The 72089-nt window shown below is 46.2% G+C and overlaps 1 protein-coding gene across 1 annotated transcript; it reads right to left on the bottom strand.

Moving 5' to 3' along the window:
- Positions 1-43290: 43290 nt before the first annotated feature.
- On the bottom strand, positions 43291-44452 carry LOC147963893 (xylanase inhibitor protein 1-like). The gene has a single exon (XM_087531312.1). It carries the CDS (start codon positions 44371-44373, stop codon positions 43456-43458), a length of 918 nt encoding a protein of 305 aa, XP_087387438.1. The 5' UTR covers positions 44374-44452; the 3' UTR covers positions 43291-43455.
- Between the last annotated feature and the right edge of the window lie 27637 nt (positions 44453-72089).

Below are 72089 nucleotides of genomic sequence, written 5' to 3'. Positions count from 1 at the left end.
CGAAGGAGGTGGACGGGCGGCGGCGGCGGCTACGTGGGTAGCGGCGGCGGCCAAAGAAGAGCGGCGGCGGCGGCGGCGATGCTCGAAGTAGGCGAAGAACCCGACAGCATGACGAAGACCGCCGCGGACGGTGGTGTTCCCGCGCCAAGGGAGGTGGCGCGACGCATACCACAGGAAGTCAACGCGTGTGGACGATGAAGTGAACCATGGGCCGCCGCGCTATGGCCCGAAGGGGCGACGCAGCGGCGGCGGGCAGGTCGGGGTGACGACGGGAAGATCTCGGGGCGGCGGCAGGGACCGCGGGCCGGGGCGCGACAGCCCGAAGGGGCGGCGCGGCGGAGGAGCGCGGGTCGGTGCAACCGCGGGGACGGCCTCTAGACGGCGGCATGGACCGCGTGCCACGCTCGCTACGGCCCGACAGGGCGATGCGGTGGCGGCGCGAGGGTCGGTGCCGCCACGGGAACGACCTGGAGTGGACGGCCTCTGGGCGGCGGTGGACCGCGGGCCGCGGGACTACGGCCTGAAGGGGCGACGCAGCGGTGACGCGGGTCGGTGCAGTTGGGAGAAGAACCACGGGGCAGCGGCGCTGCGGCCCGACGGGGCGACGCAGCGGCAGCCCATTGCTCGATTGGTACAGGGGCGCGCTGAACTCGGGACGGTCTTCATGGGGCCTGCGGAGGCGCGCGCAACCGACGGGCCAGGTCGGTCGCACGACGTAGATGAGGCGGATCGCGGCGGCGGGCGGGTGATCAATCCGATCGCGCGCGAGGTCGGGGACGCCGCTCGGTGGAGGCGCGGTGGAGGCAGAGTCCAAGATGAAGCCGGCGGCGGCGGGCGGCAGGGCGGCTATGATTGGCCGCCACATGGCGCGAGGTCGCCGGGTCGGGGTGATGCAGGTGTCCCGGTCGGAGCAGGGCGGTGACGGCCGACGTAGATCGACGGGCGGGCCGTCGCACGAAGGGCGGCGGTGTAGAGCCGCCGCATGACGCGAGGCCGCCGGGTCGGGGCAACCGGCATGCCGACGCAAGGACGGCGCGCAAGGCCGCCGGGTCGGGGCGCGCGAGGCCGTCGGATCGGTGAAGAAGCCGGCCGATCGCGTCGGTGTTGGAGTAGAGGCGCACGGGATCGACGGGGGCGATGAGCGACGCAAACCGGATCACATAGACCGGAAAACCAAAAAAGAGATGCCGATCAAAGTGACCGACGAGAGAGAGAAAATCCGGATCAAAGGATCGGAGAAAAAGACTCTCTAGGGCAGACGGCCAACACGGCCAGCGGACGAACCCTAGGTACGGGCGGCGCGGCCCCCGGCGGTCATGGAGGCCGACCGCTCCAGGGGCGGCGCGCGGGTGCGGAAGCGGCGGCGGTTAGGGTTTATGATTGACTTGCGATAGATACCAAGTTGGAAAGGAGAAAGGGTTTTGATAGAATTGTCGTTGTATTGCTTGAGCCTCATAGGCATATATATATATAGAAATACATGGTCATTTTAAAGTATAAGGCAAGGTAAAATAATATCTTACGCTATCCTAGTTTTGCTAATAATCACGATACTCAACAGAGAAGAAGGACAACTACAGCGGGGGTCATGCTTTGGGACCGATACTTCGACAAGCAGAGCGATTACAGTAGCTACATCAAGTACTACGCCTGATCGGAGCTATACTTCCACAAGACAAGCAGGTCGATTTGATTTTGATGTGTTGTTGCAAACTTGCAAGCGAGAATAAAGTGAGGCTTGTACTTGGATAAATAAATAATTGACCAGCTACTCGTACGTACAGTTATGGTTTAGTTATCAACTCAATGTCTTGAATGCTTGTGTTTTTGTTTGTACAATTAGAGAGTCTTTCAACAAACATGATAGTCTCTTAGTAGCAAATGATACAAATACATTGGATCCTGACGGATTTCTCTATTCGGTTTAAAATTCTCAAGTTGATCACCACTCAAAACTACTCCTTCCGTCTCAAAATAAGTGTCTCAACTTTATACCGGTTGAGACACCTATTTTGGGACGGAGAGAGTAGAAAATACATCTTTTAGCTAAAACACACCTAAATGTGCCATAAGTATTGCACATCTAAGTTCTATGCCATTTTTTTTTACGAATTAAGTTCTATGCCATTGATTTTAGGGGAAGATTCATGTCGGTATTTCTTTTCCCAGTTTCGCTAAAGCACATCTAGATGTGTCATAAGTATTACACATCTAAATCTTATGACATTGATATTACGTTGAGATTCGTGTGGATGTTTTCTTTTTCTTTTTTTCCTTTTCTCTTTATACTTGATTCACTTACTTAGATGTGCAATAACTAGAGCACATCTAGATGTGCTCTAGACACACTTTTTTTTCCTTTTTATGTTTCATTGAGTCATTCAGATGTGCAATAACTAAGACACATCTAAATATGTCCTAGATAGACCCAAAAGAAATACACCAGCAATGAAATCCAAGCAGAACATTGGTTTCCCCATGATAGCAATCCAAACGGTCATAGGCTTTCATCATATCAATTTTCTACGCATAACTCATGTTCTTCTTTGCTTTATTAATCTCCATGAAGTGTAAGAACTCAAAAGTTATCATAAATATAATTGATCGATCATTCAATGATTACCTTTCTTTAGTAACATTCAATGATTAGCTTAGAGATAAATGCATCAGGGGCACACAAACTTATTCAGCCTGTGATGGTTTGGTCCAAATTTTGCAAAACCTACTCCTTCACCCAGAAACCTACTATCCGGGGAAAAAAAGAGCCCAAAGCCAGCTGGCACTGGCCATGTGCAGAATCAGCCACATCCGCACTTCATTGCAACAAAACAGGGAACAAGCAAGCGAGCACATAAAAAACCGTGTAGCCTTTTTTGTGTTCGCTAGCAAATATCATCTTCCAAGCAAAAGCACACGTCAGTACGTCACACACTGTCACGACCCGATCATTGGATGGATCGAGGATGCACAAATTAGCTCAGTATTTGGATCGATTTGGGATAATTTGGGAGAATTGGGGGTGAGGAATCACAGAAGGGGATGAGGACCAGAAGGACACGAGATGAGATTCAGAACATTTATTCATTCCTTCGCTGCCTCCTCCTGTGCTCCCCCTGCTGTATATGTAGCCTTGCCTCCATGTGACTTCCATGTGGGACCAACCTCCAAGAGATGGCCCACCACCCAGCTGTGCTTACCAGCGCATAGGTCGGGCATGGCACTCTCGCCCTCTTGAAATCCGGCTTGCCCCCAAGCCGGGCAATGGTAAAAGCCGCCAGGGTCCCATGTCCAGCGCACATAACCTGGGGTCAATCGATGTTGTATTCCGGTAATAAGAAGCATTGTTGGACAATGGTCCTTTTGTGGTGCCGTTGACAAAGAGCTCAACATAAAAGAATTCCTCATGGTGCATACCATGATTTGCTTCCTAAAGAACATGTCAGTCGGATCCCAAAGTTGTCAGCATAAAAGCCATTGGACATCTGACATGTCGAGCATAGGCAATATATTGTGGTTGAGCTCCGTAAACTCCTATTGGCTTCACCTATTGCAAGACTGAGATTTACTACCCGACAGTCGTTAGTTATTACTGCTGAAACACCAGGATCCCACAACCTTTGCCCACGCCTAGCACTGATAGCTTGTGCCAAAATTTCCTTCACTGAACGAAGAATGAGCTGCCCGTTGAACAGTTTGTGACAAGGAAAAGTTTCTGAAAACTCATCAAACAGTTGCAGCAAGATCCACTTAGCTATAGCAGAACTCCATGTCATAACAACAAAAGGATGCTGATATGTAGGGATGCCTCCCTAGGTGACTTTTTGTCCACTATGCAATCCTTGTCCCCAATCATGATGTATCAAGTAGCCTCCCTGCATATGAGTATGAAGAACACCACGGTTCAACTGCACTATCTTGTTCAGATTACTATTAACATTCAGCTGACCAACACTTCTACTACTATCGTCCAACCAAACGCTGAAATGACAGTTTGTGCACAAAAAACTGAGCCTGCTCACACAAACACTTGCAGGGTCTATAAGCAATAAATGCTCAGGATTATAGCAAACAAGCTCATCCTTGTCGAACTTGTTCTTCCAAAATGTTACTTCCAGTAACCATAAGATGGTGATAGAGAAATATCCGGAAGCATTGACTGGAAAACAATGTGTTGATTCTGCCATGATATTTACAGAGGAGATAGAGCATTGTACCTTGAGCATGAATCCCTATATAGCTACAGAAAATTGGAGTAATGAGCCAACTAAACTTCCGTTGCACTGAGGTGGTGCCCAAGGTTTTAGCTCAACGAAGGATAGTGAGAATAACACCAGGTAGATGAAACTGGATCTCTCCATGGTCAGCCATACAACGTAATCACTTGAACTCTTAGAGCCGCACCAATTATATGCGAGCCATTTCACTTTCCACTGGTAATCAAACCCTTTGTATTTTGTTGCCCAGAGAAACATGTTATCTACACATAGTCTCGGTGTTCTGTTCTCGTTGACCTTTGTCACTTCATAGAGCTTCAGGAACTCCAGTTGCCAGTTTATGGCATGTGAGCAACACCCAAGTGCTACCCTTTGAAAGTCCAGGACAACCACCCTCAATTGCTTCTTAATGTAATTGTTCCCAAAGTTGCTTGCCCCAGCCTTCCTCCAAACGAACACATGGACCCAATTCGACATCCCAAATCCATACTGTTGCAGTTTGTTCACCACACTTCCACTACCTTGACTCTGCCGCGGATCCGACCATGGCTTCAGCTCAATCACTGGCATAATAGAATCATTCCCTGACAGCAACAACAAAGTGCATGTTTCTGGTGGTAGCCATGACGGCTGGCCTACTCCCCTGGCATAGAGCTCCACGTGTGGAGATGGCGACCATGGTTGGGATGTGACCACCTTCATTGACAATGAACACGGTAACACTACACACCAACTATGCTTGCACCACCTGACTTGGAAGACCTTGGTGAAGGTGGTGACCTCATCTCCATCCCCACCGATCTGTTCTTGCACAAGGGACGACCATGGTGGTTTTGGTGGGGCACTGGCTTGGTGATCCCCGAACAGTAGCAGTGAAAGCATGGAGCCGAACCTTAGGTGTGCGTAAGCCTCTGCCCGGAGCCGGAATGGCGAGACCATGGTGGGCGCCTTTGTCACATATTGGCTGACGGTGTCGAGGCTGACACTGTGGTTGACATCTGTAGCCCCAGATGCAAACGGGGTTGTAGTGGGTGCCGCAGAATTGCAAATGAGCGTTGGTTCAGCTGCTGGACGCAGCGAAGACCTCGGTGTAGTGGTGGTTGGGGACGCTGAGAGTGGCATGTCGACAACTTGGCCCGAGCCATCTGTCAAATGGGTGGTAGGCGTTGATGCAGCCGGGTACTTGCCGTCGATGATGTCGATGTTGTGGTTTGTGTCGAGCACCATGATCGGTGTCGGTGCAGCAAAACTGTTGGCATCGACGCCGCAGTCTGCACTGCACACCACTGGGGTAGTTAACTCAGAGGAGACAATGTTGAGGGCCTCAGTAGACATGCGACCGTGTACTCCATGGTCGTAGCCATCGCCACGCTCGTTGGCGCCCATCGCCTCATCCTTCAAGATCTCTTCCTCCCTTATTCGAGCAAGGCAGGACGCTCTGGTGATGCTAGACGGAGATTGTGTCTTCACGGCTGCTTGAATATTCTTGTGCAAGCCCTTGATGTAATGGTGGATGAAGCACTTGGTGCTTAGGCTGGGGTTGAGATGTAGCACATGGTGTAGACACTCCCAAAACATCACCGTATACTCAGCCACTGTGCCCATCTGTGTCAGCTCTAGCAGTGAGCGCATGCACGGTCGAACTCACTCTCAGGCATTTCGTCGAACATGTGGTAGACAGAAACTGGAGTGGTGACTGCAGGACTAGTCGGAAGGAACGCATGCACGGTCGAACTCACTCTCAGGCATTTCGTCGAACATGTGGTAGACAGAAACTGGAGTGGTGACTGCAGGACTAGTCGGAAGGAACGGGGGCAAGTCCGTCACCAGCCGCGCATATGAGGTGGAGCCTTGGTGAGGGTGGAGCGGTGACACTGCTGCTGGTGAACACGGCAGGTCCGGCGTGGGCGAGCCTGCCTGGGATGTCGCGGAGGCCGTCGTGGTGTCGCGCGCCTTGCAGACGCCGTCAGGCGCTTTGCGGGTAGGATGGATTTGCTTTTGTATATCATGGTGGATTTGCTCGTTGAAGGCGCGCTGCACTCCCAGGCGCTTGTCATCGGTGGCTTTAGTCTCATCCAACTTGCTGAGGAGGGACTCGAGCAACACCTTCAGTTCACCGGTGTTCGCGGCCATGCCGGAGAGAACGTGGCTGTCTGGGCAGATGGTTGGGTCGGCGCTGTCATGGCTGTTGCCGAGGATCGAACCCCACGATGGATTTCGAGCGGCCTCTCGAAAGAAGCCGCACCGGACGCGACGGATGTTACCGATCGAGCGGACGAACAAATCACGGGGCAGCGAAAATTTTGGGTGGATCAACCTTGCTCCGATTACCAAATTGTCACGATCCGATCATTGGATGGATCGAGGATGCACAAATTAGCTTAGTATTTGGATCGATTTGGGATAATTTGGGAGAATTGGGGGTGAGGAATCACAGAAGGGGATGAGGACCATAAGGACACGAGATGAGATTCAGAACATTTATTCATTCCTTCGCTGCCTCCTCCTGTGCTCCCCCTGCTGTATATGTAGCCTTGCCTCCATGTGACTTCCATGTGGGACCAACCTCCAAGAGATGGCCCACCACCCAGCTGCGCTTACCAGCGCATAGGTCGGGCATGACACTCTCGCCCTCTTGAAATCCGGCTTGCCCCCAAGACGGGCAATGGTAAAAGCCGCCAGGGTCCCATGTCCAGCGCACATAACCTGGGGTCAATCGATGTTGTATTCCGGTAATAAGAAGCATTGTTGGACAATGGTCCTTTTGTGGTGCTGTTGACAAAGAGTTCAACATAAAAGAATTCCTCATGGTGCATACCATGATTTGCTTCCTAAAGAACATGTCAGTCGGATCCCAGAAGTTGTCAGCATAAAAGCCACTGGACATCTGACATGTCGAGCATAGGCAATATATTGTGGTTGAGCTCCGTAAACTCCTATTGGCTTCACCTATTGCAAGACTGAGATTTACTACCCGACAGTCGTTAGTTATTACTGCTGAAACACCAGGATCCCACAGCCTTTTCCCACGCCTAGCACTGATAGCTTGTGCCAAAATTTCCTTCACTGAACGAAGAATGAGCTGCCCGTTGAACAGTTTGTGACAAGGAAAAGTTTCTGAAAACTCATCAAACAGTTGCAGCAAGATCCACTTAGCTATAGCAGAACTCCATGTCATAACAACAAAAGGATGTTGATATGTACGGATGCCTCCCCAGGTGACTTGTTGTCCACTATGCAATCCTTGTCCCCAATCATGATGTATCAAGTAGCCTCCCTGCATATGAGTATGAAGAACACCACGGTTCAACTGCACTATCTTGTTCAGATTACTATTAACATTCAGCTGCCCAACACTTCTACTACTATCGTCCAACCAAACGCTAAAATGACAGTTTGTGCACAAAAAACCGAGCCTGCTCAGACAAACACTTGCAGGGTCTATAAGCAATAAATGCTCAGGATTATAGCAAACAAGCTCATCCTTGTCGAACTTGTTCTTCCAAAATGTTACTTCCAGTAACCATAAGATGGTGATAGAGAAATATCCGGAAGCATTGACTGGAAAACAATGTGTTGATTCCGCCATGATATTTATAGAGGAGATAGAGCATTGTACCTTGAGCATGAATCCCTATATAGCTGCAGAAAATTGGAGTAATGAGTCAACTAAACTTCCGTTGCACTGAGGTGGTGCCCAAGGTTTTAGCTCAACGAAGGATAGTGAGAATAACACCAGGTAGATGAAACTGGATCTCTCCATGGTCAGCCATACAACGTAATCACTTGAACTCTTAGAGCCACACCAATTATATGCGAGCCATTTCACTTTCCACTGGTAATCAAACCTTTTGTATTTTGTTGCCCAGAGAAACTTGTTATCTGCACATAGTCTCGGTGTTCTGTTCTCGTTGACCTTTGTCACTTCATAGAGCTTCAGGAACTCCAGTTGCCAGTTTGTGGCATGTGAGCAACACCCAAGTGCTACCCTTTGAAAGTCCAGGACAACCACCCTCAATTGCTTCTTAATACAATTGTTCCCAAGGTTGCTTGCCCCAGCCTTCCTCCAAACGAACACATGGACCCAATTCGACATCCCAAATCCATACTGTTGCAGTTTGTTCACCACACTTCCACTACCTTGACTCTGCCGCGGATCCGGCCATGGCTTCAGCTCAATCACTGGCATAATAGAATCATTCCTTGACAGCAACAACATAGTGTATGTTTCTGGTGGTAGCCATGACGGCTGGCCTACTCCCCTGGCATAGAGCTCCACGTGTGGAGATGGCGACCATGGTTGGGATGTGACCACCTTCATTGACAATGAACACGGTAACACTGCACACCAACTATGCTTGCACCACCTGACTTGGAAGACCTTGGTGAAGGTGGTGACCTCATCTCCATCCCCACCGATCTGTTCTTGCACAAGGGACGACCATGGTGGTTTTGGTGGGGCGCTGGCTTGGTGATCCCCGAACAGCAGCAGTGAAAGCATGGAGCTGAACCTTAGGTGTGCGTAAGCCTCTGCCTGGAGTCGGAATGGCGAGACCATGGTGGGCGCCTTTGTCACATATTGGCTGGCGGTGTCGAGGCTGAAACTGTGGTTGACATCTGTAGCCCCAGATGCAAACGGGGTTGTAGTGGGTGCCGCAGAATTGCATATGAGCGTCGGTTCAGCTGCTGGACGCAGCGAAGACCTCGGTGTAGTGGTGGTTGGGGACGCTGAGAGTGGCATGTCGACAACTTGGCCCGAGCCATCTGTCAAATGGGTGGTAGGCGTTGATGCAGCCGGATTCTTGCCGTCGATGACGTCGATGTTGTGGTTTGTGTCGAGCACCATGATCGGTGTCGGTGCAGCAAAACTATTGGCATCGACGCCGCAGTCTGCACTGCACATCACTGGGGTAGTTAACTCAGAGGAGACAATGTTGAGGGCCTCAGTAGACATGCTACCGTGTACTCCATGGTCGTAGCCATCGCCACGCTCGTTGGCGCCCATCGCCTCATCCTTCAAGATCTCTTCCTCCCTTATTCGAGCAAGGTAGGACGCTCTGGTGATGCTAGACGGAGATTGTGTCTGTTGGAAATATGCCCTAGAGGCAATAATAAATTGGTTATTATTATATTTCCTTGTTCATGATAATCGTTTATTATCCATGCTAGAATTTTATTGATAGGAAACTCAGATACATGTGTGGATACATAGAAAACACCATGTCCCTAGTAAGCCTCTAGTTGACTAGCTCGTTGATCAATAGATGGTTTCGGTTTCCTAACCATGGACATTGGATGTCGTTGATAACGGGATCACATCATTAGGAGAATGATGTGATGGACAAGACCCAATCCTAAGCATAGCACAAGATCGTGTAGTTCATTTGCTAAAGCTTTTCTAATGTCAAGTATCATTTCCTTAGACCATGAATTGTGCAACTCCCGGATACCGTAGGAGTGCTTTGGGTGTGCCAAACGTCACAACGTAACTGGGTGGCTATAAAGGTACACTACATGTATCTCCGAAAGTGTCTGTTGGGTTGGCACGAATCGAGACTAGGATTTGTCACTCCGTGTAAACGGAGAGGTATGTCTGGGCCCACTCGGTAGGACATCATCATAATGTGCACAATGTGAACAAGGAGTTGATCACGGGATGATGTGTTATGGAACGAGTAAAGAGACTTGCCGGTAACGAGATTGAACAAGGTATCGGATACCGACGATCGAATGTCGGGCAAGTACAATACCGCTGGACAAAGGGAATTGTATACGGGATTGATTGAATCCTCGACATCGTGGTTCATCCGATGAGATCATCGTGGAACATGTGGGATCCAACATGGATATCCAGATCCCGCTGTTGGTTATTGGCCGGAGAGTTGTCTCGGTCATGTCTGCATAGTTCCCGAACCTGTAGGGTCTACACACTTAAGGTTTGGTGACGCTAGAGTTGTTATGGGAAATAGTATGTGGTTACCGAAGGTTGTTTGGAGTCCCGGATGAGATCCCGGACATGACGAGGAGCTCCGGAATGGTCCGGAGGTGAAGATCGGTATATTGGATGAAGGGTATTGGAGTCCGGAATTGTTCCGGGGGTACGAGGTGATGACCAGCGTGTCCGAAAGGGGTTTCGGAGGCCCCGGCAAGCGTTGGGGGGCCTTATGGGCCAAGGGGAGAGGGCACATCAGCCCACTAAGGGGCTGAGCGCCCCTCCCACCCCATCTCACGTAACCAGGAGAGGTGGGGGCGCTACCCCTAGGGCAGCCGCCCCTCCCGGCTTGGGGGGCAAGTTTCCTAGGGGGTGGGGGCGCCCAAACCCATCTAGGGTTTCCCCTGTGGCCGCCGCCCCTCCCCTAGGGAACCCTAGGGCGCCCCTCCTCCCTTTCCCCTATATATAGTGAGGGAGAGAGAGGGCAGCCGCACCCTTCCCCTGGCGTAGCCCTCTTCCTCCTCCAACACCTCATCCTCCTCCGTAGTGCTTGGCGAAGCCCTGCCGGAGAACCACGAGCTCCATCACCACCACGCCGTCGTGCTGTCGGAGTTTTCCCTCAACTTCTCCTCTCACCTTGCTGGATCAAGAAGGAGGAGACGTCTCCCAACCGTACGTGTGTTGAACGCAGAGGTGTCGTCCGTTCGGCGCTAGGATCATCGGTGATTTGGATCACGACGAGTACGACTCCATCAACCCCGTTCACTTGAACGCTTCCGCTTAGCGATCTACAAGGGTATGTAGATGCACTCTCCTTCCCTCATTGCTAGATTACTCCATAGATTGATCTTGGTGATGCGTAGAAAATTTTGAATTTCTGCTACGATCCCCAAGAGTGGCATCATGAGCTAGGTCTATGCGTAGTTTCTATGCATGAGTAGAACACAAGTTGTTGTGGGCGTCGATTTTGTCAATTTACTTGCCGTTACTAGTCTTATCTTGATTCGGCGGCATTGTGGGATGAAGCGGCCCGGACCGACCTTACACGTACTCTTACGTGAGACTGGTTCCACCGACTGACATGCACTAGTTGCATAAGGTGGCTAGCGGGTGTCTGTCTCTCCCACTTTAGTCGGATCGGGTTCGATGAAAAGGGTCCTTATGAAGGGTAAATAGAAATTGGCATATCACGTTGTGGTTTTCGCGTAGGTAAGAAACGTTCTTGCTAGAAACCTATAGCAGCCACGTAAAAACTTGCAACAACAATTAGAGGACATCTAACTTGTTTTTGCAGCATATGCCTTGTGATGTGATATGGCCAAAAGGATGTGATGAATGATATATGTGATGTATGAGATTGATCATGTTCTTGTAATAGGAATCACGACTTGCATGTCGATGAGTATGACAACCGGTAGGAGCCATAGGAGTTGTCTTAATTTATTTATGATCTGCATGTCAATATAAACGTCATATAACTACTTTACTTTATTGCTATAGCGTTAGCCATAGTAGTAGAAGTAATAGATGACGAGACAACTTCAAGAATACACGATGATGGAGATCATGGTGTCATGCCGGTGACAACGATGATCATGGAGCCCCGAAGATGGAGATCAAAAGGAGCAAAATGATATTGGCCATATCATGTCACTATTTGATTGCATGTGATGTTTATCATGTTTTACATCTTATTTGCTTAGAACAATGGTAGCTTAAATAAGATGATCCCTCACTAAAATTTCAAGAAAAGTGTTCCCCCTAACTATGCACCGTTGCGATGGTTCGTTGTTTCGAAGCACCACGTGATGATCGGGTGTGATAGATTCTAACGTTCGAATACAAGGGTGTAAGCTAGATTTACACACGCAATACACTTAGGTTGACTTGACGAGCCTAGCATGTACAAACATGGCCTCGGAACACGAAAGACTGAAAGGTCGAGCATGAGTCATATAGAAGATACGATCAACATGAAGATGTTCACCGATGTTGACTAGTCCGTCTCACGTGATGATCGGACACGGCCTAGTTGACTCGGATCATGTTTCACTTAGATGACTAGTGGGATGTCTATCTGAGTGGGAGTTCATTAAATAATTTGATTAGATGAACTCAATTATCATGAACATAGTCTAAATTGTCTTTGCAAATATGTTGTAGATAAATAACTCACGTTGTAGCTCCCTGTTTCAATACGTTCCTAGAGAAAGATTAAGTTGAAAGATATTGTAAGCAATGATGCGGACTAGGTCCGTAGTCCGAGGAGTGTCCTCACTGCTACACAGAAGGCTTACGTCTTTGATGCATCGCTCGATGTGCAAACCCCTACAACGTCGTCTGTGGATGTTGTGAACACCTGACAGACACGTCCTGATGACTACTTGATAGTTTAGTGCACCATACTTTACGGCTTAGAACCGGGATTCCAATGACGTTTTGAACGCCATAGAACATATGAGATGTTCCAAGAGCTGAAATTGGGATTTCAGGCTCATGCCCGTGTTGAGAGGTGTGAGACCTCTGACAAGTTCTTTTGCCAACAAGATGGAGGAGAATAGCTCAGCTAGTGAGCATGTGCTCAGAATGTCTGGGTGCTACAATCACTTAAATCAAGTGGAAGTTAAACTTCCAGATAAGATAGTGATTGATAGAGTTCTCTAGCCACTATCACTAAGCTACTAGATCTTCATGATGAACTATGACATGCAAGGGATGGAGTTGATCCCGGAGCTGTTCGCGGTGCTTAAGACCGCAAAAGGTAGAAATCAAGAAGGAGCATCAAGTGTTGATGATTTAACAAGACCACTGGTTTCAAGAAGGGCAAGGGCTAGAAGGGAAACTTCATATGGATGGCAAACAAGTTGCCGCTCTAGTGAAGGAACCCAAGGTTGAACCCAAACCCGAGACTGAGTGCTTCTATTGTAAGGGGAACGGTCACTGGTAGCGGAATTACCCAAATGCATGGTAGATAAGATGGCTGGCAACTTCAACAAAGTATATACGTGTTATTAATGTGTACCTCAATAGTACTCCTGGTAGCACCTGGGTATTGGATACCGGTTCAGTTGCTATTATTGGTGACTTGAAACAAAAGCTACGGACTAAACGGAGACTGGCTAAGGGCGAGGTGACGATGTGTGTTGGAAGTGTTTCCAAAGTTGATGAGATCACCATCGCACGCTCCATCTGCCTTCGGGATTAGTATTGAACCTAGATAAATGTTATCAGGTGTCTATGTTGAGCATGAATATGATTAGATCATGTTCATTGCAATACGGTCATTCATTTAAGTTAGAGAATAATGGTTATTCTGTTTACATGAATGATACCTTTCATGGTCATGCACCCTATGTGAATGGTTCATTGAATCTCGGTCGTGGTAATACACATGTTCACGCCAAAAGATGTAGAGTTAATAATGATAGTACCACTTTCTCGTGGCACTGCCGCTTAGGTCATATTGGCGTAAGATGCATGAAGAAACTCCATGTCGATGGATGTTTGGAGTCACTTGATTTTGAATCACTTGACACATGCGAGCCATGCCTCATGGGCAGGATGACTAAGACCCCGTTTTCAGGTACAATGAAACGGGTAAGTGACTTGTCGGAAATCATACATGCTGATGCGTGTGATCCAATGAGAATTGAAGCGTGCGGTGGATATCGCTATTTTCTCATCTTCACTGACGATTTGAGTAGATATAGGTATATTTACTCAATGAAGCACAAGTCTGATACGTTTGAAAATTTCAAGCAATTTTAGAGTGAAGTTAAGAATCATCATAACAAGAAGATCAAATTCCTATGATCTGATCAATGAGAATTTCTGAGTTATGAGTTTGGCAATCACTTAAGACATTGTGGAATTGTTTCACAGTTGAAGCCACCTGGAACACCACAGGGTAATGGTGTGTCCGGACGTCGTAATCGAACCTTATGAGATATGGTGCGATCTATGATGTCTCTTACCGATCTACCGCTATTGTTTTGAGGTTATGCATTAGAGACAGCTGCATTCACTTTAGATAGGACACCATATAAGTCCGTTGAGACAACGTCGTATGAACATTTGTTTGGCAAGAAACCAAAGTTGTCGTTTCTTAATGTTTGGGGCTGCGATGCTTAAGGCTTCAGCCGGAGAAGCTCGAACCCAAAGCGGACAAACACATCTTCATAGGATACCCAAAGGTGACAGTTGGGTATACCTTCAATCTCAGATCCGAGGGCAAATTGTTTGTCTCTAAGAATGGGTCCTTTCTCAAGAAGGAGTTTCTCTCGAAAGAATTGAGTGGGAGGAAGATAGAACTTGATGAGGTTGTCGAACCTTTATTTCAACCAGAGAGTGATGCAACACAGAAAGATGTTTTCTGTGGAGCCTACATCTGTTGAAGAGGAAGTTAATGATAGTGATCATGAAGCTTCGGATCAAGTTGCTATCGAACCTCATAGGTCGACAAGGATATGTACTACTCCTGAGTGGTACGGTAATCCTGTCTTAGATATCATGTTGTTAGACAACAATGAACCTACGAGCTATGGAGAAGCGATGGTGGGCCCATATTCCGACAAATGGTTAGAAGCCATGAAATCCGAGATAGGATCCATATATCAGAACAAAGTATGGACTTTGGTGGACTTGCCCGTTGATCGGCAAGCCATTGAGATAAATGGATCTTTAAGAAGAAGACGGACGTGGGCGGTATTGTTACCATCTATGAAGCTCGACTTGCGGGAAAGAGTCTTTTCACAAGTTCAAGGAGTTGACTATGATGAGAATTTCTCACCTGTAGCGATGCTTAAGTCCGTCGGAATCATGTTAGCATTAGCTGTATTTTTCGATTATGCAATCTTACAGATGGATGTCAAAACAAGTTTTCTTACCAGTTTTCATAAGAAAAGTTGTATGTGATACAATAAAAGGTTTTGTCGATCCTAAGGATGCTAAAAGGTATGCTGGCTCCAGCAATCCTTCTATGGACTAGAGCAAGCATCTCGGAGTCAGAATACATGCTTTGATAGAGTGATCAAAGTTTTTAGGTTTATAAAATGTTTGCTAGAAACTTGTATTTATAAGAAAGTGAGTGGGAGCACTACAACATTTCTGATAAGTATATGTGGATGACATATTGTAGATCCGAAATAATGTAGAATTTCTGGAAAGCATAAACGGTTGTTTGAAGAGTGTTTTTCAAAGGAAGACCTGGACAAAGCTGCTTACATATTGGGCATCAGGATCTATAGAAATAGATCAAGACGCCTGATGATACTTTCAAGGACGCTTACCTTGACATGTTTTTGAAAGAGTTCAAAATAGACCAGTCAAAGAAGGGGTTCTTACCTGAGTTGTAAGGTGTGAAGTTGAGTAAGACTCGAAGATTGACCACGACAGAAGAAAGAGGAAGGACGAAGGTCGTCCCCTATGCTTTTGTCATAGGCTCTATACGGTATGCCATGCTGAAGTACCGCCCCTGATGTGTGCCTTGCCACATGTCTGGCAAGAGGGTACAAAGGTGATCTAGGAGTGGATCACCAGATAGCAGTCAAAATTATCCTTAGAGGAATAAGGAAATGTTTCTCGGCTATGGAGGTGATAAAGAGTTCGACATAAAGAGTTACGTCGATGCAAGCTTAACACCTATCCAGATAGCTCTGAGTAGAGATACTGCATACGTATAATGGAGTAATAATTTGGAATAGCTCCAAGTGGAACGTGGTAGCAGCATCTACGATATAAAATTTTGCGAAATACATAGGGATCTGAATATGGCAAGACCCGTGTAACATCCCAAATTTTCAATTTAGAATGTTATACACTAGATCATCATGCATATCATATTTTTTTTATTTTGCATTTTGGTTGATCCTAGAAATTCTACGCAACTCAATGACCCATGGAGAGAGTTGGGGATTTCGTTATTTTCATATTTGAGTTCTCTCAAATTTTGAGAATAGCATCATTTGATTTTATTTATTTTATCATCAATTATTTTTATTACAAAAATATGAGAGAGGGAATGAAATGACTTTCCCAAAATAAAGAAATATTGAGGATTTAATAATAAAATCGAATAAGATTTTATTTCGGAGTTTTTCGGTGTTTTATTTGAATTTAGGAAAAAAGTGCGTTTTTCAAAATTGCATTTAGGGCCCAAATAAATGTTCACCTTGTGCGGCTTGATTTTAGAAGCCCGTGAAAATTTAATTCAGAATTTTTGGAGTCCGTCTAGTATTTCTTTTTATTTTTCTTCCGAGCGGAATAACTAAAAAAAAGAGAGAATTTTTTTTTCGGCGTTCGTAGTTTTTCTTTTTCTCGGATTAAATCCGCGATTTTTCTGATCGCGATTCCTGATCCGATTTTTGTTTTAGTTTAACTTTTCGCTCGTTTATCGGAATCAGGCGATTCAAGCGCCTAGAGTTTCGTCTCGAAACACTTTATCCGTTTAACCAACTTAAACAAGATTTTGCTACTATAAAATTTTCCCTAGATCCAAATTACTAGAACGAAGTTGTTTTCTTTCGCAGTTTGTTTTTCGTTGCTTCGTTCGATTTGATTCTTTTTGCCAACCGGAGTTCTTAAGTTGAACCTTCTGGTTAGATCTCGTATTTGAGTTTTACCTGTGCATTAGATGAGTACTTATTGTATGCTTGTTTGTTTGTCTGCGATAGAATACCCGGAGTGCGCCGCCTGTTACTTCGAATCGTTAGGTTTCACGGATCATCAGCAAGGCAAGTAACACTTTGATCATACCTTTCCTACTACCCAGTTTTATTGCATTAGATCAATCCTCACACATTGCATGATTAGGATGTAATTAAATTGTGGGATGGGAAGTAGATGAGGTAGTACCTATTACCTGTTTATATCAAACCTTTGGGAGTTACTTCTACGTTTGCTTATTATGCCATGCTATGCTAGTAGACGTGGATTGGGTGAGTGAAATCCATGACAGATGTGAGATTGTTAATTAATGGTTTATCTAAGGTGGCAACTTAAACACACATATGGGTGGATTGAGGCACCTAGGTATTCCAGGACTTGCCTGTTTTCTTTTGGACCGCCACCCAGGCTCAAAGGGATCATGAGACTATTCATACTAGAAACTTCCATGTGCAGCCATAGGCTATTATGGGCTCTAGCATAGTTGACTAAGTTGTGCGAACTCTTATAGTGGTAGACTAGCAAATGTAGGGGATGTAGGTGGTACGGTCTACCCATCGTAAGGTGCTAGCGCTTTTGAAAGACTATGTCTCGGTCATCCGTCTTCTCAAACACCCTGTAGTGTGAGAAAACAAACGAAGGCGATCGAGTCTTGTGGGGAAAAGTGCGCAAACCTCTGCAGAGTGTAATAAACTAATCATGGTTAGCCGTGTCCCCGGTTATGGACATCTTGAGTATCTAGTACTTAGATTTTCATGTGAATCTCAACATGTTACTCTAAATTAATTTTGTTGAGTTTTGTTAATGATGATGCTTAATTGGGATTGAGAATGCTGTCAACCATTCTCAATGTTTAACAACCACCATGATAGTAATTAAATTTTATTCCTTTGAAGTAGGGAAAAATTGTCTTTACGTAAAACTGTAACCATAGAGCTTTCCACCAGCCAAATATGCATATAGTATAGCTGTTCCATTCCATTACTCTCTATGTGTTACCTTGCCAGCATATTCCATGTGCTGACCCATTTTCGGGCTGCAACGTTAATGTTGCAGACTTTTCAGACGACGATTAAGGAGTTTTTAGGTCGTGGTCCTATACTCAGTGATGCCGTTGGAGTTGATGGACTCACTTATCTTCCAAGCCTTCCGCTGTTATCGTTATTAGATGGCCTTAAGCCATACTTATTGTAATAAGTTCTCTTTTGAGACACTCGATGTAATAAGTGTGTGATTGCTACTCTGCTATAAATCCTCCGAGTATTGTGTGGTGTCAGCATTACTGATCCAGGGATGACACCGAAGCACAAAGATCAGACTGTTTGAGGTCTGGTCGCTACAGAGATGGTATTAGAGCACACGCTGACTGTAGGACACGACCACTAAGCTAAAGACCTAGATCACTTTTCACTCTCTTCTCTTCTGACCTCTCATCCTTTCTACTCTTTAGGATGGTGGATGCAAGGAACAAGTTCACGCAACCGGATGAAGATACACCCTTTGGACGTCACTTGAAGGAAGTCACTAGATACCTGAACATAGGAGTACCAAGTTTCACAGGAACCTACAACGCCACTTTACCTGAAGAAGAGCGCTGGATGATTCAAGTTCAAGTTCCAGGAAGGACGTTCATGCCAGTCACTGAGCCCATAGAATTTTCTTTTGATGCACCAACTTGGAGTCTAGGAAAGAGCATGGCAGCTCACATCGCCATGGGACGCATTGGAGAAGTCTACCGCAAGGACCTCAAGGATACTATCTACCAGATTTGTGGGCGCCGAGATGAACACTGGGAGATGATCAGCACCAGGAAGGATAGATCAATTGCAGCTTTTATCCAGGAGCTAAACCAGCACATTCGACGACAGGAGAACCAGATGTGCGCCGACATGATAGATCTGGAGAAGGCTAAGACTAGAATCAAGGAACTGGAGGAAGAACTCAAGGCTACACGTGAAGATTATGAAGAGGAAATTGAAGTACTGGTGGAGAAGAATGATGACCTGATCAAGAAGATTGGAATATTTATGGGAGACCCTACGCCAGTAGATAAAGATGAAGAACCCAAGGAGATTAGCCCGGAAGACTACATCATCATCGACGGCACCGACTCGGAAGCAGATAGTAGCGATGATGACTATGTTGATGAAGCTGGAGCACATATCATGGAGTCAACGACCGTAGAATATTTCTAGTAGACCACCTCATCAGTAGTAGTAGTCCACCATGTAAATATAGTAGTCCGAGCACTTTTGCGATAGATAGATCGATTGTATGCCCTTGTTTGATTGATTGAAGTGAATTGTTTGCTTTGCCTCATGTGCATATGGGTAGTGTTTTCTCTTTAGACCCCCTCTATTCTTATATCTCATCTTTTCTAAACCCTCAGATGCCTCCGAGACGTGACCCCGGATTTTCCTTCCCACCGGAGCTCACCCAGTTGATCCAGCAGCAGAACACATTGATGCAATTGCTAGTCCAGAATCAGAATCAGGGGAACAACAAAAACAACCCACCACCACCACCACCTGTTGACCACTTAGCCTGTTTTCTTAGGCTGAATCCGTCGGTGTTTTCCAGTAGCACCGAGCCGATAGTAGCAGATGATTGGCTCCGCAAGACAGCTAGGGAGTTGACCACAGCAGGATGCACAGATGCGGAGAAGGTGAAGTTTGCCGCACATCAGTTAGAAGGACCCGCAGCATCATGGTGGGAGAATTTCACAGCCACTTTCCCAGTAGACACTGTCACATGGGACCAGTTTCAGCAGGCTTTTCATACTGCACACGTTTCAGCATGAGCTATGGCCATGAAGAAGCGTGAGTTTCGCAACTTGCGCCAAGGAGGAAGGACAGTTGGCCAGTATGTCGAGGAATTTAGTAAGTTAGCACGTTATGCCCTAGATGACGTCGCTACGGATGCAGCTAAGCAGGAGAAGTTTCTGGAAGGACTGAATGATGAGTTGAGCATGCAGTTGATGGTAGCAACCTTCAACAACTACCAGGAGTTGGTAGATTGTGCTCTTATGATTGAAGGGAAGCAGCAGCAAATTGAGAACCGCAAGAGGAAGTATGGACAAGGAAAGTACAATTCAGGAGCTCAGCAGAAGCCACGTTTTACCCCTAGACAGGGAGGACATTTTTAGCATACCCATGGAGGAGGTAGCACGCACAAACACAATGGCACCAAGAATGGAAATGGCAATGGAGGAAGCAACGGCCAAAACCGCACCAACCCCTCAACCCCAGCCAAGAAGGACCTAAGCCAAGTCACTTGCTTTAAGTGTTCGAAGATAGGACATTATGCCAATGAATGTCCTGAATTACAAAATGGAAATAGCAATGGAAGTTCTGGGAAGAAGCCGAACCCTTTCAACAGGGGACAAGTGAACCACATTAGCGTGGAGGAGGTTGAAGCTCAGCCCGATGCAGTAATAGGTAAGTTTTTGGTTAAGTTAGTTACTGCACTCATTCTTTTTGATACTGGCGCATCGCATTCATACATCTCAAGGGGATTTGTGGATAAGTATAACCTACCAACCCAAGCCCTTAGGTCACCCATGTTAGTAACCTCGCCCGGAGCAGAGTATGTGGCTAGTCTATGGTGTGATCGGTTACCATTAAGGATTGGTAACTATGTTTTTCCCTCAGACCTAATAGTATTGGAATCTCAAGGATTGGATGTGATATTAGGCATGGATTGGTTATCAAAGTATGGAGGGAATATTGAGTGTGCTAGTAAGTCAATTTTGCTTACCACCCCAGAAGGGAGAAGGATCAAGTATGTATCCCGGCATGTGCCAAAGAGGACTCAAGTAAATTGCCTAACAGGAGTTGTGCAGGAGGAAGTACCAGTGGTAAGGGATTTCCCTGATGTATTTCAAGAGGAGTTGCCAGGCATGCCACCGGATAGAGATATTGAGTTTTTGATTGAGCTATTGCCAGGCACAGGTCCAATATCAAAGAGACCATATAGGATGCCAGCAAAAGATTTGGTGGAAATTAAGAAGCAGATTAAGGAGTTACTGGATAAGGGATATATTCGCCCAAGTTTTTCGCCTTGGGGATCGCCAGTACTTCTAGTGGAGAAAAAGGATGGATCGTTAAGGATGGTTGTTGATAATCGAGGATTGAATGAAGTAACAATCAAGAACAAGTACCCACTACCAATGATCAACGATCTGTTTGATCGATTGCAAGGAGCTAAGGTATTTTCCAAGATCGATCTGCGATCAGGATACCACCAATTGAAGATTCGAGAACAGGATATTCCTAAGACAGCTTTTACCACCAGATATAGGCTGTATGAGTACACCGTTATGTCATTTGGTCTGACTAACGCACCTGCCTATTTTATGAACATGATGAACAAAGTGTTTATGGAGTTTTTGGATAAGTTCGTCGTAGTGTTCATTGATGATATCCTGGTTTATTCAAAGAATGAAGAGGAACATAAGGAGCATTTGCGTTTGGTACTTGGAAAGCTCAGAGAACATCAATTATATGCCAAGTTCAGCAAATGTGAGTTTGGGTTGAAGGAAGTAGGATTCCTCGGACACGTTATATCTGGAGAAGGAATAGTAGTAGATCCCGCTAAAGTTGAAACCGTGACCAAGTGGGAAGCCCCAACAACAGTTGGAGAGATCCGGAGTTTTCTTGGACTCGCATGATACTACCGGAGATTTATTGAGTATTTCTCAAAGTTTGCGAAGCCTATGACGGAGTTGTTGAAGAAAGATACCAAGTTCATATGGACAGAGGAATGTGAGGCTAGTTTCCAGGAGTTGAAGAAACGTTTGGTTACCTCACCAGTGTTGATTTTGCCAGACTAGACCAAGGATTATGAGGTGTATTGCGACGCTTCACGTCGAGGACTTGGAGAAGTGCTTATGCAGGAAGGGAGAGTTGTTTCATATGCTTCAAGACAACTGAAGCCTCATGAGTTGAATTATGCCACGCATGATTTGGAGTTAGCAGCCGTAGTGCATGCATTGAAGGCATGGAGACATTTCCTCATTGGAAATCATTGTGAAGTGTACACGGATCATAAGAGTTTGAAGTACATTTTCACATAGAAGGAGTTAAACCTCAGACAAAGGAGATGGTTGGAGCTTATCAAGGATTATGATATGAAATTGCATTATCACCCCAGAAAGGCTAATGTAGTAGCTGACGCATTAAGCCGTAAGATCCATGTCAATACGTTAATGACGGGAGAAATACCCAAGGAGTTAGCAGATAATCTTTGTGAACTATGTTTGGAAATAGTTCCGAGAGGCTATGTAGAAGCATTGGAGATTTAGTCAACCTTGATGGATAAAATCAAGGAAGCTCAGAAAGCTGACAAAGAGATTGCCGCTATAAAGGAGAAGCTGAGCAAAGGAAAAGCTAAAGGATTCCGTGAGGATGAGCACGACACCCTATGGTTTGAAGACCGCGTTTATGTGCCCAATGACCCGGAGATCAGGAAGTTGATTTTGCAAGAGGCACACGACTCACCGTATTCAATTCACCCAGGAAATACCAAGATGTATTTGGATATGAAGGATATTTTCTGGTGGACCGGAATGAAGAAGGATATTGCGGAGTATGTAGCAGTTTGTGATGTATGCCAGAGAGTAAAGGCAGAGCATCAGAAGCCAGCAGGATTGTTACAACCATTGCCGATACCCGAATGGAAGTGGGATAAGCTAGGCATGGATTTTATCACGGGATTGCCCAGGACTCGTTCAGGCTATGACTCGATTTGGGTTGTAGTTGATCGATTGACGAAAGTAGCTCATTTCATCCCAGCAAAGACCACTTACACCAGTGCTAAGTTGGCAAAGATATACATGACCAGAATCGTATGTCCGCATGGAGTTCCAAGGAGTATCGTATCAGATAGAGGAACCCAGTTTACCTCAAAGTTCTGGAAGCAGTTGCACGAAACTTTGGGTACCAGGCTAGAATTCAGTACAGCTTTTCATCCACAGACAGATGGACAGACCGAGAGAGTCAATCAGATTTTGGAGGATATGCTGAGAGCTTGTGCACTAGATTACAGATCTAGTTGGGACGATAATTTTCCATATGCAGAGTTCTCTTACAACAATAGTTACCAAACCAGTTTAAAGATGGCCCCTTTCGAAGCCTTGCACGGAAGGAGGTGCAGGACACCGTTGTCGTGGGACAAAGTTGGAGACCGCCAGTTGTTTGGTTCTGACTTGATTAAAGAGTCTGAACAGAAGGTGAAGTTGATTCGCGATAGGCTCAAGGTAGCCCAGTCCAGGCAGAAAAGTTATGCAGATTCTAAATGCAAGGAGACAGTTTACGAAGTCGGAGACAGAGCTTATCTTCGAGTATCTCCACTTCAGGGAACAAAGCGTTTTGGAGTTAAAGGGAAGTTAGCACCACGATTTGTAGGACCATATCGAGTTTTGGAGCGTATGGGAGAAGTGGCCTACAAGTTGGAATTGCCCGAAGGATTGTCAGGAGTACATGATGTGTTCCACGTTTCTTAGTTAAAGAAATGTCACGCAGAGATGGCTGACATACCGTTGAGAGACACAGTGCCATTGGAAACTATTCAGTTGGATAACGATTTGACCTATGAGGAGAAACCAGTTAAGATTCTCGAGTTTGCCAGCCGAGTTACTCGCAGCAAGGTTATCAAGTTTTGCAAAGTTCAGTGGAGCCACCACACGAAGGATGAAGCCACCTGGGAGCGAGAGGAAGATTTGCTCAAGGACCACCCTCACCTATTTTCTAGCCAACCCGAATCTCGAGGGCGAGATTCATCTTAAGGGGGGTAGGTTTGTAACATCTCAAATTTTCAATTTGAAATGTTATACACTAGATCATCATGCATATCATATTTTTTTTATTTTGCATTTTGGTTGATCCTAGAAATTCTACGCAACTCAATGACCCACGGAGAGAGTTGGGGATTTCGTTATTTTCATATTTGAGTTCTCTCAAATTTTGAGAATAGGATCATTTGATTTTATTTATTTTATCATTAATTATTTCTATTACAAAAATATGAGAGAGGGAATAAAATGACTTTCCCAAAATAAAGAAATATTGAGGATTTCATAATAAAATCAAATAAGATTTTATTTCGGAGTTTTTCGGTGTTTTATTTGAATTTAGGAAAAAAGTGCGTTTTTCAAAATTGCATTTAGGGCCCAAATAAATGTTCACCTTGTGCGGCTTGATTTTAGAAGCCCGTGAAAATTTATTTCGGAATTTTTGGAGTCCGTTTAGTATTTATTTTTATTTTTCTTCTGAGCGGAATAATTAAAAAAACGAACCGACTTCGGGCCGTACCCGAGCGGGACACCGCCCGGGGGCAGCTTTTAAATAGCGCCGCCCCGAGCCGCCCCAGCCCATCAGCCCCGCCTCGATCCGCGCGCGCCGCCAGAGCCGCCGCCGACGATCCCGCCGCCCGAGGTTCGTCAGGCCTCGTTTTCCGTGCAGAAAAAAGAGAATTTTTTTTCGGCGTTCGTAGTTTTACTTTTTCTCGGATTAAATCCGCGATTTTTCTGATCGCGATTTCTGATCCGATTTTCGTTTTAGTTTAACTTTTCGCTCGTTTATCGGAATCAGGCGATTCAAGCGCCTAGATTTTCGTCTCGAAACTCTTTATCCGTTTAACCAACTTAAACAAGATTTTGCTACTATAAAATTTTCCCTAGATCCAGATTACTAGAACGAAGTTGTTTTCTTTCCCAGCTTGTTTTTCGTTGCTTCATTCGATTTGATTCTTTTTGCCAACCGGAGTTCTTAAGTTGAACCTTCTGGTTAGATCTATTATTTGAGTTTTACCTGTGCATTAGATCAGTACTTATTGTATGCTTGTTTGTTTGTCTGCGATAGAATACCCGGAGTGCGCCGCCTGTTACTTCGAATCATTAGGTTTCGCGGATCATCAGCAAGGCAAGTAACACTTTGATCATACCTTTCCTACTACCCAGTTTTATTGCATTAGATCAATCCTCACACATTGCATGATTAGGATGTAATTAAATTGTGGGATGGGAAGTAGATGAGGTAATACCTATTACCTGTTTATATCAAACCTTTGGGAGTTACTTCTACGTTTGCTTATTATGCCATGCTATGCTAGTAGACATGGATTGGGTGAGTGAAATCCATGACAGATGTGAGATTGTTAATTAATGGTTTATCTAAGGTGGCAACTTAAACACACATCTGGGTGGATTGAGGCACCTGGGTATTCCAGGACTTGCCTGTTTTCTTTTGGACCGCCACCTAGGCTCAAAGGGATCATGAGACTATTCATACTAGAAACTTCCATGTGCAGCCACAAGCTATTATGGGCTCTAGCATAGTTGACTAAGTTGTGCGAACTCTTACAGTGGTAGACTAGCTGATGTAGGGGATGTAGGTGGTACGGTCTACCCATCGTAAGGTGCTAGCGCTTCTAAAAGACTATGTCTCGGTCATCCGTCTTCTCAAACACCCTGTAGTGCGAGAAAACAAAGGGAGGCGATCGAGTCTTGTGGGGAAAAGTGCGCAAACCTCTGCAGAGTGTAATAAACTAATCATGGTTAGCCGTGTCCCCGGTTATGGACATCTTGAGTATCTAGTACTTGGATTTTCATGTGAATCTCAACATGTTACTCTAAATTAATTTTGTTGAGTTTTGTTAATGATGATGCTTAATTGGGATTGAGAATGCTGTCAACCATTCTCAATGTTTAACAACCACCATGATAGTAATTAAATTTTATTCCTATGAAGTAGGGAAAAATTGTCTTTACGTAAAACTGTAACCATAGAGCTTTCCACCAGCCAAATATGCATATAGTATAGCTGTTCCATTCCATTACTCTCTATGTGTTACCTTGCCAGCATATTCCATGTGCTGACCCGTTTTCGGGCTGCAACGTTAATATTGCAGACTTTTCAGACAACGATTAAGGAGTTTTTAGGTCGTGGTCCTATACTCAGTGATGCCGTTGGAGTTGATGGACTCACTTACCTTCCAAGCCTTCCGCTGTTATCGTTATTAGATGGCCTTAAGCCATACTTATTGTAATAAGTTCTCTTTTGAAACACTCGATGTAATAAGTGTGTGATTGCTACTCTGCTATAAATCCTCCGAGTACTGTGTGGTGTCAGCATTACTGATCCAGGGATGACACCGGAGCACAGAGATCATACTGTTTGAGGTCTGGTCGCTACAGAGATGGTATCAGAGCACACGCTGACTGTAGGACACGACCACTAAGCTAAAGACCTAGATCACTTTTCACTCTCTTCTCTTCTGACCTCTCATCCTTTCTACTCTTTAGGATGGCGGATGCAAGGAACAAGTTCACGCAACCGGATGAAGATACACCCTTTGGACGTCACTTGAAGGAAGTCACTAGATACCTGAACATAGGAGTACCAAGCTTCACAGGAACCTACAACGCCACTTTACCTGAAGAAGAGCGCTGGATGATTCAAGTTCAAGTTCCAGGAAGGACGTTAATGCCAGTCACTAAGCCCATAGAATTTTCTTTTGATGCACCAACTTGGAGTCTAGGAAAGAGCATGGCAGCTCACATCGCCATGGGACGCATTGGAGAAGTCTACCGGAAGGACCTCAAGGATACTATCTGTTGGGTTTCTTAGTAATTTCAAAAATTTTCCTACGCACACGCAAGATCATGTGATGCATAGCAACGAGAGGGGGAGTATGATCTACATACCTAGTAGATCGACAACGGAAGAGTTTGGTTGATGTAGTCGTACGTCTTCACGATCCGACCAATCAAGCACCGAAACTACGGCACCTCCGAGTGCTAGCACATGTTCAGCTCGATGACGATCCCCGGACTCCGATCTAGCAAAGTGTCAGGGAAGAGTTCTGTCAGCACGACGGCGTGGTGACGATCTTGATGCACTACTGCAGCAGGGCTTCGCCTAAACTCCGCTACAGTATTATCGAGGACTATGGTGGCTGGGGCGCCGCACACGGCTAAGGAAAAGATCACGTGGATCAACTTGTGTGTCTCTGGGGTGATCCTGCCTCCGTATATAAAGGACTAAAGGGGGGAGGCTGGCCGGCCAAGGAGGGCGCGCCAGGAGAGTCCTACTCCCTCTGGGAGTAGGATTCGCCCCCCCCAATCCTAGTTAGAATAGGATTCGCGGAGGGGGGAAAAGAGAGAGAGGGGCCGACCCCCTCTCCTTGTCCTATTCGGACCAAGGGAGGGGAGGGGCACGTCGCCCATGAAGGGCTGCCTCCTCTCTTTTCCACTAAGGCCCATCATGGCCCATTTAGCTCCCGGGGGGGGGGGGGTTCCGGTAACCTCCCGGTACTCCGGTAAAATCCCGATTTCACCCGGAACACTTCCGGTATCCAAACATAGGCTTCCAATATATCAATCTTTATGTCTCGACCATTTCGAGACTCCTCGTCATGTCCGTGATCACATCCGGGACTCCGAACAACCTTCGGTACATCAAAATGCATAAACTCATAATATAACAGTCATCGTAACCTTAAGCGTGCGGACCCTACGGGTTCGAGAACAATGTAGACATGACCGAGACACGTCTCCGGTCAATAACCAATAGCGGGACCTGGATGCCCATATTAGCTCCTACATATTCTACGAAGATCTTTATCGGTCAGACCGCATAACAACATACGTCGTTCCCTTTGTCATCGGTATGTTACTTGCCCGAGATTCGATCGTCGGTATTCCAATACCTAGTTCAATCTCATTGCTGGCAAGTCTCTTTACTCGTTCTGTAATACATCATCCCGCAACTAACTCATTTAGTTGCAATGCTTGCAAGGCTTAAGTGATGTGCATTACCGAGAGGGCCCAGAGATACCTCTCCGACAATCGGAGTGACAAATCCTAATCTCGAAATACGCCAACCCAACATGTACCTTTGGAGACACCTGTAATGCTCCTTTATAATCACCCAGTTACATTGTGACGTTTGGTAGCACCCAAAGTGTTCCTCCGGCAAACGGGAGTTGCATAATCTCATAGTCATAGGAACATGTATAAGTCATGAAGAAAGCAATAGCAACATACTAAACGATCGGGTCCTAAGCTAATGGAATGGGTCATGTCAATCAGATCATTCAACTAATGATGTGACCTCGGTAATCAAATAACAACTCTTTGTTCATGGTTAGGAAACATAACCATCTTTGATTAACGAGCTAGTCAAGTAGAGGCATACTAGTGACACTTTGTTTGTCTATGTATTCACACGTGTATTATGTTTCCGGTTAATACAATTCTAGCATGAATAATAAACATTTATCATGATTATAAGGAAATAAATAATAACTTTATTATTGCCTCTAGGGCATATTTCCTTCAGTCTCCCACTTGCACTAGAGTCAATAATCAAGATTACACAGTAATGATTCTAACACCCATGGAGCCTTGGTGCTGATCATGTTTTTCTCGTGGAAGAGTCTTAGTCAACGGGTCTGCAATATTCAGATCCGTATGTATCTTGCAAATCTCTATGTCTCCCACCTGGACTAGATCCCGGATGGAATTGAAGCGTCTTTTGATGTGCTTGGTTCTCTTGTGAAATCTGGATTCCTTTGCCAAGGCAATTGCACCAGTATTCTCACAAAAGATTTTCATTGGACCCGATGCACTAGGTATGACACCTAGATCGGATATGAACTCCTTCATCCAGACTCCTTCATTTGCTGCTTCCGAAGCAGCTATGTACTCCGCTTCACATGTAGATCCCGCTACAACGCTTTGTTTAGAACTGCACCAACTGACAGCTCCACCGTTTAATGTAAACACGTATCCGGTTTGCGATTTAGAATCGTCCGGATCAGTGTCAAAGCTTGCATCAACGTAACCTTTTACGATAAGCTCTTTGTCACCTCCATATACAAGAAGCATATCCTTAGTCCTTTTTAGGTATTTCAGGATGTTCTTGACCGCTGTCTAGTGATCCACTCCTGGATTACTTTGGTACCTCCCTGCTAGACTTATAGCAAGGCACAAATCAGGTCTGGTACACAGCATTGCATACATGATAGATCCTATGGCTGATGCATAGGGAACATCTTTCATATTCTCTCTATCTTCTGCATTGGTCGGGCATTGAGTCTTACTCAACTTCACACCTTGTAACACATGCAAGAACCCTTTCTTTGCTTGATCCATTTTGAACTTCTTCAAAACTTTGTCAAGGTATGTGGTTTGTGAAAGTCCAATTAAGCGTCTTGATCTATCTTTATAGATCTTAATGCCTAATATGTAAGCAGCTTCACCGAGGTCTTTCATTGAAAAACTTTTATTCAAGTATCCCTTTATGCTGTCCAGAAAGTCTACATCATTTCCAATTAGTAATATGTCATCCACATATAATATCAGAAATGCTACAGAGCTCCCACTCACTTTCTTGTAAATACAGGCTTCTCCAAAAGTCTGTATAAAACCAAATGCTTTGATCACACTATCAAAACATTTATTCCAACTCCGAGAGGCTTGCACCAGTCCATAAATGGATCGCTGGAGCTTGCACACTTTGTTAGCTCCCTTTGGATCGACAAAACCTTCTGGTTGCATCATATACAACTCTTCTTCCAGAAATCCATTCAGGAATGCAGTTTTGACATCCATCTGCCAAATTTCATAATCATAAAATGCGGCAATTGCTAACATGATTCGGACAGACTTAAGCATCGCTACGGGTGAGGTCTCATCGTAGTCAATCCCTTGAACTTGCCGAAAACCTTTTGCGACAAGTCGAGCTTTGTAGACAGTAATATTACCGTCAGCGTCAGTCTTCTTCTTGAAGATCCATTTATTCTCAATTGCTTGCCGATCATCGGGCAAGTCAACCAAAGTCCATACTTTGTTCTCATACATGGATCCCATCTCAGATTTCATGGCTTCAAGCCACTTTGCGGAATCTGGGCTCACCATCGCTTCTTCATAGTTCGTAGGTTCATCATGATCTAGTAGCATGACTTCCAGAACAGGATTACCGTACCACTCTGGCGCGGACCTTACTCTGGTTGATCTATGAGGTTCAGTAGTATCTTGTTCTGAAGTTTCATGATCATCATCATTAGCTTCCTCGCTAACTGGTGTAGGTGTCGCAGAAACAGTTTTCTGTGATGTACTACTTTCCAATAAGGGAGTAGGTACAGTTACCTCGTCAAGTTCTACTTTCCTCCCACTCACTTCTTTCGAGAGAAACTCCTTCTCCAGAAAGTTTCCGAATTTAGCAAAAAAAGTTTTGCCTTCGGATCTGTGATAGAAGGTGTATCCAATAGTTTCCTTTGGATATCCTATGAAGACACATTTCTCCGATTTGGGTTCGAGCTTATCAGGTTGAAGCTTTTTCACATAAGCATCACAGCCCCAAACCTTTAGAAACGACAACTTTGGTTTCTTGCCAAACCACAGTTCATAAGGCGTCGTCTCAACGGATTTTGATGGTGCCCTATTTAACGTGAATGCAGCTGTCTCTAGAGCGTATCCCCAAAACGATAGCGGTAAATCAGTAAGAGACATCATAGATCGCACCATATCTAGTAAAGTACGATTACGACGTTCGGACACACCATTACGCTGTGGTGTTCCGGGTGATGTGAGTTGCGAAACTATTCCACAATTTTTCAAATGTACACCAAAATCATAACTCAAATATTCTCCTCCACGATCAGATCGTAGAAACTTTATTTTCTTGTTACGATGATTTTCAACTTCACTCTGAAATTCTTTGAACTTTTCAAATGTTTCAGACTTATGTTTCATTAAGTAGATATACCCATATCTGCTTAAGTCATCTGTGAAGGTGAGAAAATAACGATATCCGCCACGAGCCTCAATATTCATCGGACCACATACATCTGTATGTATGATTTCCAACAAATCTGTTGCTCTCTCCATAGTACCGGAGAACGGTGTTTTGGTCATCTTGCCCATGAGGCACGGTTCGCAAGTACCAAGTGATTCATAATCAAGTGGTTCCAAAAGTCCATCAGTATGGAGTTTCTTCATGCGCTTTACACCGATATGACCTAAACGGCAGTGCCACAAATATGTTGCACTATCATTATCAACTCTGCATCTTTTGGCTTCAACATTATGAATATGTGTGTTACTACTATCGAGATTCAACAAGAATAGACCACTCTTCAAGGGTGCATGACCATAAAATATATTACTCATATAAATAGAACAACCATTATTCTCTGATTTAAATGAATAACCGTCTCGCATTAAACAAGATCCAGATATAATGTTCATGCTTAACGCTGGCACCAAATAACAATTATTTAGGTCTAATATTAATCTCGAAGGTAGATGTAGAGGTAGCGTGCCGACTGCGATCACATCGACTTTGGAACCGTTTCCCACGCGCATCGTCACCTCGTCCTTAGCCAATCTTCGCTTAATCCGTAGTCCCTGTTTCGAGTTGCAAATATTAGCAACAGAACCAGTATCAAATACCCAGGTGCTACTGCGAGCATTGGTAAGGTACACATCAATAACATGTATATCACATATACCTTTGTTCACCTTGCCATCCTTCTTATCCGCCAAATACTTGGGGCAGTTCCGCTTCCAGTGACCAGTCTGCTTGCAGTAGAAGCACTCAGTTTCAGGCTTAGGTCCAGACTTGGGTTTCTTCTCTTGAGCAGCAACTTGCTTGCCGTTCTTCTTGAAGTTCCCTTTCTTCTTCCCTTTGCCCTTTTTCTTGAAACTAGTGGTCTTATTGACCATCAACACTTGATGCTCCTTCTGGATTTCTACCTCCGCAGCTTTCAGCATTGCGAAGAGCTCGGGAATAGTCTTGTTCATCCCTTGCATATTATAGTTCATCACGAAGCTCTTGTAGCTTGGTGGCAGTGATTGGAGAATTCTGTCAATGACGCAATCATCTGGAAGATTAACTCCCAATTGAATCAAGTGATTATTATACCCAGACATTTTGAGTATATGCTCACTGACAGAACTGTTCTCCTCCATCTTGCAGCTATAGAACTTATTGGAGACTTCATATCTCTCAATCCGGGCATTTGCTTGAAATTTAACTTCAACTCCTGGAACATCTCATATGCTCCATGACGTTCAAAACGTCGTTGAAGTCCCGATTCTAAGCCGTAAAGCATGGCACACTGAACTATCGAGTAGTCATCAGCTTTGCTCTGCCAGACGTTCATAACATCCGGCGTTGCTCCTGCAGCAGGCCTGGCACCCAGCGGTGCTTCCAGGACATAATTCTTCTGTGCAGCAATGAGGATAATCCTCAAGTTACGGACCCAGTCCGTGTAATTGCTACCATCATCTTTCAACTTTGCTTTCTCAAGGAACGCATTAAAATTCAACGGAACAACAGCACGAGCCATCTATCTACAAAAAAGCATAAACGAGCAAGATACTTATCAGGTACTAAGTTTCATGATAAATTTAAGTTCGGTTAATTTACTTAAAGAACTCCCACTTAGATAGACATCCCTCTAATCCTCTAAGTGATTACGTGATCCAAATCAACTAAACCATGTCCGATCATCACTTGAGATGGAGTAGTTTCATTGGTGAACATCATTATGTTGATCATATCTACTATATGATTCACGCTCGACCTTTCGGTCTCCGTGTTCCGAGGCCATATCTGTATATGCTTGGCTCGTCAAGTATAACCTGAGTATTCCGCGTGTGCAACTGTTTTGCACCCGTTGTATTTGAACGTAGAACCTATCACACCCGATCATCACGTGGTGTCTCAGCACGAAGAACTTTCGCAACGGTGCATACTCAAGGAGAACACTTCTTGATAATTTAGTGAGAGATCATCTTATAATGCTACCGTCAATCAAAGCAAGATAAGATGCATAAAAGATAAACATCACATGCAATCAATATAAGTGATATGATATGGCCATCATCATCTTGTGCTTGTGATCTCCATCTCCGAAGCACCGTCGTGATCACCATCATCACCGGCGTGACACCTTGATCTCCATCGTAGCATCGTTGTCGTCTCGCCAAGCTTGTGCTTCCACGACTATCGCTACCGTTTAGTGATAAAGTAAAGCATTACATCGCGATTGCATTGCATACAATAAAGCGACAACCATATGGCTCCTGCCGGTTGCCGATAACTCGGTTACAAAACATGATCATCTCATACAATAAAATTCAGCATCATGCCTTGACCATATCACATCACAACATGCCCTGCAAAAACAAGTTAGACGTCCTCTACTTTGTTGTTGCAAGTTTTACGTGGCTGCTACGGGCTTAAGCAAGAACCAATCTCACCTACGCATCAAAACCACAACGATAGTTTGTCAATTTGACTCCGTTTTAACCTTTGCAAGGACCAGGCGTAGCCACACTTGGTTCAACTAAAGTTGGAGAAACTGTCACCCACAAGACACCTCTGTGCAAAGCACGTCGGGAGAACCGGTCTCGCGTAAGCGTACGCGTAATGTCGGTCTGGGCCACTTCATCCAACAATACCGCCGAACCAAAGTATGACATGCTGGTAGGCAGTATGACTTATATCGCCCACAACTCACTTGTGTTCTACTCGTGCATATTACATCAACATATAAAACCTAGGCTCGGATGCCACTGTTGGGTTTCGTAGTAATTTCAAAAAATTTCCTACGCACACGCAAGATCATGTGATGCATAGCAACGAGAGGGGGAGTATGATCTACATACCTATTAGATCGACAACGGAAGCGTTTGGTTGATGTAGTCGTACGTCTTCACGATCCGACCGATCAAGCACCGAAACTACGGCACCTCCGAGTTCTAGCACACGTTCAGCTCGATGACGATCCCCGGACTCCGATCCAGCAAAGTGTCGGGGAAGAGTTCCGTCAGCACGACGGCGTGGTGACGATCTTGATGCACTACAGCAGCAGGGCTTCGCCTAAACTCCGCTACAGTATTATCGAGGACTATGGTGGCTGGGGCACCGCACACGGCTAAGGAAAAGATCACGTGGATCAACTTGTGTGTCTCTGGGGTGCTCCTGCCTCCGTATATAAAGGACTAAAGGGGGGAGGCTGGCCGGCCAAGGAGGGCGCGCCAGGAGAGTCCTACTCCCTCTGGGAGTAGGATTCCCCCCCCCCCCCCAATCCTAGTTGGAATAGGATTCGCGGAGGGGGGAAAAGAGAGAGAGGGGCTAGCCCCCTCTCCTTGTCCTATTCGGACCAAGGGAGGGGAGGGGCACGCGGCCCATGTAGGGCTGCCTCCTCTCTTTTCCACTAAGGCCCATCATGGCCCATTTAGCTCCCGGGGGGGTTACTTTAACCTCCCGGTACTCCGGTAATATCCCGATTTCACCCGGAACACTTCCGGTATCCAAACATAGGCTTCCAATATATCAATCTTTATGTCTCGACCATTTCGAGACTCCTCGTCATGTCCGTGATCACATCCAGGACTCCGAACAACCTTCGGTACATCAAAATGCATAAACTCATAATATAACAGTCATCGTAACCTTAAGCGTGCGGACCCTACGGGTTCGAGAACAATGTAAACATGACCGAGACACGTCTCCGGTCAATAACCAATAGCGGGACCTGGATGCCCATATTGGCTCCTACATATTCTACGAAGAACTTTATCGGTCAGACCGCATAACAACATACGTCGTTCCCTTTGTCATCGGTATGTTACTTGCCCGAGATTCGATCGTCGGTATTCCAATACCTAGTTCAATCTCGTTGCCGGCAAGTCTCTTTACTCGTTCTGTAATACATCATCCCGCAACTAACTCATTTAGTTGCAATGCTTGCAAGGCTTAAGTGATGTGCATTACCGAGAGGGCCCAGAGATACCTCTCCGACAATCGGAGTGACAAATCCTAATCTCGAAATATGCCAACCCAACATGTACCTTTGGAGACACCTGTAATGCTCCTTTATAATCACCCAGTTACGTTGTGACGTTTGGTAGCACCCAAAGTGTTCCTCCGGCAAACGGGAGTTGCATAATCTCATAGTCATAGGAACATGTATAAGTCATGAAGAAAGCAATAGCAACATACTAAAGGATCGGGTGCTAAGCTAATGGAATGGGTCATGTCAATCAGATCATTCAACTAATGATGTGACCTCGGTAATCAAATAACAACTCTTTGTTCATGGTTAGGAAACATAACCATCTTTGATTAACGAGCTAGTCAAGTAGAGGCATACTAGTGACACTTTGTTTGTCTATGTATTCACACGTGTATTATGTTTCCGGTTAATACAATTCTAGCATGAATAATAAACATTTATCATGATTATAAGGAAATAAATAATAACTTTATTATTGCCTCTAGGGCATATTTCCTTCACTATCTACCAGATTTGTGGGCGCCGAGATGAACACTGGGAGATGATCAGCACCAGGAAGGATAGATCAATTGCAGCTTTTATCCAGGAGCTAAACCAGCACATTCGACGACAGGAGAACCAGATGTGCGCCGACATGATAGATCTGAAGAAGGCTAAGACTAGAATCAAGGAACTGGAGGAAGAACTCAAGGCTACACGTGAAGATTATGAAGAGGAAATTGAAGTACTGGTGGAGAAGAATGACGACCTGATCAAGAAGATTGGAATATTTATGGGAGACCCTACGCCAGTAGATAAAGACGAAGAACCCAAGGAGATTAGCCCGGAAGACTACATCATCATCGACGGCACCGACTCGGAAGCAGATAGTAGCGATGATGACTATGTTGATGAAGCTGGAGCACATATCATGGAGTCAACGACCGTAGAATATTTCTAGTAGACCACCTCATCAGTAGTAGTAGTCCACCATGTAAATATAGTAGTCCGAGCACTTTTGCGATAGATAGATCGATTGTATGCCCTTGTTTGATTGATTGAAGTGAATTGTTTGCTTTGCCTCATGTGCATATGGGTAGTGTTTTCTCTTTAGACCCCCTCTATTCTTATATCTCATCTTTTCTAAACCCTCAGATGCCTCCGAGACGTGACCCCGGATTTGCCTTCCCACCGGAGCTCACCCAGTTGATCCAGCAGCAGAACACATTGATGCAATTGCTAGTCCAGAATCAGAATCAGGGGAACAACAAGAACAACCCACCACCACCACCACCTATTGACCACTTAGCCTGTTTTCTTAGGCTGAATCCGTCGGTGTTTTCCAGTAGCACCGAGCTGATAGTAGCAGATGATTGGCTCCGCAAGACAGCTAGGGAGTTGACCACAGCAGGATGCACAGATGCGGAGAAGGTGAAGTTTGTCGCACATCAGTTAGAAGGACCCGCAGCATCATGGTGGGAGAATTTCACAGCCACTTTCCCAGTAGACACTGTCACATGGGACCAGTTTCAGCAGGCTTTTCATACTGCACACGTTTCAGCATGAGCTATGGCCATGAAGAAGCGTGAGTTTCGCAACTTGTGCCAAGGAGGAAGGACAGTTGGCCAGTATGTCGAGGAATTTAGTAAGTTAGCACGTTATGCCCTAGATGAAGTCGCTACGGATGCAGCTAAGCAGGAGAAGTTTCTGGAAGGACTGAATGATGAGTTGAGCATGCAGTTGATGGTAGCAACCTTCAACAACTACCATGAGTTGGTAGATCATGCTCTTATGATTGAAGGGAAGCAGCAGCAAATTGAGAATCGCAAGAGGAAGTATGGACAAGGAAAGTACAATTCAGGAGCTCAGCAGAAGCCACGTTTTACCCCTAGACAGGGAGGACATTTTCAGCATACCCATGGAGGAGGTAGCACGCATAATCACAATGGCACCAAGAATGGAAATGGCAATGGAGGAAGCAACGGCCAGAACCGCACCAACCCCTCAACCCCAGCCAAGAAGGACCTAAGCTAAGTCACTTGCTTTAAGTGTTCGAAGATAGGACATTATGCCAATGAATGTCCTGAATTACAAAATGGAAATAGCAATGGAAGTTTTGGGAAGAAGCCAAACCCTTTCAACAGGGGACAAGTGAACCACGTTAGCGTGGAGGAGGTTGAAGCTTAGCCCGATGCAGTAATAGGTAAGTTTTTGGTTAAGTCAGTTACTGCACTCGTTCTTTTTGATACTGGCGCATCGCATTCATACATCTCAAGGGGATTTGTGGATAAGTATAACCTACCAACCCAAGCCCTTAGGTCACCCATGTTAGTAACCTCGCCCGGAGCAGAGTATGTGGCTAGTCTATGGTGTGATCGGTTACCATTAAGGATTGGTAACTATGTTTTTCCCTCAGACCTAATAGTATTGGAATCTCAAGGATTGGATGTGATATTAGGCATGGATTGGTTATCAAAGTATGAAGGGAATATTGAGTGTGCTAGTAAGTCAATTTTGCTTACCACCCCAGAAGGGAGAAGGATCAAGTATGTATCCCGGCATGTGCCAAAGAGGACTCAAGTAAATTGCCTAACAGGAGTTGTGCAGGAGGAAGTACCAGTGGTAAGGGATTTCCCTGATGTATTTCCATAGGAGTTGCCAGGCATGCCATCGGGTAGAGATATTGAGTTTTTGATTGAGCTATTGCCAAGCACAGGTCCAATATCAAAGAGACCATATAGGATGCCAGCAAAAGATTTGGTGGAAATTAAGAAGCAGATTAAGGAGTTATCGGAATCAGGCGATTCAAGCGCCTAGAGTTTTGTCTCGGAACCCTTTATCCGTTTAACCAACTTAAACAAGATTTTGCTACTATAAAATTTGCCCTAGATCCAGATTACTAGAACGAAGTTGTTTTCTTTCGCAGTTTGTTTTTCGTTGCTTCGTTCGATTTGATTCTTTTTGCCAACCGGAGTTCTTAAGTTGAACCTTCTGGTTAGATCTCGTATTTGAGTTTTACCTGTGCATTAGATGAGTACTTATTGTATGCTTGTTTGTTTGTCTGCGATAGAATACCCGGAGTGCGCCGCCTGTTACTTCGAATCGTTAGGTTTCGCGGATCATCAGCAAGGCAAGTAACACTTTGATCATACCTTTCCTACTACCCAGTTTTATTGCATTAGATCAATCCTCACACATTGCATGATTAGGATGTAATTAAATTGTGGGATGGGAAGTAGATGAGGTAGTACCTATTACCTGTTTATATCAAACCTTTGGGAGTTACTTCTACGTTTGCTTATTATGCCATGCTATGCTAGTAGACGTGGATTGGGTGAGTGAAATCCATGACAGATGTGGGATTGTTAATTAATGGTTTATCTAAGGTGGCAACTTAAACACACATCTGGGTGGATTGAGGCACCTGGGTATTCCAGGACTTTCCTGTTTTCTTTTGGACCGCCACCCAGGCTCAAAGGGATCATGAGACTATTCATACTAGAAACTTCCGTGTGCAGGCACAAGCTATTATGGGCTCTAGCATAGTTGAGTAAGTTGTGCGAACTCTTACAGTGGTAGACTAGCAGATGTAGGGGATGTAGGTGGTACGGTCTACCCATCGTAAGGTGCTAGCGCTTCTGAAAGACTATGTCTCGGTCATCCGTCTTCTCAAACACCCTGTAGTGCGAGAAAACAAACGGAGGTGATCGAGTCTTGTGGGGAAAAGTGCGCAAACCTCTGCAGAGTGTAATAAACTAATCATGATTAGCCGTGTCCCCGGTTATGGACATCTTGAGTATTTAGTACTTGGATTTTCATGTGAATCTCAACATGTTACTCTAAATTAATTTTGTTGGGTTTTGTTAATGATGATGCTTAATTGGGATTGAGAATGCTGTCAACCATTCTCAATGTTTAACAACCACCATGATAGTAATTAAATTTTATTCCTTTGAAGTAGGGAAAAATTGGCTTTATGCAAAACTGTAACCATAGAGCTTTCCACCAGCCAAATATGCATATAGTATAGCTGTTCCATTCCATTACTCTCTATGTGTTACCTTGCCAGCATATTCCATGTGCTGACCCGTTTTCGGGCTGCAACGTTAATGTTGCAGACTTATCAAACGACGATTAAGGAGTTTTTAGGTCGTGGTCCTATACTCAGTGATGTCGTTGGAGTTGATGGACTCACTTATCTTCCAAGCCTTCCGCTGTTATCGTTATTAGATGGCCTTAAGCCATACTTATTGTAATAAGTTCTCTTTTGAGACACTCGATGTAATAAGTGTGTGATTGCTACTCTGCTATAAATCCTCCGAGTACTATGTGGTGTCAGCATTACTGATCCAGGGATGACACCGGAGCACAGAGATCAGACTATTTGAGGTCTGGTCGCTACAACTCGTTGACTACAACCTCTCTCACAAGCATAACATGATCAAACCCAGAACTCATTGAGTATTAATCACATAGTGATGTGAACTAGATTAGTGACTCTAGTAAGCTCTTTGGATGTTGGTCACATGGCGATGTGACCTGTGAGTGTTAATCACATGGCGATGTGAACTAGATTATTGACTCTAGTGCAAGTGGGAGACTGTTGGAAATATGCCCTAGAGGCAATAATAAATTGGTTATTATTATATTTCCTTGTTCATGATAATCGTTTATTATCCATGCTAGAATTGTATTGATAGGAAACTCAGATACATGTGTGGATACATAGACAACACCATGTCCCTAGTAAGCCTCTAGTTGACTAGCTCGTTGATCAATAGATGGTTACGGTTTCCTAACCATGGACATTGGATGTCGTTGATAACGGGATCACATCATTAGGAGAATGATGTGATGGACAAGACCCAATCCTAAGCCTAGCACAAGATCGTGTAGTTCGTTTTCTAAAGCTTTTCTAATGTCAAGTATCATTTCCTTAGACCATGAGATTGTGCAACTCCCGGATACCGTAGGAGTGCTTTGGGTGCGCCAAACGTCACAACGTAACTGGGTGGCTATAAAGGTACACTACATGTATCTCCGAAAGTGTCTGTTGGGTTGGCACGAATCGAGACTGGGATTTGTCACTCCGTGTAAACGGAGAGGTATCTCTGGGCCCACTCGGTAGGACATCATCATAATGTGCACAATGTGAACAAGGAGTTGATCACGGGATGATGTGTTACGGAACGAGTAAAGAGACTTGCCGGTAACGAGATTGAACAAGGTATCGGATACCGACGATCGAATCTCGGGCAAGTACAATACCGCTGGACAAAGGGAATTGTATACGGGATTGATTGAATCCTCGACATCGTGGTTCATCCGATGAGATCATCGTGGAACATGTGGGATCCAACATGGATATCCAGATCCCGCTGTTGGTTATTGGCCGGAGAGTTGTTTCGGTCATGTCTGCATGGTTCCCGAACCCGTAGGGTCTACACACTTAAGGTTCGGTGACGCTAGAGTTGTTATGGGAAATAGTATGTGGTTACCGAAGGTTGTTCGGAGTCCCGGATGAGATCCCGGACATGACGAGTAGCTCCGGAATGGTCCGGAGGTGAAGATCGGTATATTGGACGAAGGGTATTGGAGTCCGGAATTGTTCCGGGGTACCAGGTGATGACCAGCATGTCCGAAAGGGGTTTTGGAGGCCCCGGCAAGCGTTGGGGGGCCTTATGGGCCAAGGGGAGAGGGCACATCAGCCCACTAAGGGGCTAAGCGCCCCTCCCACCCCATCTCACGTAACCAGGAGAGGTGGGGGCGCCACCCCTAGGGCAGCCACCCCTCCCGTCTTGGGGGGCAAGTTTCCTAGGGGGTGCGGGCGCCCAAACCCATCTAGGGTTTCCCCTGTGGCCGCCGCCCCTCCCCTAGGGAACCCTAGGGCGCCCCCTCCTCCCTTTCCCCTATATATAGTGAGGGAGAGAGAGGGCAGCCGCACCCTTCCCCTGGCGCAGCCCTCTTCCTCCTCCAACACCTCATCCTCCTCCGTAGTGCTTGACGAAGCCCTTCCGGAGAACCACGAGCTCCATCACCACCACGCCGTCGTGCTGTCGGAGTTTTCCCTCAACTTCTTCTCCTCTCACCTTGCTGGATCAAGAAGGAGGAGACGTCTCCTACCGTACGTGTGTTGAACGCGGAGGTGCCGTCAGTTCGGCGCTAGGATCATCGGTGATTTGGATCACGACGAGTACGACTCCATCAACCCCGTTCACTTGAACGCTTCCGCTTAGCGATCTACAAGGATATGTAGGTGCACTCTCCTTCCCTCGTTGCTAGATTACTCCATAGATTGATCTTGGTGATGCGTAGAAATTTTTGAATTTCTGCTACGATCCCCAATAGTGTCTTCACGGCTGCTTGAATATTCTTGTGCAAGCCCTTGATGTAATGGTGGATGAAGCACTTGGTGCTCAGGCTGGGGTTGAGATGTAGCACATGGTGTAGACACTCCCAAAACATCGCCGTATACGCAGCCACTGTGCCCATCTGTGTCAGCTCTAGCAGTGAGCGCATGCGCGGGTCGAACTCACTCTCAGGCATTTCGTCGAACATGTGGTAGACAGGAACTGGAGTGGTGACTGCAGGACTAGTCGGAAGGAACGGGGGCAAGTCCGTCACCAGCCGCGCATATGAGGTGGAGCCTTGGTGAGGGTGGAGCGGTAACACTGCTGCTGGTGAACACGGCAGGTCCGGCATGGGCGAGCCTGCCTGGGACGTTGCGGAGGCCGTCGTGGTGTCGCGCGCCTTGCGGACGCCGTCAGGCGCTTTGCGGGTAGGATGGATTTGCTTTTGTAGATCATGGTGGATTTGCTCGTTGAAGGCGCGCTGCGCTCCCAGGCGCTTGTCGTCGGTGGCTTTAGTCTCATCCAACTTGCTGAGGAGGGACTCGAGCAACACCTTCAGTCCGCCGGTGTTCGCGGCCATGCCGGAGAGAACATGGTTGTCTGGGCAGATGGTTGGGTCGGTGCTGTCGTGGCTGTTGCCGAGGATCGAACCCCACGGTGGATTTCGAGCGGCCTCTCGAAAGAAGCCGCACCGGACGCGACGGATGTTACCGATCGAGCGGACGAACAAATCACGGGGCAGCGAAAATTTTGGATGGATCAACCTTGCTCCAATTACCAAATTATCACGACCCGATCGTTAGATGGATCGAGGATGCACAAATTAGCTCAGTATTTGGATCGATTTGGGATAATTTAGGAGAATTGGGGGTGAGGAATCACAGAAGGGGATGAGGACCAGAAGCACACGAGATGAGATTCAGAACATTTATTCATTCCTTCGCTGCCTCCTCCTGTGCTCCCCCTGCTGTATATGTAGCCTTGCCTCCATGTGACTTCCATGTGGGACCAACCTCCAAGAGATGGCCCACCATCCAGCTGTGCTTACCAACGCATAGGTCGGGCATGACACGCACATGCATATGTTTCTTGCCGAAGCCTCGAAGGTTCTCGTGCGCGTGTGCTCCTTTCCTCTTGGACCTTCTCCAAAAATAAATAAAATAAAAATCAAGAAATCTGCATGTGCCGCTTCAGTCGGAGGTGCATGTTGCCGCGACCCGCATCACACGCCTGAGCCAGCCTGTCCGCACATGGACCGCACTGGCCCACCAGCTTGGACCGGCCCACCCGCGCGCCGCAGCCTTGGCTGACCTACGCACACACGGCGCGCCAGCGCACCGCTTCTCCTGCGGTGGCGAAAATTACTGTTTTGACCCTCCCTTAATTTGATTTTAGTTAAACACTTTTTCAGGATTTCACCCTCTTTGGTGACGCTATTCATGGCCGCGTTTTGTGTTGCACGTGACACGCCACAGTTCGGATTAGGGTCAAACCGCGCTAATCTTTGACTGAAGGATAAAAAAAATGATGCTGGCCTTTATACAATACCAAGGAGAGAAGATAGTTTGGAGGTAATTAAGAAAAAAAATCATTGTACTCACCCCCAATGTTATTAATCCAACTTCTTTGTGGCAATTTAGACCCATTCACTTGTGTAATGTGGTTTATAAGGGGGTGTCCAAGGTGCTTGCTAATAGGCTCAAAGTCTTATTACTAGAGATCATCTTTGTGGAGCAGTCTTCTTTTGTCTTGGGCAGATTAATATTAATTATATTTATGATAATTTTTGAGTGCTTACACTTCATGAAGATTAATAAAGCAAAGAAGAACATGAGTTATGCGTAGAAAATTGATATGATGAAAGTATATGATCGTTTGGATTGCTATCATGGGGAAACCGATGTTCTGTATGGATTTCATTGCTGGTGTATGTCTTTTGGGTATATTTAGGGCATATCTAGATGTGTCTTAGTTATTGCACATAATGACTCAATGAAACATAAAAAGAAAAAAAAATACCCGCATGAATCCTCCCCTAAAATCAATGGCATAGAATTTAAATATGCAATACTTATGACACATCTAGATATGTTTTAGCTAAAAGATGTATTTTCTAATCTCTCCGTCCCATAATAGGTGTCTCAACCGGTATAAAGTTGAGACACCTATTTTGAAACGGAGGGAGTAGTTCTGAGTGGTGATCAGCTTGAGAATTTTAAACCAAATAGAGAAATCGGTCAGGATCCAATGTATTTGTATCATTTGCTACTAAGAGACTATCATGTTTGTTGAAAGACTCTGTAATTGTACAAACAAAAACACAAGCAGTCAAGACATTGAGTTGATAACTAAACCATAACTGTACGTACGACCAGCTGGTCAATTATTTATTTACCCAAGTAGTACAAGCCTCACTTTATTCTCGCTTGCAAGTTTGCAACAACACATCGAAATCAAATCGACGGTGATGCATGCAACAGCGTGGCTTGTGAAAGTATAACTCCGATCAGGCGTAGTACTTGATGTAGCTACTGTAGTCGCTCTGCTTGTCGAAGTATCGGTCCCAGAGCATGACCCCGCCGTAGTTGTCCTTCTTCTGCACCACCGGCGTGATGCCGTAGTAGACGTTCTTGGGGTGTATCCACTGGTACGACTTCTCGTCGGCGGTGAGCCCGATGAAGAACCGGGTGGCCGGGTACGCCGCCGTCCACCTGTCCCACGCCTCCTCCCACGCCCCGTACTGGTTGCACGCCTTGTCGCTCTCCTCGTAGATCCTCACGTGCACGCGCTCCAAGATCCCCGTCGCCAGCGCCCGCCCCACGTGCGCCGCCGGCGGGTACCCGCACCGGACCGTCGCCGTCAGGTGCAGCGGCTTCCCCGGGCCGCCGCGGATGTTGTGCTTCGCCAGCTCCAGCGCCAGCACGTCGTAGCGGTCCGCCGGCGTGCCGTGCTCCAGGAAGAGGTCGACGCCGTCGAGCCACGCGTCGCCAAAGGGGCGGGGCACGCCAGGCTTGGACCCGCCCAAGTAGGAGTTCCAGAGGTGGTCGAAGAGGTCGAGCGCGGAGCGGTTGGACGGGAGCGAGTAGCCGGTGCCGTAGCCGCCAACGGAGAGGGAGACGGGGACGCCCTTGGACTGGCAGTGCTTGATGTCGGCGCCGACGGCGGAGAGGTCGTGGCCGGAGAGGTCGAGGTGGTACTTTCCTTTGGCGCCAAAGACGTCGAGGAAAGACATGGTGACCATGGTGTACATGCCGGAGTCGCAGGCCTCGCGCAGGGACCCCTCGGCCTTGTTCCGGCCCCAGAACACCGTCACCTGGCCGGTCTTCCCCGCCGCCAAGCCCGGCGCCGCCAGGGATAGCGCCGTGACGACGGAGAGAAGGGCCAGGAGGCAGGCTGCTGGCCTCCCGGGTGCGAGCGGCGCCATTGTTGGTTTCTTCTACTCGTAGGCGTAGCTAGCTTTAGTATTTGCCTTTGCTTGTTTGGATGAAGAGTTGTTTAGCTCGAATGCGATATATATAGATGGATTTTGGAGGCAAATTAAATATAGAGAGGTAGATCGAGACGTGGAGCGCAGCTCGTTAGGCAGCTATAGCTGAGTGGAGCACCATTTTAGCTAGCTATGGTTGACTTGAGTTGGGCAAGCAAGAGTAACATTTCAGGTTGCTTTTGGTTGCTCCCTTCCGGGCGGCGTGCCGCACGCAGGAGTGAATCCTAAGGGCATTTCTAACTCCCCTAAAAGTTAAGGGACTAAAAGGCTTAGTGGAGTATAAATACTCCACTAAGTTTTGACCGGACCTAACCGATCTCTTTGTTTGAGAAAAGTAAAAATCTCTGTCTTGATTGATGGTTACAGACGCTATTTATACCATCTGTAGAGAGACACGAGCGAAGGAAGGCTTCGGTTTCAGAGGGCACAAATGAGAGACGTCTGTGCGGGACAAACCGCATGACGGTTTGGACATGGGGAGATTCCTCCCTAATTACATATGTTGTAATTATAATCACAACACTCCCCCTAATCTAGGCTTGACCATGTAGAATCATCTTTTGATTGTCCGGGTAGTGCTATCATCTCAAAAGGATTCTCCTTCAAAAAATTCTTCATGAAATCTTTGATAAAAACCTGAAACATAAACTCACAAAGAGATAGCATAATGTGATGTCTTGAACAAGGATATTTCAAAAAGAGACTCCCCCTGACACCTGCAAGTTTTAAGTCGTCACATACCAATTCCATGATCATATTGTTGGAATGTAGAAATTGGTGAAGACTTGGTAAATAAATCAGTAAGATTGCCACATGATTTAACTTGCAAGATGTTTATTTCCCCGCTTTTCTGAAGATTGTGTGTGTGTGGGGGGGGGGGGGACTTAGGAGAAATATGGTACTAATATTACTGTTTATGTATCATGTTTGCATCTGCGCAACACAGGCCACATTATCCTCATAGATAATGGTGGTGACTCTATCGAACCAATTCCACATGATTGTTGTTTATGGTTTATCATTCTGCAAAGCCATAAATATTCACATGATGCTTCAAATAATGAAATTATTTCAGAATGATTGGTAGATGTTCCCACCAGAGTATGTTTTGAAAACTTTCATGATATAGCAGTACCACCATGTAGGAACACAAAGCCGGTCTGTGATATGACATTATGGGGATCAGACAAATAGCACCGAAGGTACGACACCTCCGCGATCTGCACATGTTCAGCTCGGTGACGTCCCACGAACTCTAGATCCAGCTGAGGTCGAGGAAGAGTTTCGTCAGCATGACATCGTGATGACGGTGATGATGAAGTTACTGACACAGGGCTTCGCCTAAGCTCTACGACGATATGACCGAGGTGGATGTTGGTGTCAAAACCGGCGGATCTCGGGTAGGGGGTCCCAAACTGTGCGTCTAAGGTCGATGGTAACAGGAGACAGGGGACATGATGTTTACCCAGGTCCGGGCCCTCTCTATGGAGGTAATACCCTACGTCCTGCTTGATTGATCTTGATGAATACGAGTATTACAAGAGTTGATCTACCACGAGATCGTAATGGCTAAACCCTAGACGTCTAGTCTGGCTATGATTATGAGGATTTGGGGTATCTACGGACCTAGCCCTCCAGTTTATATAGACACGGGAGGGATCTAGGGTTACACAAGGTCGGTTACAGAGAAAGGAATCTACATAGTTGGCCGCCAAGCTTGCCTTCCATGCCAAGGAAAGTCTCATCCGGACACGGGTGCAGTCTTCGGTCTTCATATCTTCACAACCCATCAGTCTGGCCCATGGCTAACAGGCCGGGCGCCCGAGGACCCCTTAGTCCAGGACTCCCTCAGTAGCCCCCGAACCAATCTTCAATGGCGAGGTGTTCGGTGCATAGATTGTCTTCGGCATTGCAAGGCGGGTTCCTCCACCAATGACTTCCAAGTAGTGTATTCGGCCTTCCATTCAATGCATGTACCCTTCGGCTTCTGTGTATCAACAACTTCAGCGTCCACGTGTCGAGTGGATGCGAGAGGTCAGGGCGTTTTTGCACATAACACCCCGGCCGTGCGAGGGACAATGTCTATTTAACGAGGCTGGATCCTAGATCCATTCAACCATCTCGCAGAGAAAATCCCGTAGGTTGCCAGGAAAGAACATGTCTAGCGTTCCCAGCTCCTCCTCCCGTCCCTGCGGCCTAGATAGAGGCGAGTGGGAGAGGTGCTCCGTATCCCACGGTCAGCTAGTGAAGCTGCAAACGCAGGGGTTTCTCCCCCTGCAGATCTGGTCCCTGTCCGAGCAGGGTTGACCTCCCTTGACGGCAAAACCCAGGTAGAGGATTTCCCCAATCCATCCGGGGGAGCAAGTGTGTTTCGTCCCCTATCTGCTAAGGGGCGTAGGATTTCCAATTCATCCATTCCTCCGAGGGGTTCTAGAATATTATGGCCTCCAGCTGCATAACTTTACTCCAGCCTCCATCGTGTACATTGCGGGTTATGTCGCTTTATGCGAACTATTCCTGGGTTGTGAGGCCCATTTTGAACTGTGGAGAAAGTTATTCTGCCTTGTCCCGCGTAACCATGAGGGATCGATATTTGAAGTGGGCGGAGCCGAAATATGGCGCATTGCCGAGACCGGATACCTATCCGGCATGCCAAAGAAGGCGTCTGAAGAGTGGACTTCCGAGTGGTTCTACATCAAGGACGTCGTACTCCCAGACCCAGCCCGGAGGGGTCTTCCTGAGTTCACAAGTGTTCCCTTGAAGAAACGTCACAGTTGGCGCCCTCGGAGCCTCGAGGAGGAAGATAGTGCGGAGGTTCGCCAACTCTTGAGCAAGATAAGGACGCTCGCCCAGTCCGATACACGATGGTTGAAGTAATGGTGACCTCCATAGTGTGGGGAGTCCAGCCAGTCCAATACAGAGGACTTCCCATGTGGCACTATAATGGGGAAGATGACACTTCCCGCCGCGGCAGGAAAGGTCCAGACACCCCTGTCGCCCTGGCCAAAATATTGGCCGAACTGTTCAAAGGGGAGGAAGAGGAGTTCCTGCACATCAAGCACATGGAAGGATATTCCATGTATAGTCCTCCTAGCTGGGTAAGTTCCCAACTCCTCTGCTCTACTCATTCTACTCCCTGAGCTATGTTCAACGAACACTAACCCATCCATTTACAACAGCATTGGCGAAAGATTTCTGAGGGGCTTTACAGCCTTGCCCCGCAGCCCGAGGGTCAAAATCGGTACCTCGACCCCGGATTCGAAGAGGATCCGGATATATTCGTGGTGCTCGCGAACGGGGTGTTTTACCAAACGAGCTATGACGGCACAGAAGTGACCATCATCGTTGATTATCCCGGTCTTCTCCCCGCTTCACACGTAAGTAATCCGGAGATATTTCATCCAAAAAAGTTTTCTCATACTGCCTCACCCACCGTACTGTCATGTGCTCAAAAGGGGAGGTGCTCGGCACGTCATGCTGCCCCAGGGGCATCTTCGAAGAGAGTGGCCCCCACGCCGGGCAAGCCTTTGAAGAGGAAGGCTAACAAAGATACGGTCGAGCCTTCATCAAAGAGGTATGGATTTGCAAATATGCACCTTGGCAGTCACATCCAACTTTGACCTTTATGTTTATCATGTATCAGGAAAAAAGTGTGCCGGACTATAACCAGGGGTCCGGCTGGTCATACTTCACACAGCCAGGATCCAGATCCTGCCGTAAAGACGGGGGCTGATGTGGGGGTAACACCGGACTGTCCCCATCCGAGGATTCGGAGGATGTATCCATCACTAACTCGGAAGTGGAGAGCGCCATGAATCATCGATGTCGTAGGGCCGTTTTACAAGACCCTGGCTTTTCAGAAGAGGCATTTAACACCTTCAGCTTCGCTGATGCATACATCCGAGCTGCTCGCGATGGGCTTAACAGAGCCACAAGGCATCATTTAAAAGATGTGCGGGTAAGTTTACTTTGTCTGACTATGATAACCATATGCCAGTAGCCCCCGATACTTGAAGCAGTTGGTACAACTGATTTAAGTATCATTGTATAACCAGGTTCTTACGGAGAAGAACGACCTGTTAGCCCAAGAGCTAGAAAAGTGTCGGACGCAGCTAACTGCTGCCCGTGCCAAACTGGAGAAATCCAAGAAGGCGTCTCCTGGTAATGTTCCCCTCCATTGAGAAAACAAAATGGTATACCAATAATGTTAAACACGGTTGCTTACCTCCTACCAGGATCACTAGGTCAACTGCAAGAACAACTGAAAGCTGCCCAGGACGGAGAACGAGAAGCCAAGAAGCTGCTAGCCGTGAGCAAGCGTGTGCTCAGAAAAGTTGTGCTAGAGAAGAACAAGCTCCAGAATTTGAATACCCGATTGGGCGAGGATCTGAAAGATGTACGGGCCCAACTGGACGACTCCGTGAAGGAGAATAAAAGGTTGCGTGGTGGCATGTTCAGTATGTGGCCGACTTTACTTTATAATAGTCCAGAGATACCAGGAACTGACAGAGTTATATCCATGAGATGTCCGGATTCTAAGGCGATCTGCTACAAGTGTTGTCGCGTATTCATGAGCAAGCTCGGTAGGTGATGTGAAGCGTTGCCAAAGCTTTGTGGCCAACTGCCTCCCTCCAGGAAAGATGGAGGAGCTCCTAGAGCTATTCAAGGGGGTGCGCCGGCGCTTCCGATTGTGGAAAATATCGGCCTGCCGGGATGGGGCTCAAGAAGCCTGGGCCATGGTGAAGACACGATACACCAAGCTTGACCCGAATCATATGGCTCGGGTCGGACCTTTAGGGTCAGACGGGAAGGAAGTTCCCGTTAATTGGTGTATGACCAAGTAGCAGTAGCTGCCAAATATTCCCAGCAGGATTGTAAGTTAGATAGCCTGCTGGAGGGTATAGAGGAGGAAATTTTTGAGTCGAAATGACTGTGTATCTTTCAGTCTAGCTGAATTGTAAAATGATTGTCATGGCAGACCTTTTCGCTTTGCCGTCTGGACCCAAAGGCGCGGAGTGTTTCCGAATACCCGTGCGGTCGAATAGACTGGGGTATGCATGGAAACCAGGCGTAGGGATCATAGTTGCTTGAATAGACAAGTTGTATCCGGCTAGTTATGTTATATTACATTATGTAAGAAACATCTTCCAGAGAGAATAGTTCCGTTAAGGGTCCTTTCCCCGGGTGTGCATGCGTTAGAGCGCATGTCCGAACTGTGATTGAAAAAATCGTAGTATATATATATATATATATATATATATATATATATATATATCTTCTGGGGGTTCGCAAATGGAGTGAATGCAAAAAAAATCTTTAATTCACTGACCGAATATTCCCTTAAGAACACTAGCTTTCGGCTTCACACAGTCTGAGGTACACATTCGGATGACCCGACAGTAACAATCGCAGAGGTGCTCCCTTTATGCCCTAGCCGAACTAACGGGAACGTAGGCATAAGCACAGGAGCTAGACAACCTAGCTTGGCCAAAACTTAAGTCATATCGATGCATATAATGGCGAAGAAAAGGTACATATGGGCAAAACGCATATGTGATGAGCTTGATGCCCGGAGAGTAATAGCAAGCTTCTGTACAAGAAGCCCCCAGGCATAATGGACGTACATATTTGAAGGCATATGTGTGCGTCCGAGGTGCAGGGGCTAACCGCACGAAAGCTTTAAGGCTAAAGAGAAAAACTAAAAGAGAGAGAAAGAAAGAAAAAAAGTATTATGGAATAGCAGGGAGAAGGAGACGAACAAAGAGTTCGGCGCTTAGGCATAGAATCTTCGGAGTCTGGCCGCGTTCCAGGGGTTCGGATCAAGGCGATTGTCTGACGCATCACGCAGGCGGTACACTCCTCTGGTGAGGACTTCGTCAATGATGAAGGGACCCTCCCATTTGGGCTTGAGTTTGTCCTTTTTCTTCTCCGGCAAGCGTAGAACAAGTTCGCCAACATTATAAGTCTTAGCCCGTACTTCTCCCCTTTGATATCTGCGGGCCTATTGTTGATAAAATGTGGAACGGGCTTTTCCGACGTCACGCTCCTCCTCCAGGGCGTCTAGGCTGTCCTGCCAATCAAGCTCGGCCTCTCTCCCTTCGTACATGCGCACCCAAGGTGAGTCATGTATAATGTCGCAGGCTAGCACAACCTCTGCGCCATACACCATGAAAAAAGGCGTGTATCCGGTAGTTCGGTTGGCGTGGTCCGCAGCCCCCAGAGTACAGAGTCAAGCTCCTCGACCCAGTGCGTGTCTGATTCGTTGAAAGACCGCACCAGCCTGGGTTTGATGCCGCTCATTATAAGAATGTTGGCCCGTTCAACTTGACCGTTTGTCTGCGGATGATAAACAGAGGCGTAATCGAGCTTGATGCCCAGATTAGTGCACCAGGTTTTGACTTCGTCGGCTGTGAAATTAGATCCGTTATCAGTGATGATGCTGTGTGGGACACCATAATGATGTACGACGCCGGATATAAATTCTATCACCGGCCCGGACTCGGCCGTTTTAATTGGTTTGGCCTCTATCCACTTAGTGAATTTATCCACCATGACCAGCAGATATTTTTTCTTATGGCTTCCTCCTTTAAGGGGTCCAACCATGTCCAGTCCCCAGACCGCAAAAGGCCAAGTGATGGGGATTGTTTGTAGGGCAGTGGGGGCATGTGGCTTTGATTGGCTAAGAGTTGGCATCCGACGCAATGTTGGACAAGGTCCTGTGCATCTGCTCGGGCCGTCGGCCAATAAAACCCTATACGGAAGGCCTTGCTAACAAGGGCCCGAGCTGCGGCGTGGTGCCCGCCGAGACCGGCATGAATCTCAGCCAGGAGCTACCGCCCCTCCTCGGAGCTGCATCTTTGAAGGACTCCGGTAATGCTTTTCTTATAGAGTTCTCCGTCGTGAACCTTGTAGGCCTTCGAACGCCAGACAATGCGGCGGGCCTCATTTTGATCCTCAGGAAGTTCCTTCCTATTAAGGTAGGCCAAGAAGGGTTTGGTCCATGGGGCAATGACTGCCATAATGAGATGGTTCGATGGTGTTATTTCAGTGGCTGAGCCCCCGATGATATCGGTGTGTTCGGAATCTGGGGTTGTCTTCGGATCCGGACTAGTGTTGCTGCTTTCCCCCTGCCACACCACGGATGGCTTGAAAAGCCTTTCCAGAAAGATGTTAGTTGGGACTGGGTCGTGCTTGGCGCCTATACGAGCAAGAACGTCCGCCGCTTGATTACTTTCTCGGGCCATATGATGAAACTCGAGTCCCTCGAACCGAGACGACATTTGTAGGGCGGTATTACTATAAGCCGCCATTTTCGGATCTTTGGCATCGAAGTCTCCATTTATTTGAGATATTGCAAGGTTTGAGTCCCCGCGCACTTCCAGGCACTGTATGCCCATGGAGACGGCCATCCGGAGACCATGCAATAAAGCCTCGTATTCGGCTGCATCATTGGAGTCTGTGTATAGTATTTGGAGTACATACTGAACGACGTCTCCCGTGGGGGACATCAAAACGACGCCCGCTCCCAGCCCTGCCAACATTTTGGAGCCATCAAGTACATAACCTAGTTGGAATATGTGACGTACTCTATAGGGAGTTTGGCCTCTGTCCATTCGGCGACGAAGTCAGCCAGTACTTGGGATTTAATAGATCGACGTGGTTTGTATGTAATATCAAATGGAAGGAGCTCAATGGCCCATTTGGCAATCCGGCCCGTGGCATTGCGGTTGTTTATTATGTCATTGAGTGGTACTTCAGAAGCCACCGTGATCGAACACTCCTGGAAGTAGGGTCGTAGCTTTCGGGATGCCATGAAGACCGCGTATGTTATCTTTTGATAATGGGGGTACCGGGATTTGCATGGTGTAAGGACAGTGGATACATAGTATAGTGGCTTCTGAAGCGGGAATTTATGTCCGTCCTGTTCTCGTTCAACGACGAGCACGACGCTCACCACTTGATGTGTTGCCGATATGTATAGCAGCATGGGTTCACCGAAGTTTGGCGTGGCAAGGATTGGGTTGCTCGCTAGGAGTGTTTTTATTTCTTCCAGTCCGGTTGTTGCCGCGTCCGTATACTCGAAGTGATCGGTTTGCCATAGAAGGCGATAGAGTGGCAGTGCCTTTTCTCCCAATCTGGAGATAAAGCGGCTTAGAGCTGCCACGCAACCCGCGAGTTTTTGGACTTGTTTAAGGTCTGTTGGCATAGCCAACTGTGACAGATCTTGGATATTGGTTGGATTTGCTTCAATTCCTCTATTGGAGACGATGAAACCCAGCAGCTTTCCTGTGGGGACGCCAAAAACACATTTTTCTGGATTGAGCTTAATGTCATATGTGCAGAGCTTGTCAAATGTGAGGCGTACACTAGTAGAAAACGGGCCATTAGCACCGGTTTGCAAGGGCCTTTAGTGCCGGTTATGGAACCGGCACTAACGTTTCGGCACTAAAGGCCCCCCCCTTTAGTACCGGTTCAGCACGAACCGGTGCTAAAGGGGAACCACGTGGCACGAGCCAGCTCCGGGGGCCGGGAGCCCTTTAGTACCGGTTGGTAACACCAACCGGTACTAAATGGTTGTGGGTTTTTGTTTTATTTTGTATTTTTCAATTAAATTTGTGTTATCAATTTAATTTAGGATTGTTTTACGTTATAATGAGTTGTAGTCGTCATCATCATCATCATCATCATCATCGCATATTAATAAATAAATAAACTCTAGCTAGCTAAAAATCATCGTAGTCGTCTAATTACCACTATTTAATCATCATAGTCATTACCGCGCTAGCTATCTAATCATCATCAACGCTGGCTAGCTTAAAGAGGAAACATTCACTTTGTAACAGAAGCAAAGATATCATCAAGTTCAACATAATCGTCACCAAGATCGAAGTTCAGGACACGGACATGAGACAAGTACTAATTAAGAGCATGAACTAGTAGCTACTGATCCTGCTGCTCCCTCTCAGGTAGAATAGCATAGAACATGTATAGCTCTCCTGATTCATCATACTGGAGCATGCAGATGAATCTGTCTCCTAATCTTGGGTTGCGCTTCACCTTACTGCCCCCTAGTACTTCTCTGCGATCGTTAACAATTTTGCTCCAATCTTTCACTATTAAGCATTCTTCGCTTTCAGAAATCCTGAATGCACTCATGTGCAATGTAGGAAATCTTGGTCGTAAGCTAACCATTGGCATGCGACCTTTTGTCTCGATCCACTGAGGCACAACTGTCATCGGAAGTCCCTGTTGAACAACATCGTATAGTAATTAATATACTAAGCAATGAAAGTTTAGCTTCAAAAATAATGTATGCAAAAGATGCACTAATTAAGGACAAATATTTAAAATCTTACCATCTTTTGATTATAGATGTGACCGTAGTTCAATACGATCACCATTGGTCGCACGTTTTGAGTACTAACATTTCTAAGTTTAGGAAAAAAATTGTCTTGACAGTATTAAGATCCTCAAGCCATGAAACATAATGACTTATCTCCTCGCAGTTTAGTTGAGCCCCGGGGCAGTAGTAGGTCCTGTCTACCAAGCGCCGGACATGTTTGCTTGAACCGAAATAAGCTGACAATACAAATTAGTTGTCAACTATTTTTGAATAAACTGTATGAAAGACATAAACATATGCATGCATGGTTGAGAAAAACTCACCAAATGATAGAACTGGAGGCGTTTGCACATCGACCCAGATGTCTATATTACCTTCAATATCATCTTCCGGACGAATATCAAAGGTGATAACCATATCAGGCTTAAATGCATAAGCCTTGCATAGTGCTTGCCAAGTTTTGTATTCAAAATGGGTGTATGTGTCTCCATTATATAATTTGACGTTGAAAGTATACCCATGCTCCGTCTTCAAGTAAACACTCTTTACCTCCATATCATCTATAGCACTAAAACCTATCTTATCCAAGACAAAAATTCTTGCATGGCAGGGGATGCGCTATAGTAGAATAGTGAAAATTTAAAATTATAAGTTGAAGCAAATGAAGCATAAGTTTTGCATTCAAATAATAATTGACAAAGTGACTTACTGTATCAACTTCGAATGTCTCATCCAGCTTGATGCTGAAGCGCCTACCATCAACAAGGAAATTTTGGTTGCACAGGCCGCGCTGGTCTTCACAGTGTTCGCACAAAATAAAATCTTTTTCGTCGTCAGATGACATTTCCTATATTCATATAGGTGAAACATTAAACACCTATATCTAGCCAAATATATATTCATCTAACATTTGACATTAATATATCTAACTATATATTCAATTGACATTACTATATATTTAACTTTTCTATCTAATTCATCTAACATTCGACATTAATCTAACATTTATATAAACTCAAAATATATAAAAAATTAAATAAACAGAAAAACTCATTAACAAATAATATTTTAATTAGATCATCAAATCTCAGATACCTAAATTTTTCTTACTAAAAATAAACTAGTTATATTAATTATTGAACTAGTTCAAATCTCATATACCTAAATTTTTCTTACTAAAAATAAACTAGTTATATTAATTATTGAACTAGTTCAAATCTCATATACCTAAATTTTTCTTACTAAAAATAAACTAGTTATATTAATTATTGAACTAGTTCAAATCTCATATACCTAAATTTTTCTTACTAAAAATAAACTAGTAATATTAATTATTGAACTAGTTCAAATCTCATATACCTAAATTTTCTTACTAAAAATAAAATAGTTATATTAATTATTGAACTAGTTCAAATCTCATATACCTAAATTTTCTTACTAAAAATAAACTAGTTATATTAATTATTGAACTAGTTCAAATCTCATATACCTAAATTTTCTTACTAAAAATAAACTAGTTATATTAATTATTCAACTAGTTCTAATCTCTAGTTCGACATTTTTTCTATCTAGCTAATTCATCTAACATTCGACATTAATCTAACATTCAATCATCTAATTAACTTTTCTGAAAAACAGAAAATAAGAAAAAAAATGTGTGTGTATGTGTGTGTATACGTATATGTGTGTACGTATGTGTGTATGTGTGTGTATGCGTGTGTGGTATATGCATGTGTGTGTGTGCATGCGCGCCGCCCCGTACGTACGAGCGGGGGCGCGCGCCAGCGTACAGGGCGGGGGCGCCGGTGTTCGGGGTGGCGGCGGGGACGGACGGCGGCGCACGGCGTTCGGGGCGGACGGCGCGCGGCCGGGTACGCGCGAGGAGAGAGCGAGATACGTACGGACGGCGGCGCGGGACGACGACGGGACCGCGTCGCGGGACGACGACGGACGGCGGCGCGCGGCGTTCGGGGCGGCGGCGGGGACGACGACGACGACGACGGGCGACGGGCGCGACGACGGGAGCGGCGCGTGAGAGGTTGACGAAAGAAGTGGGGAGATGTAACTGAAATTTCATAAGTGCTGTATATATAGGGTGAGCCTTTAGTACCGGTTGGAGCCACCAACTGGTACTAAAGGCCTACTTTGGCCAGGCAAAGAGGCGGGAAGAGCAGGCCTTTAGTACCGGTTGGTGGTTCCAACCGGTACTAAAGGGGGGGCCTTTAGTACCGGTTGGAGCCACCAACCGGTACTAAAGGCCTTGCGCTGCCACCCCAAAGTTTAGTCGCACCTCGCCCGGCGAAGGGCAGCCGCACTGGTTTATAAACCCAACCGCGGCTACCTCTTCGAACTCCTCTATATAGCAGGCTTCTGGGCCTAATTAATTAGGGCACGCTGCTTTGTGGGTCTGCTGGCCCTTCTGGGCCTGCATTTGCACACCCTAGGTCTGGTAGACCCATAGGGCAGTGTGCCAACAAATTTGCTATATAGTTTTTTCTTTTCTGCATTACTTATTTTCTTTTATTTATTTTTGAGTAGTTTTTATATAGTTTTTTCTTTTCTGCATTATTTATTTTCTTCTATTTATTTTTGAGTAATTTTTTTGTATGGTTTTTTATTTTCTGCATTATTTATTTTTGTATAGTCCGAAACCCTGATACTCGGAAAGAGTTTGTCCAATTTGTACACGAAGTGCGTCCAGTTTTTGCCGTGACCCTCTCTACTCTTTCGCGCATGCTATGCGGGTGATATGATGATACCATGCCAAGTTTCAACATTTTCAGGATTCATTTTGTAGTGATTTTCAATTTCACGGTCATTTAGCTCTCTAAACAATTAGGTAAATGACCGAAAAACAACAAATGATGTCAGAACATGTTCGAAATTGATGACGTCGCTTTAAATGCTGCAAGGCTTGAAGCTAATCAACATGTAGGTGAGCATTGCAACTCTTCGTCATTGTCTGTGCACTCACGGCTTATAAACCGCTCATACTGCCTCTCTCTTGGCGAAGATCACAAGATATTTTGGTTAAATTGCATTACTTGTAAGTCCAGTTAACATGGATGCTTATGATGCAAGAGCAACAGCAAAAGTGAAAATTTGGCACAAATAGGTAGTTGTGTAACTAAAATAGGTAGGAGGAGAGATAGCTCTTATGTCACAAAAAAGAAGTTGTATCAAACCTTTTATGTCGGATCTAGAACAAACCAATCGGTATCGCCATCATACAGCCCAACCGTGGCTCGTGATGCATATATATGCATATCAAATGCACGGTTGGACGTATGATGGCGAATCCGAATGATTTGTATTCATTCGATGAACTGGTAGATGTATGCAGTCGATGAACTGGTAGATGTATGTAGTCGATGAACTGAAAGACTTATGCAGGGAAGGCGAGAGGTGGGCTAGCTATATATAGGGTCGTCTGGCTCACAAAGTGATTGTGGTAGTTTCGATCCAACGACTCACATGAGCTAGGAAGAAACACACCCTTGATCCAACGACTCGCAAGAGCTAGAAAGAAACACACGATCCGTGTGATTCTTCCTGATTGGTGGGATGCACATTAGTACCCACTCCGGACTCCGAAACCCTGATACTCGGAAAGAGTTTGTCCAGTTTGTACACGAAGTGCGTCCAGTTTTTGCCGTGACCCTCTCTACTCTTTCGCGCATGCTATGCGAGTGATATGATGATACCATGCCAAGTTTCAACATTTTTCAGGATTCATTTTGTAGTGATTTTCAATTTCACGGTCATTTAGCTCTCTAAACAATTAGGTAAATGACCGAAAAACAACAAATGATGTCAGAACATGTTGGAAATTGATGACGTCGCTTTAAATGCTGCATACTGAACACAAAAGAAGTCCAGAGTTCAAATAAGTTATTAAAAATAAAAAAGAGGTGCAATGCTGGTTAATTTGCTTCAAGCCGTTCGGAATAGTGTAGACTGCACTGCACATAGCTCAGTGCAATCTATGCTATTCCGCAAGGCTTGAAGCTAATCAACATGTAGATGAGCATTGCAACTCTTCATCATTGTTTGTGCACTCACGACTTATAAACCGCTCATACTGCCTCTCTCTTGGCGAGATGGGACTAAAAACAGCTTGCCATAAACTCATTAGTACCGGTTTGTGGTAAGAACCGGCACTAAATGGTGATGGTGGGGCCATAGCCTGACCGCAGGCTGATGCAGCCTCTTTAGTACCGGTTCGTGGCATGAACCGGTACTAAAGGTTCGCCAAGAACCGGTACTATTGATCGCCGCCACGAACCGGCACTAATGTACACATTAGTGCCGGCTCTAATTCAAACCGGCACTAATGTGCTTCACGTTTGACCCTTTTTCTACTAGTGGTAGGTCATATATTAGTGTTTCGACGTGCCTTGTCTTGATTACGACGTCGTCCACATAGGCTTCAACTGTCTTTCCGATTTGTTTCGCCGGGCATGTTTGGATCATGCGTTGGTAGGTGGCGCCAACGTTCTTGAGCCCGAAGGGCATGGTGTTGAAGAAGAATGGCCCATATGGGGTGATGAATGTTGTTGCAGCTTGGTCGGACTCCTTCATTTTGAGTTGATGGTATCCGGAATATGCGTTGAGGAAACACAGTGAGTCGTGTCCTGCGGTAGCATCAATGATTTGATCAATGCGGGGGAGGGGAAAGGGATCCTTAGGGCAAGCCTTATTGAGGTCTTTAAAATCGACGCATAGGCGCCAGGATTTATCCTTCTTTGGTACCATCACCAGGTTTGCCAGCCAGTCCGGATGTTTTATTTCTCTGATGAATCCGGTCTTGATTAGCTTGCCTAGCTCCTCTCCCATTGTTTGACGTTTGGGTTCGAAAAAGCGCCGCAGTGTTTGTTTGACCGGTTTGTATCCCTTTAATATGTTGAGGCTGTGTTCGGCCAGTTTGCGCGGTATTCCTGGCATGTCAGAAGGGTGTCAGGCGAATATATCCCAGTTTTCGCGAAGAAAATCCCTTAGCACGGCGTCGACCGTTGGTTCTAGTTGTTCCCCAATAGATGTTGTCTTTTTGGGGTCCGTTGGATGGACCTGAAATTTGACTAGTTCTTCCGCTGGCTTGAAGGAGGTGGCCTTGGGGCGTTTGTCTAAGATCACATCATCCCTGTCCACCATGGAGCGTAGTGTGGTTAATTCTTCGGCCGCGAGGGCTTCAGATGATGCCTCAAGGGCCAGGGATGTGGTTTTATTTTCGGCACGGAGTGCTATGTCCGGATCACTGGCGAGAGTGATTATGCCTTTGGGCCTGGGCATCTTAAGCTTCATGTACCCGCAATGAGGTACAGCTTGGAAGCGTGTAAATGCCTCCCGCCCCAAAAGGGCGTGATATCCGCTGTTGAAAGGGGCCACTTGGAAGGTTATTTCTTCGGACCGATAATTCTCCGACATGCCGAATACCATGTCGAGTGTTATTTTTCCTGCACAACGCGCCTCCCTACTGGGAATAATTCCTCAGAAGGTTGTGTTGCTTTGCTCAATGTGGCTCCTATCTATTTCCATTTTGTGGAGTGTATCTTCGTAGATGAGGTTTAGTCCGCTGCCACCGTCCATGAGGACCTTGGTGAGCCGAAAGTCGCCCACGATTGGACTGAGGACCAAGGCGGCTGGTGATCGGACTGTCCTATATTTTGGTTTGTCACTGGCATTAAAAGTTATAGCCGTGTCGTTCCAAGTGTTTATTGCTACTATTTGACAGACTTCGGCGAGTCTGCATAGTGCTCGTTTGCGTGTATTGTTTGAGGCAAATGTCTCGAAGACCGTTTGTCGTGGAATTGTCACAGCAGATGTCCTAGTGTGAGGACTTAGTCATGAGTCCAACGCATCTATGTGGTAGCTTGAGAGGGGTTGAGCGGAATCGAGAAACGTAACACAAGACAAGGGTTTAGAAAGCTTCGGGCCCCGGGAAACATCATCCAGTAACAACCCTACATGTTGTTTGTGGCTAGGTCTTATTATCATCACGAGGGAGTCGCCGTAAACCGGCTCTCCCAGTTATCCTTAACCCTTAAGACTTTCTCCCCCCTTTACGAGGTGCCCTGCCCCTCCTTATATATGTTGAAGGGGCGGGTTACATGTAGAGTCCATCTCGGACTAATACTTAAACTATTTTGACTTCTCTTCATGGGCTTCATAACGTCTTGGGCTTCATAACGTCTCGGGCTTCATAACCCTTGGCAACCGAGTTATCACTGTCTACCGGGTTATGACTGGTGCCGGTTTATGATGGTCTGCCGGTTTATGATTGTCTACCGGTTTATGATGGTCTACCGATTTATGATTATCTGCTGAGTTATCATCTGACTTAACTCCTGTCGGGTTATCATCTGACTTAACTCCTGCCGGGTTATCATCTGACTTAACTCCTGCCGAGTTACCAGGTCCCAGCCGGTTTATAACTCTGGCCGGGTCATACCGCAGAGTATATCCCCGACATTAGCCCCCAGTTTAATTTGGATTTATCCATGTTAAACTGATCCCGAGCATCCTTAAATCCTTGTCATTTCCTTGTAAAAAAATCCGGGTCAATAGGTCAGCTTCATAATCAATTTGCTGACATTGGTTTTTCATAGAAAAATATAATGAAGAATAATTCCTTTGACTCAGCTCCCAATGCTTAAAAAATATTGGTCCTTGAAATACTCATCTGATCTTCAACCGGTTTAAGAATGTAGAACTTGCTGGTTTAAGAATGTAGAACCTTGCCGGTTTAAGAAAGTAGAACCTTGTCGGTTTAAGAATGTAGACCCTTGCCGGTTTACAAATATTGATGGTACCGGGTCATAATTGTAGTTAACATCAAGCTTGAAAATATACCTCTTATATGCCTATCACTTGTAGCCCCCAAGTCTTAAGAAAGTAGCATAGCAACAGCTTAAGACTTGCTTCAATATAAATATCACAATCTTGAAGAAATCCGATTTTTTCATCCCGGTCATTAGTCATAAATTGAGTATTCCATATATGTAGCCCCCAAGTGTCGGGTCATTATGCAATATTGAGAAGGGACTTTGTAAATATAATCATGTAAAATTTGAACAACAACGTGTATTCCCCAAGGGCCGACTCAGTAAGATAATATTTAGCCGGGACTTGATATATACTTCAATGAAAATAACATCATATGATAACCCCCATCATGGGGCTTGAACCCACTCCCACAAGGTTAAGAGCCTTGTGTTTTACCAACTAAGCAATGGACCCTTCAATATAATGGATTAAAAGCTTTGTACCTTGAATTGTTGACAGGAGCAATTGGTAGCCCCCAAGGGCCGGCTCATTACGATGTGATGAGTTGGGTCTTCAATAAAGTGAGCAAACAATGACTTTGCATTTGCCCCCAAGTGTCATGGTGCATGCTTGCAGCGACATGAGACTTGTGTATTTGATGTAATCCCAATTTGAATAATGTAGCCCCCAAGTACTGGGTCGTAAGCCTGTAGCGACTCGGGACTATTCCTTCCATTGCAGAACAAATTATATCCATTGCGGTGAAGCGACTTTGAAAACCTCAATCATAATATTGGTTATTGATAACCATAACAAAAATCCAGCCGTGTTGGCTATTAAAGATTTGAATAATATAACCTGGTTTGAAAACCGGTACCTGCCATATAAACCGGTATATCCGTGCCCATATGATACATGCTATGATGATGTAATGATGATGCAATGTATGACGCAATATATGATGATGTATGTGTATGATCAAGAGGGTTTAAGCTATGGTTCGGATATGACCAGAGCCCCCAAGTAGTCATAATTGTGGCATTGCGCCGATCAAGAGATGTAGCTATGGTTCGGATATGACCAGAGCCCCCAAGTGATTTCCTTGATGGCCTTATGCCTATCAAGAGGTGTAACTATGGTTCGGATACGACCAAGCCCCCAAGTGATTTCCCTGGTGGCCCTTATGCCTATCAAGAGGTGTAACTATGGTTCGAACCCATAGCCCCAAGTGATTTCCCTGGTGGCCTTATGCCTATCAAGAGGTGTAGCTATGGTTCGGATACGACCAAGCCCCCAAGTGATTTCCCTAGTGGCCCTTATGCCTATCAAGAGGTGTGACTATGGTTCAAACATAGCCCCCAAGTGATATCGTGAGCTGTGCTCAAGGGATACCCATGTTTGAGCTATGTTGTGCAGCAAACTCTCTTTGGCCCCTTATGATAATATTGGCTTGATAGCCGGATTACCGAAGTAACCAGAGCTGTGCTCTTATGATAATATTTTCTTGACAGCCGAAATCAAGAGGGTAGTAACGCTATGTTCTCTTTGGTGAATACACTTATGTTTGAACAGGAAGCCCCCAAATGACATTGTGAGCTGTGCTCAAGGGGCACCTATGTTTGAGCTGTGCTCTTGCAATAGACTCTCTTTGGTCCCCTCAATTTTTCCTGAGAACTTGAACTTGCGAGAGATTATTCTTTTAACCGGAAGTTCTTAAACCGGATATTGAGAGCTTCAAAGCTTTGTGGGAGATAGCTTTCCCTTCAAACCAGAATCCTTCTTTTTAAGCCAGAAATTTTCTGACGGCCTTTAAATTTTCACCAATATGGTGGTTTAGGGTCCTGCATTAGATAACTTTGCAAGCCGGTGTAATTGCTCTTTTAAAGAAAACAATATATAATATAAAAATATACTGGATGGATTTCACCTGATTTGTCCCAGCGATAGATAATCCTCAGAATGTGCCAATCAAGGTGGCTCAAGATGGAGTGGATGTGTGAGTCGGCCGCGGCATTGTAAACCGCGTGGACGAGCAAGTTGTCCTCCTCATTGTAAACCGGCGCGGATGCATGAACCGGCCGCAAGAGCGGACGGGCGAGTCGTCTGTGGATTTGCAAGCCGGTGTGGTTGCGAGAGAGGGCCACGTTATTGTAAGCCGGTGCGGGAGTTCATTGAGTAACGACAATCACTAGTGCCGAATGATGTTGGCGCGCTTCCATCTCCACGGTATAATGCCACATTATAATGAATATACTCCTGCATATAAAATATAGCAGGGCAAAGTAGTTTTGCTTGGATGAATTAAGATATACTTAAAAATAAATAGGGTAAATAGCACCTGATACTCAGCCCAAAGGTTGATGATGATTTCTGGATCCTGATGTAAGGAGCAGTACTGATAGTACTATACATCGCACTAGTAATAGTAGCGTTTGTAGTCTGCCTTTGAACTAAGCAGCATTTTTTAACTCACCGGTTTAAACACCCCTTTTGCTTTGCACCAGCGAAACGGGTGGCGACTTGTAGCCGCAGGAGTAAAGCGGCGACATGAGGCCAAGGTGGGGCGGCTCACGGAGACGAGGCAAGGTCACGCGACAGCCGGTTCGGCCCGCGGGCGGTTTTGTGGCAGCAAAGGCCACTGGTCGGCCACGGCGGCTTAGCAGTAATGGAGGCCGAGGAATTCCATAGCAGAAATAGATGGAAACGAGTTGGCGAGGAGAGGCCATGGCTATACGGTGCGGCGGGTTAAGCGCCAGGCGGCCACCACGGAGACGAGTGACTTGCAAGTGACAGCGGTTCAATGCCGCGGTGATGCATGATCCGACGGGTCGAGGCGGTGCTTGGAAGCACAGCGAAAAAACAGCCGACGACGGAGGCTGTGGCTCGCGAGGCAGAGGCGAAGGGGCACGACAAGGGCAGCTCGAGGCAGCCAGCCGGCGAGGCGTGCTGAACCGGTGGCGGGTTGGAGAGGCGCGGCTACGAGTCGGTGATGGCGACCCAGAGGAAGCGAGGGCGACTGAACCGGCGGTGGGTTAGAGAAGCGTGGCTAAGGGTCGGTGATGGCGACCCAGAGGAAGCGAGGGCGACTGAACCGGCGGCGGGTTAGAGAGGCACGGCTGCGGGTCAGTGATCCAGTGAGGCAGTAGCCCACAGGGAGGGGCGACCCAAGGTCTGCTCCGGCAGGGGCCGCGATGACTTGAAGTAGAAGGGCGTCAGGCGGAACGGCACACGGCCATGGCCGGTTTAACGTGGGAGGTGGCTCGTGGCTCGGAACGGTGCGCGGTCGTAGCGACTTGGTGCTTGACGCAGGACTGCAACAGAGGTGAGGCCATGCTCAGAGGTGAGTCTGCGATGGCGGAGCTTTGGACGCAAAGATGAACCGGCGGACAATGGCTCAGTAGACAGGCAACCGTGGCCACGGTGGTGACTTGTCTGTAGATGCGTGCTACCTCTTGAGCACTTGCGTTGGTTTTCCCTTGAAGAGGAAAGGGTGGTGCAGCAAAGTAGCGTAAGTATTTCACTCAGTTATTGAGAACCAAGGTATCAATCCAGTAGGTGGCTACGCGCGAGTCCCTCGCACCTACACAAAAAAAATAAATCCTCGCAACCAACGCGATAAGGGGTTGTCAATCCCTACACGGTCACTTACGAGAGTGAGATCTGATAGATATGATAAGATAATATTTTTGGTATTTTTATGATAAAATGCAAAGTAAAATAAAAGCAATGAAAATAACTAAGTATTGAAAGATTAACATGATGAAGATAGACCCGGGAGCCATAGGTTTCACTAGTGGCTTCTCTCAAGAGCATAGGTATTTTATGGTGGGTGAACGAAAATTACTGTTGAGCAATTGACAGAATTGAGCATAGTTATGAGAATATCTAGGTATGATCATGTATATAGGCATCACGTCCAAGACAATTAGACCGACTCATGCCTGCATCTACTACTATTACTCCACACATCAACCGCTACCCAGCATGCATCTAGAGTATTAAGTTCATAAGAACAGAGTAACGCCTTAAGCAAGATGACATGATGTAGAGGGATAAATTCATGCAATATGATTAAAAAAACCATCTTGTTATCCTCGATGGCAACAATACAATGTGTGCCTTGCTGCCCTTACAGTCACTAGGAAAGGACACCGCAAGATTGAACCCAAAGCTAAGCACTTCTCCCATTGCAAGAAAGATCAATCTAGTTGGCCAAACCAAACTGATAATTCGAAGAGACTTGCAAAGATAACCAATCATACATAAAAGAATTCAGAGAAGATTCAAATATTGTTCATAGATAAACTTGATCATAAACCCACAATTCATCGTTCTCAACAAACACACCGCAAAAGAAGATTACATCAAATGGATCTCCACAAGAGAGGGGGAGAACTTTGTATTGAGATTCAAAAAGAGAGAAGAAGCCATCTAGATAATAACTATGGACCCGTAGGTCTGAGGTAAACTACTCACACTTCATTGGAGAGGCTATGGTGTTGATGTAGAAGCCCTCCGTGATCGATGCCCCCTCCAACGGAGCTCCGAAACAGGCCCCAAGATGGGATCTCGTGGATACAGAAAGTTACGGCGGTGGAATTAGGGTTTTGGCTCCGTATCTGATCGTTTGGGGGTACGTAGGTATATATAGGAGGAAGAAGTACGTCGGTGGAGCAACAGGGGGCCCACGAGGGTGGAGGGCACGCCTGGGGGGGTAGGCGCACCCCCTACCACGTGGCCTCCTTGTTGGTTGCTTGACATAGGGTCCAAGTCTCCTGGATCATGTTCGGTGAGAAAATCACGTTCCCGAAGGTTTCATTCCGTTTGGACTCCGTTTGATATTCATTTTCTTCGAAACCCTAAAATAGGCAAAAACAGCAATTCTGGGCTGGGCCTCCGGTTTATAGGTTAGTCCCAAAAATGATATAGAAGTGGATTATAAAGACTAATAATGTCCAAAACAATAGATAATATAGCACGGAGCAATAAAAAATTATAGATACGTTTGAGACGTATCAATGCGCAATTGAACGGCGATGGTTCGGCGGTAGTTTAAGGGCGACGGTGACTCAGGTTCGGGTCGCGTCCACAACGGAGGCAGCGGAATGCTCTGGAGGGATGAGACATACAGTGAAAAACGCGGCACCTTCCGTAGACAGGCTGAGCTGGTGATTGAACGGCTCGGGAGGTCGGGTAAAGCCACAGTGGTTGTTCAGAAATAGCGGGCCGGTTCATTGCAGAAAATACGCCACGGCAGCGGCGACTTGACAGCGCGGTAGTGCGGCGATTCTCCTGCTACAGTTGAAACGGGCAGTGGTTTGGCACTCCTATGGGTTCAGTGGCAGCGGAAGCCGGCCATGGCGGCACACAAGGCAGACGGCGATGGCGACTTAGCAGCCCGGCAAAAGCCCGGACGGCGACTTGTGACATGAATAAGGCGTCTCGACGATGGAGTGAAACACAGCGAGGGGCGCAGCAGGGGCCGTTGGGTGGCTCCGGAGGCCTGGGTGGCCTACGGGCGTAGAGAGCCGGTGGGTGAACAAGGCAGACCGGACGAAGACGCGGCAGAAGTAGGGCAGAGCCGGCGTAACCAAAACAACTTGGTGCACCTGCGGGGGCGACGGCAGTGGAGGCAGCATCCCACAGGCAGGGGCGGCCCGAGGCCTGCTAGTGCTACGTCGGCTCTTGGCCACTGGGCGAGGCTGGAACAATGTTGCGGTGGCTCAGCAAATTTGATGGAGGTGATACGCCTCGCGGCCGTAGACGCGGCAGAATTGAAGGCACGCTGAACTGGGGCAGCTCACGGGCAGCGCGAGGCCGAGCTGAAGACATCGAAGAACCATGGCAGAGGATGCAGCTCAGTGACACCGGCTTGAGGCCGTAATGGTAGAAAACTGCGCCGGCCATAGCAGAACAGCGGGAGCAGAAGCGAGGCGGGTCGCCAATCGGCAGGTTGGAGGTGCTGCTGCTTGTATCAGCCGCGGAGGCAGCAGGTGCTCGAGGCGATTCCGCGGCGGAGACCAAGTTCGTGGCGCTATCCACTTCCCGTCATAGCCCCACCCCCTTTTTTTAATCTGCTCTTTGGCTCTGATGAATACAGATGGTGGATTTCTTGATTGCTCCGGACGCTGGGACTCGTGGATGTGGATCAACAACGACTCGGAGTTGATCCGGTTTAAGACCGCGAGGTTGATTCGAAACGAACCGGCGGCTCATATGAAACTGCAAGGCAATGATGGTGCCCTTGTTGTGGCCTATTCAGCCAAGGTTGACCCGTCGATGATGTAAACCTCTTCACCGGGTTTACGGTGACTTGGCGGGGGCAACGTCCAGCAAGGAGAAACAAAAACCGGGGAATGCTGGTGGCGGTTTAACGCAGTTGCTGGTGAGAGGGCCTGCAGCCGGGCGGGTTACAGCGGTGACTCGGCAAAGGCAAATCTAGGTCAGCCCGATGAAAGCAAATCCGGGTCATGGCCGGTGGAGTCCGTCCGAGTCCTTTGTCATACTTTCCTTTTTCTTTTCTTCTTCTTTTCCTTTTTCTTTGACCCGGTTAAAGGATATAGCAATGGAAGGTCTCTTTGAAACATATAACTCCAGTACGTTATTGGATCTTGGCGACTTGACGACAACCAAGCAAATTGCAGGACGGAGGCAGGGCACCCCTAATTTTCCTTGAGCTTACAATCCCACATATCATAAAGTTGGATTTATGAACTTGAAGATTATATAGATTCCTCCTATCTCGGTCTTCTTCATCCGAAAAATTGCGAACTTCTTGATCCGTGAGAAAAATTCCTCCAAGAACTGAACACCACCGTGAGCGTGCCCCAAGGTGGGTGCCAACTGTCGTGGAAGTTCCCCGACACCGTCAGTACTTTGGGGTCGTTGTCCTCTGGGGGTGTTGTTCTGGGTTATTCTTGGTGAGGATATCCTCGTCGCTCTTGGCCACTTGCTGGAGTATCCAACATGCTCTAAGGCTATGTGTTGGTATGTTATCCGGTGTGGCGGGTATTTTGCATGGCCCATCAAGCCATCCTTCCAGAACGGTTTCGCGCCCCGTACTAGACTTATATTTCTTCACTATTGAACCAGGCGTGTTGCAAGGGTGCGCCCTTTTCACCTGAATGAGGGTTTGAGCGGGGGCCGATGATTCCCAACGGGCTGCTTGAGTTTTCTAGGCGCTTTCCAATGCACTGTACTTTTGTACGATAGTTGCCAAGTCAGGGAAGTGTAGGATGTGACGGTGGTTGATGGCGTTGAGGATTCCTTCGTCCCTGCAATTGTTGCGGAACACTGAGATCGCTTCCTCGTTGCAACAATCTTTTATCTTGTTTTTGACAAGAAGGAATCTGGCCCATAAGTGGTGGATCGTTTCCTGAGACTGCTGTTGTATGCTCATGAGAGCACTTGTATTCGGCTGGGTAGGTGGATTTAAATTTGAACCCTGACCCAATTTTGGATCCGGAGTCTGAAGGTCTTCCGAACTTAACAGATCGGGCTCCGGGGTATCCACTGATTTCTTAGGCCCGTCGTCTGATTCTATGTTCGAAGGGCGGGATGTATCTCCTCGCAGGTAGGTGTCCGGCTCTTCGAGACCGGGGATCCAGACATAGTCTGTCCTTAGTATGGAGGAAGAATTGTCGACTCGCTCCTCGACTACCGTTATCTGGTGGGTGATCGGTGGAGATTTGATTTCTCTCTGGTCGGGTTTAAGCCCAATTCGATCGTAGTCTGTAGCGACTCCCAGGGCGGCGATGCGATCTAGGAGCTCGTTTAAGGACGAAAGCTCCGCTGGATCCATCTGCTTGGAGTGTTCGGAGTCAATACATGAAGGAAATATGCCCTGGAGGCAATAATAAAGTTATTATTTATTTCCTTATTTCATGATAAATGTTTATTATTCATGCTAGAATTGTATTAACCGGAAACACAATACATGTGTGAATACATAGACAAACATAGTGTCACTAGTATGCCTCTACTTGACTAGTTCGTTAATCAAAGATGGTTAAGTTTCCTAACCATAGACATGAGTTGTCATTTGATTAACGGGATCACATCATTAGGAGAATGATGTGATTGACTTGACCCATTCCGTTAGCTTAGCAATTGATCGTTTAGTATGTTGCTATTGCTTTCTTCATGACTTATACATGTTCCTATGACCATGAGATTATGCAACTCCCGTTTACCGGAGGAACACTTTGTGTGCTACCAAATGTCACAACGTAACTGGGTGATTATAAAGGTGCTCTACAGGTGTCTCCGAAGGTACTTGTTGAGTTGGCGTATTTCGAGATTAGGATTTATCACTCCGATTGTCGGAGAGGTATCTCTGGGCCCACTCGGTAATGCACATCACTATAAGCCTTGCAAGCGTTGTAACCAATGAGTTATTTGCGGGATGATGTATTAAGAAACGATTAAAGATACTTTCCGGTAAGGAGATTGAACTAGGTATTGAGATACCGACGATCGGATCTCGGGCAAGTAACATACTGATGACAATGGGAACAACGTATGTTGTTATGCGGTTTGACCGATAAGGATCATCGTAGAATATGTGGGATCCAATATGAGCATCCAGGTTCCGATATTGGTTATTGACCGAAAACGTGTCTCGGTCATGTCTACATAGTTCTCGAACCCATAGGGTCCGCACGCTTAAAGTTCGGTGACGATCGGTATTATGAGTTTATGTGATTTGATGTACCGATGGTAGTTCAGAGTCCCGGATGAGATCGGGGATAAAACGAGGAGTCTCGAAATGGTCGAGACATAAAGATTGATATATTGGAAGGTTATATTCGGACACCGGAAGGGTTTCTGGGGTTACCGGATAAATACCGGAGTATTGGGGAATACCGGAACCCCCCCCCCCCCCCCCGGGGGGGGGGCTTAATGGGCTTACATGGGCCTTAGTGGAAATATAAGGCAGCAAGGGAAGTGTGGGGCGCACCCCCCCAAGGCCCAAACCGAATTGGTTTAGGGCAATGGGGGCCGGCCCCCTCTTTCCTTCTCCTCCTCTCCCTTTCCTTCCCCTCTCCTACTAGGAATAGGAAAGAGGGGGCAAACCTACTAGGAGTAGGATTCCCCCCCTTGGGCGCGCCTCTCCCCTTGGACATCCCTCTCCTCCTCCCCTCCTTTATATACAGGGGTAGGGGGCAGCCCAAAGACACAAGTTGATCAGTTGATCTATTCCAGCCGTGTGCGGTGCCCCCCTCCATTATATTCCACCTCGGTTATATCGTAGCGGTGCTTAGGCGAAGCCCTGCATTGGTAGAAACATCATCACCGTCATCACACCGTCGTGCAGACGAAACTCTCCTGTGAAGCTTTGCTAGATCGGAGCTCGCAGGACGTCATCGATTTAAACGTGTGTAGAACTCAGAGGTGCCGTGCGTTCGGTACTTGGATCGGTCGGATCGTGAAGACGTACAACTATCAACCGTGTTGTGCTAAAGCTTCCGCTTTCGGTCTACGTGGGTACGTGGACACACTCTCCCCTCTCGTTGCTATGCATCCCCATGATCCTGCGTGCGCGTAGGAAAATTTTGAAATTACTACGTTCCCCAACAATGGCATCCGAGCCTAGGTTTATGCCTAGATGTTATATGCACGAGTAGAACACAAGTGAGTTGTGGGCGATACAAGTCATACTGCTTACCAGCATGTCATACTTTGGTTCGGCGGTATTGTTGGATGAAGCGGCCCGGACCGACATTACGCGTACGCTTACGCGAGACTGGTTCTACCAATGTGCTTTGCACACAGGTGGCTGGCGGGTGTCAGTTTCTCCAACTTTAGTTGAACCGAGTGTGGCTATGCCCAGTCCTTGCGAAGGTCAAAATAGCACTAACTTCACGAACTATCATTCTGGTTTTGATGCGTAGGTAATAACGGTTCTTGCTCAGCCAGTAGCAGCCACGTAAAACTTGCAACAACAAAGTAGAGGACGTCTAACTTGTTTTTGCAGGGCATGTTGTGATGTGATATGGTCAAGACGTGATGAGATATAAGTTGTTGTATGAGATGATCATGTTTTGTTGAAGTTATCGGCAACTGTCAGAAGCCTTATGGTTGTCTCTTTATTGCATAAGATGCAAGCGCCAAATGATGGCTTTACTTTATCGCTATGCGATAGCAATAGTTGCAAGAGCAATAGTTGGCGAGACGGCCATGCGATGACACGTTGATAGAGATCAAGATGATGGAGATCATGGTGTCATGCCGATGACGATAGAGATCATGACGGTACTTTGGAGATGAGATCAAAGGCGCAAGATGATCATGGCCATATCATGTCACATATTTTGATTGCATGTGATGTTTTTCTTTTATTCATCTTATTTTGCTTAGTTCGACGGTAGCTTTATAAGATGATCTCTCACTAAATTTCAAGGTAAAAGTGTTCTCCCTGAGTATGCACCGTTGCCAAAGTTCGTCATGCCGAGACACCACGTGATGATTGGGTGTGATAAGCTCAACGTTCTTCTACAACGGGTGTAAGATAGTTTTGCACACACATAATGCTCGGGTTAAACTTGACGAGCCTAGCATATGCAGATATGGCCTCGGAACACTGAGACCGAAAGGTCGAGCGTGAATCATATAGTAGATATGATCAACATAGTGATGTTCACCATTGAAAACTACGCCATCTCACATGATGATCGGACATGGTTTAGTTGATATGGATCACGTGATCACTTAGATGATCAGAGGGATGTCTATCTAAGTCGGAGTTCTTAAGTAATATGATCAATTGAACTTAAATTTATCATGAACTTAGCCCTGATAGTATTTGCATATCTATGTTGTAGATCAATAGCTCGCACATAGCTTCGTCGTTTATTTTTGATATGTTCCTAGAGAAAAATAAATTGAAAGATGTTAGTAGCAATGATGCGGATTGGATCTGTGATTTTAGGATTATCCTCATTGCTGCACAGAAGAATTATGTCCTTGATGCACCGCTAGGTGACGGACCTATTGCAGGAGCATATGTAGACGTTATGAACGTTTGGCAAAGCTCAGTATGATGACTACTTGATAGTTTAGTGCACCATGCTTACGGCTTAGAACCGGGACTTCAAAAATGTTTTGAACTCCACGAAGCATATAAGATGTTCCAAGAGTTGAAATTGGTATTTCATACTCATGCCCGTGTCGAGAGGTATGAGACCTCTGACATTACTTTGCCTACAAGATGGATGAGAATAGCTCAACCAGTAAGCATGTGCTTAGATTGTCTGAGTACTACAATATCTTGAATCAAGTGGGAGTTAATCTTCCAGATAAGATAGTGATTGACAGAGTTCTCTAGTCACTATCACCAAGTTGCTAGAACTTCGTGATGAACTATAATATGCAAGGGATAACGGAAACGATTCCCAAGCTCTTCGTGATGCTGAAATCAACGAAGGTAGAAATCAAGAAAAGCATCAAGTGTTGATGGTTAACAAGACCACTAGTTTCAAGAAAAGGGCAAAGGGAAGAATGGGAACTTCAAGAAGAATAGCAAGCAAGTTGCTGCTCAAGTGAAGAA

Source organism: Triticum urartu, chromosome 6A (genome assembly GCF_056163025.1).
Source record: "Triticum urartu cultivar PI428250 chromosome 6A, HENAU_Tu73, whole genome shotgun sequence".
In the NCBI taxonomy this organism is placed as follows: Eukaryota; Viridiplantae; Streptophyta; class Magnoliopsida; order Poales; family Poaceae; genus Triticum; species Triticum urartu.
Note: the sequence above shows the minus strand (reverse complement) of the source record. Positions and strands in the feature narration are given on the sequence as shown.

Coding starts and splice junctions, on each gene's coding strand:
- LOC147963893 (XM_087531312.1), bottom strand. CDS start 44,373: ATGGCGCCGCTCGCACCCGGGAGGCCAGCAGCCTGCCTCCTGGCCCTT.